Source organism: Schistocerca serialis, chromosome 3, assembly GCF_023864345.2.
Source record: "Schistocerca serialis cubense isolate TAMUIC-IGC-003099 chromosome 3, iqSchSeri2.2, whole genome shotgun sequence".
Lineage (NCBI taxonomy): Eukaryota > Metazoa > Arthropoda > Insecta > Orthoptera > Acrididae > Schistocerca > Schistocerca serialis.
The window spans coordinates 121318523-121390611 of NC_064640.1; the positions used below are offsets into that span (position 1 = coordinate 121318523).

Consider the following 72089-nt stretch of genomic DNA (forward strand, 5'->3'; position numbering starts at 1 on the left):
GCACCACTCATGTCTCCCATGTGTCTGCCATTGGCAATGGCATGGCAATCCTTCTCCACGATGGCCTCATTGCCGAAGACGTCGCTTTCCTCCATGACGCAAGATGTCTCGGGCTCATTCCCTGTGGCATCAGAATCGTTAATATCTATGTGCCCTCCGAAATGGGATGACGCCTTGAATAGTCCGCTTTCTTCACAGATGCTGTTTCGGCAGTCTTTATGGGATTCCAGGATGCTGTAATCTTTGGTGGGGATTTTATTCCATCCAGGAGCCAAAGGACCAACTGCCCCACTACACTCCATGCCCAGTGCTCCCTAACATCACAACCAACCTCGACTTGTGTACACATGGGAGTGTGTACATGTTGGCAGAGAGGGTTTCAACACTATACCAGCCACACCTCCAGCTGTATAGGCCATGTCTATCTCTCAATCTCCATTGTTAGGAGTGCACAGGCAACTGAAACATGGCCAATCACTTTCTCCAACCATGTGACCTATATAGGCACAGTCACCTTGCACTGCCAGATGGTATGGCACTCGTGTGGCCCCTGGAAATTCAGCGTGACACACCTACATTCGCCCAAATACCAGCAGGTCGTGGAGGCAATGTGCACATCATGCACCCATCGGCAAGGGACTTAGCCGACTGCACTCTCTTGGTGGCTGCTATTTGCCTTGCCAGCTCTTAGGAAGGCATTGATTGGTCACAGTAGAAAGGTCGCTGCTGGAGGTGGCACTCACTAGCTTTTTACTACATTATTGTTCATGGTTGTTCTACAATGGTGCACTCACCTGCAAGTCAGCAAGCAGTGAATCACATAAAAACATGGATCACAGCCCTCACAAGGCTGAACCATAAAGGGAGATTGATGTATCACATCATCACAGAACGCCGGCATCAATGTTGGGCACTTTACCCATAATTCCTCTACGGCCATCATACTGGAACTTAATGATGTCATTTCACTGTCTAAGTGAGATCCTAACAACTGCTTACCTGCTCTTTCTAGCAGAAACACTCCTTCCTCACAAATTTATTAACTTTCATTACCGTAGCTACTGTGATGATATGATCACTAATTCCCATCTCTTTACTGATGCCATCAATAAGGTCCAGCCTGATTGCAACTATAAGATCTAAGATGTTTTCATTGCATGTGGGCTGTTGAACTATCAGGTCAAGATGACTTTTTTCAAAACTATTTAGCATACTTGTATAGCATTCTATAATTTCTCAGTGTTTTTTTATGTTTTGTGTCAACTCATTTAACAACTTCACACAGCTCAATAAGCATATTCATTAACGTAACCTGTGTGGTCTCATTTTTATATAACATACCTGAAAATATTTTCTCTATGTGATGGAGCTCTGTGTGACTGAGGATGCATCATGCACCCAATCTTGTTCATGGTGTAATGATGTAATTGTTATAGAATATTGATAATAATATACATGAAAACAAATATGCCTGAATTTCAGAAAATAGGAGCAGTGTGTGTGTCCCATGATCACATCATTGGAGTTGTTCTCTTAATCATTTTGTCAGGGGCGTGTCTGGGAGGAGGATGTTACATGTCTCTGCTGTAGTGTCACATGTTGTTTGGAGTATTTTCAGCCCCCTCCACCACTTGTGTGAGTGTGCCCTATAACCGTGTCTCCTGTTGTGTTGTATCTGGCAAATATGTAGTGTCAGCTTCAGGTTTGGTGGCTGATAAAACATGAATCAAATGGCTTACCTTTCAAGCTAGCTTTTCGCCTTGTCTGCATATGTCATTTACATTAAGTTACATGTTTGTATGTGTGTGTGTGTGTGTGTGTGTGTGTGTGTGTGTGTGTGTGTGTTCTGAGGGATTTGTTAAAAGCACATCTATATTAATTGTGTGTTATTAGTCATCAAAAATCCATACGGGTTGTGATTTCAATAGTCTGTTCATCATAGCAGTTCCTAAGTTCCTACATTTCATTGATAAATGTGTTTTAAATTAATATTATATTGTTTTAATGTGATTATGAGGTCTTTGCTATAGTGCGGCAGCTAATTAGGTATCTGCAAGTAAGTTTGTGACATACAGAGTCAACCAGAACTCTACTGACAGAGGTTGTTCATGGATACCTTATGAGCCTATTTGTATAAGGAACCCATGGTCTCCAGTGCCTCCACCTGAAATGACTGGAAGCGTTTCACTGGGTCACCAGATGCAACAGGTTGGGTGCCATGATGTGTTTGGCAAATGTATACTTTTATCTGTGGGGAACAACTCAACAGTGGTTGAAGAACAATGATGATAAGCTCAATAGCTGGGACAAACACCAGGCTGAAATGGAGAAAATCCTCAGTGACAATCAACAGAAAATCCACTTAGCAGAAGATCATTAGAACAAAGCCCAATGTCACGGCAAGACATAGTCATACATATAGAATGTTTTGGCCATTTGAAACATTACGAATGTGAATATGACAGAAGCTGACAAAATCTCACATTTGATGAAAGGTGTCACAGAAAACAAGTACCAAGCTCTTCTGGTAAAGGACCTCACAACAGCAAAATTTGTCAAGTAGTTACAGCAAATTGAGGAAATCCAGCAGAGAAAGTCAGATGAAAGAGGTATGATTGACTTCCAAATGTTGTTCTTATGGCAGTTTTTGAAGACGCACCGTGACCTTTATTCTCTCATACACCAGGTTGTAAGAGAAGAGATAAAGTATTTTATGTCAGTCAGAGCTGTGGGGCCAAGTACTCAAGAGATCAAGCCTTGAAGATTGATCACTTACATCAAGAGGAAATAGGGGATGTTGAAGAAGACGAATATCAATCTTTGGCACCAATCTCCATCGAAGAACTGACTCAGTCAACTTAGACTTAAGCTATCGCTGTCAAATGACAACCCAACAGTCAACCAATATAGGTACAACCAACTTGTCCACCAAGTAAAATGCCCCACAGAAAAACAGATACTTGTAGATTGGAGGACAGTCTGTTCCCACTATGGACATGTGCACTAATGCAGAGAAAGAAGATGAAGATTCAGTGACTATTATGTCACAAGATGTCAACAGCAGATGATTATAGTCAGTGTATCAGATGAAGCTTGTCACCATTATCTGGACATGGTCACTCCCCAACAAGCCAGAGCCATTCCCAATCACCTTATAAAGGTACTAGCTGCTTGCCTAGCCACCAAATTCAGAAAACAGAAATGAGGCAACCATCTATGGAGGTGAGGCCACTACAAATAAAAATCATCCATGGACAGCAGTTATCAAGAGACAGGAAATATCACTGAAACCATCTTCAATGCCCAAGCAGTCCATGCACTATTGGACTGGGCCTTCTTTTTCTGTAATGTTGAATGATTGTCATCGCCAGCTAAACGTCTATGTCTACATGACTACTCTGCTATTCACAATAAAGTGCCTGGCAGAGGGTTCAATGAACCACCTTCAAGCTGTCTCTCTACCGTTCCACTCTTGAACGGTGTGTGGGAAAAACGAGAACTTAAATTTTTCTGTGCACACCCTGATTTCCCTTATTTTATCATGATGATCATATTTACCTATGTAGGTGGGTGCCAACAGAATGTTTTCGCAATCAGAAGAGAAAACTGGTGATTGAAATTTCATGAGAAGATCCCAACGCAACGAAGAATGCCTTTGTTTTAATGATTGCCAGTCCAATTCACATATCATGTATGTGTCTCCCCTATTTTGCGATAATACAAAATGAGCTGCCCTTCTTTGTACTTTTTTGGTGTCATCTGTCAGTCCCATCTGATGTGGATCCCACAATGCACAGCAATACTCCAGAATAGGGCAGACAAGTGTGTTGTAAGCAGTCTCTTTAGTAGACCTGTTGCACCTTCTAATTGTTCTGCCAATGAATTGCAGTCTCTGGTTGGCTCTACCCACACCATTATCTATGTGATCTTTCCAATTTAGGGTATTTGTAATTGTAATCCCTAAGTATTTTGTTGAATTTACAACCTTCAGATTTATGCAACTTATCACATAATTGAAATTTAGCAGATTTCTTTTAGTACTGATGTGAATCACTTCACACGTTTCTTTATTCAGGGTCAATTGCCACTTTTAACACCCTACAGTTATCTTATCTACATCATTTTGCAATTCATTTTGGTCATCTGATGACTTCACAGGATGGTAAATGACAGCAACATTTGCAAACAAACTAAGACAGCTACTGAGATTGTCTCCTGTGTCGTTAATATAGATTAGGAACAATAAAGGTTCAAAAATGGTTCAAATGGTTCTAAGAACTATGGGACTTAACATCTGAGGTCATCAGTCCTCTAGACTTAGAACTACTTAAAACTACTTAAACCTAACTAACCTAAGGACATCACACACGTCCTTGCCCGAGGCAGAATTCGAACCTGCAACCGTAGCAGCAGTGCGGTTCCAGATTGAAGCAAAATCAAATGGTTCAAATGGCTCTGAGCACTATGGGACTTAACAACTGTGGTCATCAGTCCCCTAGAACTTAGAACTACTTAAACCTAACTGACCTAAGGACATCACACACATCCATGCCCGAGGCAGGATTCGAACCTGCGACCGTAGCAGTCACGAGGATCCGGACTGAGCGCCTAGAACCGCTAGACCACTGCGGCCGGCGGATTGAAGCACCTAGAACCACTCGGCCACAGCGGCCGGCAACAATAGAGGGCCCATAACACTTCCTTGGGGAACGCCACATATTATTTCTGTTTTACTCGATGACTTTCCATCTATTACTACGAACTGTGACCTTCCTACAGGAAATCATGAACCCAGTAAACCTGTCGATAGCACTCATTACTTCATAAGTATATCATTCACAAGAACGATATTTTCTGAATCTGTGCTGACTACGTGTCAATAAATTGTTTTCTTTGAGGTACTTCATAATGTTTGAATACAGCATTTGTTCCAAAACCCTATTGCAAATTGATGTTAGTGATATGGGCCTGTAAATCAATGGATTACTCCTACTTCCCTTTTTGGTGTGACTTGAGTAATTTTCCATTATTTAGGTATGGATCTGTGAGCAAGCAGTTGTATATAATTGCTAAATATGGAGCTGTTGTATCAGCATATTCTGAGAAGAACCTGACAGGTATACAATCTGGACTGGAAGCCTTGCTTTTATTAGGTGATTTAAGCTGCTTTGCAACACCGAGGATATCTGTTTCTATGTTTCTCATCTTTGCAGTTGTTCTTGATTGGAATTCAGGAATATTTACTTTCTCTTCTTTGGTGAAGGAATTTCAGAAAATCGAGTTTAATAACTCTGCTTTAGTGGTACTGATATCAGTGACTTCACCGTTGTTATTGCGCAGTGCAGGTATTGATTGCGTCTTGCCACTGGTGTGCTTTATGAATGGCCAGAATCTCTTTGGGGTTTCTGCCAGATTTCGAGACAGAAATTATTGAAAGCATCTCGCATTGAAGTATGTGCTATATTTTGATCTTCTGCAAAACTTTGCCAGTGATGGGGATTTTGCATTCTTTTAATTTTGGCATGCTTTTTTCACTGCTTCTGCAACAGTGATCTGATCCATTTTGTGTACCATGGGGGGGTCTGTACCATCACATATTAATTTATGTGGTATATTTCACTCAATAGCTGTCAATACTATCTCTTTGAAATTATTCCACACTTTTCTATGCTTACATGATCAGAGCGGAAGGAGTGGAGACTGTCTCTTAAAAAGGCGTTAAGAGCATTTTTATCAGCTTTTTTAAATAGATACACTTTGCATTTCTTTTTGATGTTTGTGTGAGTTATGGTATTCAGCCTAGCAGCTACTGCCTTGTGGTCACTAATCCCTGTATTTGTCATGGTACTCACTATTTGTCCAGGATTATTTGTTGCTAAGAGGTTAAGTGTGCTTTCACAACCACTTACACTTCAAGTGGGCTCATGAACTAATTGTTGAAAATAATTTTCTGAGAAAGCATTCAGCACAATTTCGGATGAAGTTTAATGCCTGTCACCAGATTTAAACATATCATTTTTCCAGTACATCGAGTGTAGATTAAAGTCAACACTGACTACAATTGTATGAGTGGGGTACCTGTTTGATATGAGACTCAAGTTTTCTTTGAACTGTTCAGAAACTATATCTTCTGAGTCAGAGGGTCATTAAATAACCCAATTAATAGTTTAGTCCAATTGTCAGTATGAACTCTACCCATACTATTTTGCAGGAACCATCTACTTCAATTTCACTACAAGGCAAACTACTTCTGACAGCAATAAATACACCACCACCAACTGTATTTAATCTATTCTTCCTGAACACTGTTAGATTGTTAGAAAAAATGTCTACTGAGCTTATTTCCAGCTTTAGCCAGCTTTCTGTACCTATAACTATTTGAGCTTCAGTGCATTGTATTAGGGCTTGGAGCTCTGTTTATTTCGCAACACAGCTACGACAATTTACAACTACAATACCGATCATTCTACAACTAGCTTACTGTGTTTTACCTGCCCCCTTTCAGATGGATGCTCTTTCTGTGGTTCTCTGAGGCCCTCTAACCAAAAAAGTTGCCCTGTCCCTTCCACACAGTCCCCACTACCTGTCTAGATACTTCCTGTGTGTAGTGGACTCCTGACCTATTAAGTGGACCCTGAAAACCCACCACCCGATGGCTCAAGTCAAGGAATCAGCAGCCTACATGGTCACAGAACCACCTGAACCTCTGATTCAGACCCTCCACTCCCCATGGAGTGCACACTGCTTCCTTCCCCTCCTTGGCAGCCATGTTCCTAAGGGGACCCATTATGAGCCTAATGTTGGAGCTCCCAACAACCAGCAAACCCACCCTCTGTGAATTCCCAGACCTTGCAGGCTGAGAAGCTTCCTCTGGAACAGGGTGGACAAATACATCTGTCTCAGAGACATTGTCAGCCAGAGATAATGCCCGAAACCTGTTTGTCAAACGAACCAGGGAGGCCCTACAATTGGCCCCTTGGAAAGTTTTTCACTGCCTGCCAGACTTTGGAATGATCTCCCACTCGACCACAGGTGAGGGGTCAACCTCAGTGCAGGCAATGCCCGGGGTGGCCACAGCAGTGGACTGAACAGGGGACACGTGGGACGTTCTCGATGTCTCTCGCATCCCCACGTCTGACCCCCACAGTGATGCTCCTTGGCAGCAGCCTCAAGCTGTGTGACAGAAGCCAGCACAGCCTGGAGCTGTGACTGAAGGGTCACCAACTCATCTCGCATCTGTACACAGCAATCACACTTCCTATCTATTACTGCAGTCGCTCCCATTTGCAGTTCGTAAAAATATACAACAAACAAATGCAGCCAATGAAATAAATTGTAGTATAACTGAAAATGCACAGCTAAACTGTGAAACTTCTGTCAGCTGTAAAAAGCCACTCAGGCTCACAAAAGAAATCGACACACCAGCAACAATCATAAGCATTGTAGGTGGTTAGGCAGAACTTTGAATCAATAATTGTCAGGAGCAGCTGCAACTCATTCCTAAATGCAGTACATATTGCTCATTTGCAATGAGCAAAGTATTTATCAATTATGAAGCTGCAGATATATTACTGATAAATTGAGGGTGACAGCACTGAGTGGGAAAAGACTGCCTTCCTTTCTCCTGATGTCCTCTATGATTCATAGTTATACTATCTGGACTGCATAACACTCCATCCACCTTTGAACATTTGATGAACTACTCGCTTTGGCACTTTAAATGTACAGTGTGTGTTTGCTATCTGGAAGACATTGTCATTTTTTCAAAAACATTTGAAGAATGTTTAAGCCAACTGGCACCTATGTTCAAGTGTGTTCAGACTGCAGGTCTGTGATTCTTTGTCATGCAAGAAATAAAAATCTTTAGGTACCTAGAGAATGGTGATGGAGTCCATCCCAACCCACAGAAAATAAAAGCAGTCATATATTTTCTGACTCTTTGACACATTCATCAAGTGAGAAGTTTTCTTGGATTGTGCTTACACTATATTCATAAAGAACTTCTGTACCATGGCATCGCCCTCGCAGGAACTACTGCAGGGAGATGCCAAATTTTCCTGCAATGAGATGCAAGATAGAGCTTTCACTGTCTTTAAGGAATTGCTAAGAATTTCTGCAGTTCTAGCATTGAATGATGAGAATGCAGAGACAGAACATCACACTAATGCTAGTGGTTTTTGGAGAGGGACAGTTCTAATTCAAATTCAGGAAGATACTGAAAATGTGTTAGATTATGATTCCAAAGTACTTGGCAAGTTGGAGATGAACTACTTTACAGCTCAGAAAGGGCAACTTGCAGTTGATTGGACCATCAACATGCTCCAGATATATTTATTAGACAAACCATTCACCATTGTGACAGATCACCATGCTATATGACTTTTGTAAAGGATCCACTGGATTGACTGACAATGTGGCAATGAAGCTTCAGAAGTATTATGTCACAATGCCTAATAATGGACACAAACATGAGGACACTGACTGCCTTTCATGGAATCAGGCATCAGTGTCCTTTAATGTGGCACTGACTGAGATATTGTCAATGCTGCTGGATGGAGGAAAGATCCAGCAATGCTGAAAACCATAGAAGCCTCCAAAGAGGAGGAATCAACCACAGGAGAATTCCAATTAATAAACAGAACAAGAAAATTTCACCAAAAATAATACTAGAAATTTTTACGTAACTTTTAAACACATACTTAAAGGATATCAGGCACGAAGTATTTGTTTCAAAGATGAAAATGACAAAATGGGAAATTGGGAAATTTTAGCAAAATTTTTTGAAAAGCTCTTAAACTGTCCAGTTCAAACAGATAAATTAGACTTTCCAGTGACACCTCAAAATCTAGTGGAAGATTTCCCACCAAAAGGGTTAGAAATTTGTGAAGCCATCAAAACACACAAAAACAATAAAGAAAGTGGTGAAGACTCCATTACAGAAGAATTATTGAAGTGGTCAGAACCAAAAGGGTCTTCAGCTGCTTTTTGAGAACATTTGGAAAACTGAAAAGATTCCAGTTGAATGGAATCCACCCGCAATATGAAAAGGGAGAAAAACAAAATGTCAATAATTACAAAGGAGTGTCACTTCTGCCAGTGGCATACTATCAAATATTATCTTAAACAGAGTGGTAGATACTTTAGACAGGGTGAATTTCAAAAGAGAAGATCCTGTGCAGAACAAATTTTTAACTTAAAGTCAATAATGTGCCATAGAATGTTAACCAGCAAACCAATACTGGTGTTATTTATTGATTTCCAGAAAGCATTTGATTGTATAGGCGAAGAAACAATAGATAAGGTCATTAGAGAATTGGTGTTAAATCAAAATTAGCAAATCTAATTTTTGAAACACTAACAAGTACAATATCTAAAGTCAAACTTATGGAAGAAGTGTCTCAGCCATTTGAAATAAAAACTGGTGTCAGACAAGGTGATAGTTTATCACCTTTACTGTTGTGTTCTAGAAAAAATTGTAAGGATCTAGAATTTGGAGCTAAAAAATCACAAAATTGAACCAATAACCCTGGGAAGGAAAACAAATGGGACTAAGATAAACTACTTGTCTTTTGCAGATGATTTTGAAATACTTTCAGAAAACCTGACAGAAGCAGTTATTCAGATAAAACAGCAAACAGGACTGATCTCAAAATTTCAGCTGAAAAAACAAAATTCATGACAAATATAAAAAATGCGCCAAAATTCATAGAAACACAAATAGGTAAAATAGAGCTAGTAAGTAAATTTAAAAATATTGGAGAAACTATACTACAGAATGGACTAGAAAAATCTGCATTTTATGTAAGAATTACCAAAATGGAAAGAGCATATGGTTTGACCAAAATCATTTACAACAAGAAATATATATCTAGAAAAACAAAACTAAAACACTACACCACAGTGGTATGACCAGAATGTTTATATGGATCTGAATGCCCAACGATGAACTATAAGATGGATAAACTAGAGGTACTGGAAAAGAAGTAGTATTAGAAAAATAATGGGTGCAACAAAAACTGCAGATGGTTGGAAAATAAGAAGTAATGAGGAGACCTACAAAAATATAGATTAGATATCTGAAGTAATGGACAAATGAAGATTAACCTTTTTCAGACACCTCTACCGAATGGATCGAAATAGACTAACAAAAGAAATACTCCTATATTTCTTGAAGAAGCGGTCAACAATAGCATGGATTACAGAAGTAAGGAAAGATCTAGAATGAAACAATATCAAAGAATCAGAAATAGCAGAAAGAAACTGCTTTAAAAAGAAAATACTAGATTTGGAAATCTTTCAATGCAGAAGAAATAAAAAATCATGAACAACATGGACAGAAGAAAGGAAGAGACTTCATCGGGAGAAAATGAGGGAATACTGGAAAAATATGAAACAACAACTATGAAAGAAGAGGAACTGAAGTTGTTAACGTGATCCTAATTGGTAAGAGGAACTATGATGTGACGAGGCAGAAATGGTTGCTCATCATTCTACCTCAACTGCAGACAGTTATCCTGAAGGATTTCCATGATGCTCTGACGTCAGGTCACCTGGGATTCATGAAGATTCCAGGCAGAGTCAATCACAGATATCACTGGCCAGGTCTGTACCAATCAGTTAGATACTATGCGAGCCACTGTAAGGATCACCAATGACGGAAGCATGTGCCGAAGTTATCTCTGGGGCACATGGTACCATCCCACCTGCAGTACCACTAGCCCACTGAATCGGAATCGACCTCTTGGGGAGGTCCTCAAAATTGACAAATGGCAATTGATGGGTAATAGTGTGCACTAACTATTTCACAAACTGTGCTGTCACCACAGCTGTGCTTACTGCTGAAGCTCAAGAAATTGCAAAGTTCCTTGTAGAAAATGTAATTTTGATGCATGGAGCACCCTGTGTGATGATCTCTGAATGTGGGGAGTTTTCCAGTTGAGATTAACATAAGAGATAATTTAAAATTGCAACATTTACAGGATAACAACTGCCTACCATTCTGATGAATGATCTTGCAAAATACTTTAATAAAATTTTGACAGATATGCTCTGGATGTATTCTGATGTTGAACAGAGAGACTGTGGTACAGTGCTGCTAGTCATGATGTTCACATACAAGACATCAAAACAAGACACTACAGGCTTCACACCATTCTTTCATCTTCACAGATGCGATGCCAGAAATACAACAGGTACAATGTCCCCATTTCATCCAGGCAATACTCGGGATGATTATGTAAAACATCTCACCACCAAGGCTAAAGAAACATGGCAGCTGGCTCATGTATGGACTTTGACACCTGGGAGAGAAACTACGGGCATTATAATGCCAAGCATCAGCCAGTGAGATATAGCCCAGAAGACTTGGTATGGATTTTTACACCTGGGCCAAAAGTGGTACTCTCAGAAAAATTACTGATGTGCTACTTTTGGTCATTGTAACATGAAGTTGAGGATTGTGATCCTTCATTAAGAAGACAATATCTTCTTCAGGTATTGTGCAGTGAGATATGTTCCTGCGCCGATGTTACTGACAATAGGTCGAAGAGGGACCCCCTCCTTATGGACCTTACGTGGGCAAATGTGCACACCACATTCAGCACTCGGAGGACTTCCTACAATGGCTAAGGCAGCTACACATCTTGGACTCTGACATCATGGTCAGTTTCGATGTGGTGTCGCTCTTCACACGAGTGCCACTCACCGATTCACTCAATATCATTGGAGAGAAGTTCGATGGTGCCCTGCTCGACCTGTTCAAGCATGTACTGACCTCAACATATTTTCTTTATGGGGGTCAATTTTATGAGCAAACGGAAGGAGTGGCAATGGGCAGCCCTTTATCACCAGTGGGAGCCAACCTTTTCATGGAAAGGTACGAAGAGGAGGCACTTGCATCAGCCACTTACCAACCCAAGTGCTTTCTTAGGTATGTTGATGACACTTTTGTCATTTGGCCCCATGATAGGGAGAAGCTAGATGACTTTTTGGAACATCTAAATTCACGCCACCCAAGTATAAAATTTACTATGGAGCTAGAGAAGGATGGACAACTCCCATTCCTGGATGTCCTGGTCAAGAGGAAGGCAGATGGCACTTTGGGGCACAGTGTGTGTCGTAAGCCCACCCACACTCACTTAAACCTTCAAGCCAGTAGCTGCCACCACCCGGCAAAGAAGAATGGAGTCTTGAAAACATTTGTTCACAGGGCTCGAACTCTGTCAGATACGGGAAGTCTGGCCACGGAGATAGAACATCTACAGCTGGTGTTCAGCAGAAATGGATACTCCTCCACAGACATCCAAAGGGCACTTCGTACTACCAGTCAACCACAGGGTACACAAGAGGAGCCAGAGGAGGAGAAGAAGGTGGCATACCTGCCATATGCTGGACCTATTTCTGCAAAGATCAGCAGAATTCTTTCAAAATATGATATAAAGAGTATCTTCTGTCCACCCTCCAAAATTGGGACCATGCTATGGAGTGTGAAGGACGACCTGGAGCTACGTAAACCAGGCATTTACAACATCCCGTGCCAGTGTGGAAAGTCATAAATTGGCCAGACAACCAGGACGGTGGACGTCAGCTGCAAAGAACACCAGAGGCACACCAGACTTGGACAGGCAACAAAATCTGCCATAGCGGAGCACTGTCTGGAGCTCGTACACTCGATGGACTATAACAACACCAAAATTGTGACACAGACACCAAATTTTATGACAGTGTCATAAAGGAGGCCATCGACATCAAGGTCACAGACAACCTAATAAACCGAGACAGCGGTTACCAGCTCAGCTTGGCGTGGAGTCCGGCTCTGGAGCTTATCAGGGCTCAACGAAATGAACCAACAAACTCCTCAAGAAGTAGTAACACTGCAGGAGTAGCGCCAGGTGGGTACGGACCATAAACGCAACTCCTGACGCAGGACGGGCCTCTGACAGCCGCCACGACCGCAGATGATGGACGAGCCGAGCACGGACGACCGTTGGAGCACCAGGGAAGTGCCAACACTGCAGGATCAATGCCATGCGGGCGCGGACCGTGAATGGAGCGCCCAACAAAGGACAGGCCTCAGAGAGCTGCCACAGATGGAGACCAAGTCAAGCGCGGACATCTGAGGGAGCACCGGGAAAGAAACAACACCTTACAAGCAGTGCCAGGCGGGCGTGGACCACGAACAGAGCCCCCGACGCAGATGGTGGACTAGGCGGGCGCGGACGTCCGTCGGAGCACCAGGGAAGTGCCAACACCTCGGGAGCAGCGCCAAGTGGGCGCAGACCACGAACAGAATGCCATATGCGGGTCCGGCCCCAGACAACTGCCACGACCACAGATGATTGACGAGCCGGGCGCGGACGTCCGTGGGAGCACCAGGGAGGGGTAAAAACCTCAGGACTAGCACCTGGCGGGCACGGACTGCGAACAGAACGCCCGACACAGGACAGGCCTCAGAGAGCTGCCACAGATGGCGCTCAAGTCGGGCGCGGACGTCCGAGAGAACACCGGGGACGAGACAACACGTTACAAACACCGCCAGGCGAGCGGGGACGGCAAAGAGAGCACCCAGCGCCCTTCTTTAATCTCGCTTGGTAATTTATTGTACAGTTTTACTCCTTGGTAGAAAATGCTGTTTTGGGTTTTATGTTTATTTTTTCTTGGTAAATGTAAGATGAGACTATCTCTTGTTGCATGGTCATGGACAGAGATGTTTGTGCAGTAATTACCAATGTTATTTTTGATGTGTACAACTGACTAGTAAATGTATTCACATGCAGCAGTTAAAATCCCCAGTGTTTTGAACATATCTTTACAATGAGCTCGACTAGTATTTTTGGTTATTATGTTTATGGCTCTTTTCTGGAGTTTGAAAATTTTGTTCATGTTTTGTGCATTTGTTCCCCAAAGGAGAATGCCATATCTAAGAATTGAATGTACATATGAATAATATGTAACTAAAAGACACTGCATGTTACACACCAAAAATAGGATTCTAAGGGCATAACATGCTGATGACATTCTGTTTACAAGTACCTTTGTGTGTTCACACCACTTCAACTGAGAATCAATATTCATTCCTAGAAATTTTGCATTTGTTACACAATCTGTAGAGGTGCCATCTACATTTAATTTAACATTGTCATTTTTCCTCTTCAAACTGAAAATCATGGCATTAATTTTCTTTATGTTCAATGTCATTTTATTGCTTATTGACCAATCATAACCATCATTGAGAGTTTCATTTGCTTTCTTGGCAAGGAGTTCTCTTGTTTTCTCAGTGACCATAATACTGCTGTCATCAGTGAAGAGAATTTTTTCACCATGAGTAACACTACAGGAAAAGTCATTGATGCACATGAGGAACAGTATTGGTCCTAATACGCTACCTTGCAGAACCCCTATATTAATGTATTTTGGTTCTGATAAATGTTTTACTAAATGTTGAGATCTATTTGAAGTATGTGTTATCTCTTCTCTTTGTACCCAATCTGTTAGGTATGATGAAAACCAGTCATTAGCTACCCCTCTAATTCCGAATGCTTCTAATTTATTTAATAGAATCTTGTGGTCGACAGTATCAAATGCCTTAGAAAGATCCTAAAATATGCCTGTGACACAATCATCTTTATGAAGAGCATCAAGTACAACTTTTGTGGATTCTACTACAGCTGACTCCATATTTTTGCCACTTCGGAAACCAAACTGTGATTAGCTCAAAAGATTGTATTTATTCAGGTAATACATTAATCTGTTTTTCATAATTGCTTCTATTATTTTTGAGAATGGTGACAGCAGGAAATGGTCTGGTAATTTTCTGTCTTCTGCATTACCTTTCTCAAGCAAAGGTAGAACTCTTGCCTGTTTTAACTGCTCTGGAAATGTCCCTGATGTGAAAGATTCATTTATTATATTTGTTAAGGGGCCTTGTATAATCCCTATGCATTTTTTCAGGACACACATTGTTACTTCATCTAAGCCTACTGACATTTTATTTTTTAGTTTTTGAACAGTTTTATTGACTTCATTCTCTGTGGTTGGAAGTAACATAATTGTATTTAGTGTTACATTATTTACAGGTGTTATATTTGTTTGGAGAAATTTTTACTGTAACATCTCTGCAATACTTGAAAAATGCTCATTTACATAGTTTTCTAAGTGTTGTGGATCATATATTACCTTATCCCCCTCCCTTAGCAGTATGTTATTCTGTGTTTCTTTGCCTCTCCCCTTTTCCGTTTTTATAACATCCCAGACTGCTTTGTTTTTATTCTCTGCATTATATATTATTTTGTCATTAAATGACCTTTTTTTTTTTTTTTGCAGCAATCAGCGTCTTACTATAGATTTTTTTGTATCTGTGATAGAAATTTAAGAATTCTGGAACATTGTGAATCTTTTTCATAGAACAGGTGTTTAAGTGTTTGGGAGGACTTCTTAATACCTGCTGTTATCCATCTTTTTTTGTATGATGTTGATACAGACATGCATACTTTTGGATAGGCCTTTTCAAAGTTCAATTTAAACAATGTGGAGAATTTAGAGAATTTCATATTCACATTGGTTTCCTTATACAATTCATTCCAGCTTTGTTTTTCCAGTTTCTTTTGAAACATCTTTTATTTGATTTCTGATGGATTTCGTTTGTAGGCTTGTAGTTTAGGGAATGATTCGATGTCTCATTGTACTGTTGTTATTTGGCAGAGATGGTCCGATGGTCCAAAATCTTTTACAGCTACATCACATTTTCCCTGTCCATATTTGTGGCCGAATGGTCAATTACTGATGACCAATTACTATTGACCAACAGGGACATGCCAAAACTTTGAATGATGTTTGAATGCTGCTGGATTAATTAATGATATTAGTGTGGATGTTAATGTCCCCACAGAGAATTATGTTGAGCTTTGTACTTGAGACTTATCTAGAACTTCTGTTAACTTATTGAAAAAAGTGCCCACACTACCACTGGGAGATGTACAGGGTGGTACATTGATAGTTACCAGGCCAAATATCTCACGAAATAAGCATCAAATGAAAAAACTACAAAGAATGAAACTCGTATAGCTTGAAGGGGGAAACCAGATGGCGCTATGGTTGGCCTGCTAGATGGCACTGCCATAGGTCAAACAGATATCAACTGTTTTTTTTTTTTTTAAATAGGAATGCCCATTTTATTACATATTTGTGTAGTACGTAAAGAAATATGAATGTTTTGTTTGGACCACTTTTTTCACTTTGTGATAGATGGCACTGTAATAGTCACAAATGTATAAGTATGTGGTATCACGTAACATTCCGCCAGTGTGGATGGTATTTGCTTTGTGATACATTACCCATGTTAAAATGGATCATTTACCAATTGTGGAAAAGGTCATTATCGTGTTGATGTATGGCTATTGTGATCAAAATGCCCAACAGGTGTGTGCTATGAAACTTCCTGGCAGATTAAAACTGTGTGCCCGACCGAGACTCGAACTCAGGACCTTTGCCTTTCCCAGGCAAGTGCTCTACCATCTGAGCTACTGAAGCACAACTCACGCCCGGTACTCACAGCCTTACTTCTGTCAGGAAGTTTCATATCAGCGCACACTCCGCTGCAGAGTGAAAATCTCATTCTGGAAACATCCCCCAGGCTGTGGCTAAGCCATGTCTCCGCTATATCCTTTCTTTCAGGAGTGCTAGTTCTGCAAGGTTCGCAGAAGAGCTACTGTAAAGTTTGGAAGGTAGGAGACGAGATACTGGCAGAAGTAAGGCTGTGAGTACCGGGCGTGAGTCGTGCTTCGGTAGCTCAGATGGTAGAGCACTTGCCCGTGAAAGGCAAAGGTCCTGAGTTCGAGTCTCGGTCTGGCACACAGTTTTAATCTGCCAGGAAGTTTCATATCAGCGCACACTCCGCTGCAGAGTGAAAATCTCATTCAGGTGTGTGCTATGTGTGCTGTTCAATATCCTGGACAACATCATCCAAGTGTCCGGACCGTTCACCGGATAGTTACATTATTTAAGGAAACAAGAAGTGTTCAGCCACATGTGAAATGTCAACCACAACCTGCAACAAATGATGATGCCCAAGTAGGTGTTTTAGCTGCTGTTGCGGCTAATCTGCACATCAGTAGCAAACAAATTGCATGAGAATCAGGAATCTCAAAAACGCCAGTGTTGAGAATGCTACATCAACATCGATTGCACCCGCACCATATTTCTACGCACCAGGAATTGCATGGTGATGACTTTGAATGTTGTGTACAGTTCTGCCACTGGGCACAATAGAAATTACAGGTCGATAACAGATTTTTTGCACGCATTCTATTTAGCAAGGAACTGTCATTCACCAACAGCGGTAACGTAAACCAGCATAATATGCACTATTGGGCAACGGAAAATCCATGATGGCTGTGACAAGTGGAACATCAGTGACCTTAGCGGGTTAATGTATGGTGCGGCATTATTGGAGGAAGGATAATCGTCCCCCATTTTATCGATGGCAATCTAAATGGTGCAATGTATGCTGATTTCCTATGTAATGTTCTAGCGATGTTACTACAAGATGTTTCACTGCATGACAGAATGGCAATGTACTTCCAACATGATGGATGTCCAGCACATAGCTCACATGTGGTTGAAGCGGTTATGAATAGCATATTTCATGACAGGTGGATTGGTCATCAAAGCACCATACCATGCCTGCACGTTCACCAAATCTGACATCCCCGGATTTCTTTCTGTAGGGAAAGTTGAAGTGTGGTGTCACCGCCAGACACCACACTTGCTAGGTGGTAGATTAAATCGGCCGCGGTCCATTTAGTACATGTCGGACCCGCGTGTCGCCACTGTGTGATCACAGACCTAGCGCCACCACAAGGCAGGTCTCGTGATACGAACAAGCACTCGCCCCAGTTGTACGGACGACCTAGCTAGCGACTAGATGTACGAAGCCTTTCTCTCTCATTAGCCGAGAGACAGAATAGCCTTCAGCTAAGTTAATGGCTACGAACTAGCAAGGCGCCATTAGCCTTACAGTGATTGTAATTAAAGTCTCCTGTGTATAGTCAAGAGCGATGTACCACAATGATTGATTAAAGATAAGTATTAATCCAGCTACGTACTTTTCTTCATAGCATTAATTACGTAGCCTGTTCCAGTACTTCACGCCCGTCTGCGTTAGTCTAGCGTGCATTTTCAGCCATCTTGAACTACAAGGTGTTGGCCCAGCTGCTGACACATCATGAAGGATATTTACTATTGTGATCCACCGGCAATTCCCGATAACATGCATCAGTGCATTGTCAATGCATGTGCGAACATTATGGAAGGCGAACTACTCACTGTTGAGAGGAATGTCCTTACACATATTGCCAAATGCATTGAGGTTGATGGACACAACTTTGAGCATTTATTGCATTAATGTGGTATTTACAGATAAGCACACTCTAACACCATGTGTTCTCAGAAATGATAAGTTCACAAAGATACATGTATCACATTGGAACAACCGAAATAAAATGTTCAACATACCTATGTTTTGTATTTTAATTTAAAAAACCTACTTGTTACCAACTGTTCATGTAAAATTGTGAGCCATATGTTTGTGACTATTACAGCACCATCTATCACAAAGCAAAAAAAAAATGGTCCAACTAAAGTATTCATATTTCTTTACATACTACATGAATATGGAATAAAAAATGGGGGTTCCTATTTTAAAAAAAAAACGCTTTTGATATCTGTTTGACCTATGGCAGCGCCATCTAGCAGGCCAACCATAGCACCATCTGGTTTCCCCCTTCAAGCTAGACAAGTTTCGTTCTTTGTAGTTTTTTTGTTTGACGCTTATTTCGTGAGATATTTGGCCCGGTCACAATCAATGGACCACCCTGTATGTGTTACAGTCAAAACCCGTTTTTAGTTATAATGCGTTCTTACTAGTTAAAATTAGTTTTTACTGAGCCACTTCATCAAAATGCATTCTGCCTAGCTAAAACTAGTTTTAACTGACTTTCGCTTTCGACAAGCAGAAAATTCTAGTAATAACTAAGGCTGTCAGTAGTAAGAACACATTCGAACTAAACTAGACAGAACTAGTTTTTCACTAATTTCTTTATGGGCAAATATTAAGACTGATTGAAATAAAAAACAGCATTTTTGCATTGTGCAATGCAATATTTATTGGAGTATTGATGATACATCCAAACACATTCCAGATAGTGAAAACAAGAAGGCACCAACACGAAAATGATGAGTATTGCTGCAAACTGGATGACAACGGGAAAAACATAAGAAGAGAAATGCATGTGTTTTGTGAAGAGTGCGATGTTGGATTGTGTGCAATACCATGCTTTGAGCTATACCACACAAAGTGTCATTTCTAATAAATATTCTTCAAGAAACTGTGTTTCCTTTAGATCTACCACTAAAACCCTCATTATACAAAAATTGGTAATAAATAGTTTTTAATTCTGCAACAGCGTTACTACTGTGAAAGCCTTCGAATTATTGGGTATTCAGTTTTTAGATAATCATTTGCCCCCACAACAATCGCACATAAGTGTGTCAGATCTGCACTGCTACAATAAGTGCTAGAGGCGCAGAAAGAATGAAATGTGTGGGAACAGTTCTAAGTGCCTAAGCAGCACTGCAGCAGTCAACAATAGCCCATCACTGGGTGCTTTTTGCCACAACAAACAACACGGTCGAGGGGTTAAGCACATGCAGATCAGCTTGTACATATTTATCATAGCAGATCTAAATCAAGAAAGGCAATGGAAAGAAGAATTTGAGAGAAGAATGTTGCAGATTGAAGAACACAACAAAAGAGGAAACAACTACAATGTTATGACAAAAGAATTATACGATTAATTAGTGGATGAAATTGAAGAAGCACAATCAGCTGAGAAAAGACACAGAAGCAGTACAGAAGATTAAATCGATTCAAGGTTATTAATATTTGTGGGACCAGGAAGTTAGTGACAAGATAAGAGCCTGTGAAGTACTACTCATCTGTTGAAGAAATTTCAACATTATTGAAGCAGATCAGCAGGCTATTGGTCATGGAGGTCGAGACAGATTAAAGGTTGAAACTTCAAGAAAATATGCAAACATAACAGTGGAGATGTTAAACACTTATCTGTCTATGTGTGAAACTTGTCAGCACAAAAGGAGCATTAAGAAAAGAGGGCATGTTTCGAAACCTATACTTCATTCAGAAATGAACAGTCATTACCAAGTTGATATAATTGACATGCAAACTCAAGAAGATCGTGGATTTAAGTATATAATGGTGTATCAGGACCACTTGACAAAATTTGTTTTGTTATGTGCACTGCAAAGCAAGAAGGCAGAGGAAGTGGCACATCATTTAGCAGATATATTTTTGACATTTGGTGCTCATTGTATTTTACACTCTGACAACAGCAGAGAATTTGTTAATTTTGTCACAAACGAGCTGGCTGTATTCTGACATGAGTGTAAACTGGTTCACGGAAAACTGAGGAACAGCCAAAGCCCAGGTTCTGTTGAACACACCAACCAAGATGTTGAAAAAATATTGGCTTCATGGATGCAAGACAACATTACCACCAGCTGTTCAAGTGGTCTTTACTTTGTACAGTTTATGAAAAATCGGGCATGTCATTCTGGATCAAGCAAACACCTTACAAAGCTATGTTTCACACAGAACCATGAGTAGGACTTATGACTTCGAGTTTGCCTCTAGATGTTATTAAGGAGATACAAGATTAAGATGATCTTAAAGAGGCTTTGAATAAATTTAATGTGGTAGATGCAGTAAATGAGACACCTGATGAACTGGAACTATCACACGACTCAGAGGAAATAGCGGTTATGGCTAGTAGCAATGGACAGATTACAGCTGCAGCCAGGCAAGAATATGCAGAAGCTTTGCTCAGTACAAGCAACAGCAGCAGTCAATGAAGTAGATCCAGAAGCCATAGCTAGTATGAGTGCAGAGCCTCAAATGACTCCAGCTTGTCACAAAGATCCAGAAGCTGAAGCTATTATGAAACGACAACCTCAAATACGAACAGTTAGAGAAAATGCTCATGAAAACCTGACGAAACAGGCCAAAAGAATGAAGATGGCTTCAGATTCAATACACACCACTGTAGGAATCAGTGACAGTATAATTATACTGATTCCTGTTATCGACAGAGCAACAGACATGTTTTTTGCTCGAGTATCATGTCGTTTTTGGAAACCCAGAATCTACTATGTAGGAATCAACATGGATTCCGGAAACAGCGATCGTGTGAGACCCAACTCGCTTTATTTGTTCATGAGACCCAGAAAATATTAGATACAGGCTCCCAGGTAGATGCTATTTTTCTTGACTTCTGGAAGGCGTTCGATACAGTTCCGCACTGTTGCCTGATAAACAAAGTAAGAGCCTACGGAATATCAGACCAGCTGTGTGGCTGGATTGAAGAGTTTTTAGCAAACAGAACACAGCATGTTGTTATCAATGGAGAGACGTCTACAGACGTTAAAGTAACCTCTGGCGTGCCACAGGGGAGTGTTATGGGACCATTGCTTTTCACAATATATATAAATGACCTAGTAGATAGTGTCGGAAGTTCCACGCGGCTTTTCGTGGATGATGCTGTAGTATACAAAGAAGTTGCAGCATTAGAAAATTGTAGCGAAATGCAGGAAGATCTGCAGCGTATAGGCACTTGGTGCAGGGAGTGGCAACTGACCCTTAACATAGACAAATGTAATGTATTGCGAATACATAGAAAGAAGGCTCCTTTATTGTATGATTATATGATAGCGGAACAAACACTGGTAGCAGTTACTTCTGTAAAATATCTGGGAGTATGCGTGCGAACGATTTGAAGTGGAATGATCATATAAAATTAATTGTTGGTAAGGCGGGTGCCAGGTTGAGATTCATTGGGAGAGTCCTTAGAAAATGTAGTCCATCAACAAAGGAGGTGGCTTACAAAACACTCGTTCGACCTATACTTGAGTATTGCTCATCAGTGTGGGATCCGTACCAGATCGGTTTGACGGAGGAGGTAGAGAAGATCCAGAGAAGAGCGGCGCGTTTCATCACAGGGTTATTTGGTAACCGTGATAGCGTTACGGAGATGTTTAATAAACTCAAGTGGCAGACTCTGCAAGAGAGGCGCTCTGTATCGCGGTGTAGCTTGCTCGCCAGGTTTCGAGAGGGTGCGTTTCTGGATGAGGTATCGAATATATTGCTCCCCCTACTTATACCTCCCGAGGAGATCACGAATGTAAAATTAGAGAGATTAGAGCACGCACGGAGGCTTTCAGACAGTCGTTCTTCCCGCGAACCATACGCGACTGGAACAGGAAAGGGAGGTAATGACAGTGGCACGTTAAGTGCCCTCCGCCACACACCGTTGGGTGGCTTGCGGAGTATAAATGTAGATGTAAAACCAGGTCTCCCCAATATTATTGGAGTTGTTCTTCAGAAAGATGAACAGGGCTTGCACAAGATTGGAACAAAATATGGGATACTCAACAAATTGTATTGCAGGTATGTATTTCTGAACTGAATTCAATAATTAAGGACAAATGTCAGACATATTCATTACTTCATTGATTTAATGCTCTGAAGATGTTGCTAACTATTCAAGTAGTTAATTAATATTTTGACTTTTAATACTTACATTGTAATACATCTTGTAATATGTATTAAGTACCTAATCACCGTTCAAACAAGCTAATTAAAAGTTCCCTTCCACATCGGAATTCGAGGTGTCCAAAGAGAAATTCTTGCTGCTAGAAGACATGCCAGAGACAAAGGTATCATTAAGAACTGCTGCCAAGATGGCAGCCTTATGATCAGGACAAGGATTTGTTTGCTGTGTGTGTAAGAAGGTATGTATTTCAAGAAGGTGCTTTTGTAGGAAAAAAGGAAACCTTTCTAACTCAAAATCTCATGACAGTTTGCCTTGCAATAACAAATAATCAAAATTTAATTATTATATTTTTTGGTATATTTCTCTCTTATTAAGACTGTAGCAACTTTTGTCAAATGTATGAGTAATTAATATACTTCTACTGTATGATCATTTTGTTCTCAGTTTTGTAACTAATACTGTTAATATGGCTCTGTAATAGAAAAAACCGAAACCGGTTACTCATTAAAACAGACATAACGTGATCAAGACTGAACTTTAATCTAAATATAACAATTGATCACTGTATTCCAAAAATGTTTACCAAAATTGTGCTGTTTTTTTTATTTCAGTCAACACGTAGTTGCTCTTAATTTTAATATTTGCCGCTAAATAAATTTAGTGAAAACTAGTTCTGTCTAGTTTAGTTAGAATGCGTTCTTACTAGTTAAAACTAGTTGGTACTGATAGCCTTAGTTACAACTAGAATTTACTGCTGGTCAAAAGCGAAAGTCAGATAAAACTAGTTTTAACTAGGCAAAACATGTTTTGATGAAGTGGCTGAGTATAAACTAGTTTTATCTAGTAAGAACATGTTCTAACTAAAAATGGGTTTTGACTGTAACATATACACACACAAAATGATTAATTTCTTGGTGATATGAAGCCCTGTTTATTCAATAGCTGATATTTCAAAGTGTTTGTCTTCACTTACTATACTGAGGTCATGTCTTGATTTGAACTGTGTTCCTTTTCTGATATAAATACATTATCCTCCACCCCTTGAAGTAGTTCTGCAGTAAGAGATTGCCTTTCATACGGTTGGATTTCTGTGTCTCTACACCAGTGCTCAGTAGTACAAACCACTGTGCAGTTCAAAGATTGTAGTTCAACTTCTAATAGTTGTATTTTATTTTTTATTCATAGCATGTTTTGATGGAGGATTGTTAAGTCTTGTAAGTGATTGTTTCAGTATTTTTTAAAGTGCTGGAGATACTCTTTAGGCAGGAGAACCTGTTGTCTGGATGTATCCTAAAAAAAAAAAAAATACTTTTCCCACCTATGACAAAAGGGTTTTTGACCATGTGTGGCCCGAGATTCACCCCCTATTCTTTCATGAATCAGCTGTACCAATTTTCCCTTCCCAGTCCTGTTTAGGTGTAGGCCATGCCTAGTGAAACCCCATCTGTTGATAGTCCCGACGGGCACCAGAGAAACATGAGCAAAGTTGGTTGTCCTCAGAGCCATCCCTAACCCCACATTGATTCACCTCACAGCTCCATCAAGGTGTGGTTGATCATGACCTTGGAACAGCTCAACGAAGTGTACATTGGTGCCATGAGTCAGGGAAGCTATCTTCTCCAGGTCACCACCTATGTCGTATGCCCCATCCCTGTCCAAACTGTTTCCCGCCTGACCCACTATCACTACTTGGTCCTCTTTTGTAAAGTCCTTACATAAAGACCGTAGGTCCTCTGCCACATGACTTCGCCCTGCATATGGCTTGAAGATACTGGTGACCTGGTATGCTGCCCCTAAACTTTCCTGTAACTGAGGGCCTACACCTCACCCATAGCTACTACCTAGCAGCAGCACTTTCTTCTTCCTAAGACTTTGTACATTTCTAGGCTTCTTGGCGTCGGTTGAAATGTACTGCACATTTCCTGCTCCTTATTCTATCTGAGGCTCTTCTCCACTTAACTCTGGCAGCAGTATATACCTGTTTTTGGTGTTGATGATAAAACTCTCAGATCGCATTCTCTTTCACCCTATCCTCCTACCAGCTGCCAGTTCCCAACCACCCTCCTCCCCCCTATCTCCCTTGATCCTCATGAGTTCCTTCCTTGCTTCCTCCAACTGTGCCTCAAGGGCACAGATTTTCCTTTCCTGTTCCCCAATCAAAATGTTCCTACTGCATACTCTGCAGTTTCAAGAGAGAGCCTCTTCTGTTCTCCCAACATTCTCCCCACTGCATCCCCCCCCCCCCCCCCCCAGTAAAAATATTTGGCAACAAATCCCTCTACTTACTACTCTATAACAGCTCCCACATTTCTCACTCACAGTCAGTTTCGAAAAAGTAATTAAATTTAAATAATGTTTTAAGTTTGTTAAGGATGCGAGACTGGCTGTGTGTAAACAAAAAACAAAACAAAGGTCTTATGTGTGGTCTTATGTGTGGTGGTTGTGGTGGCCAAAGGGTGAGAGCCCTTGAAGTGTCCTTGCTGTCATCTTGATGAAAGAAAAAGAAAATGGTTTGAAATAATGAAAATTTATGAAAACTGCACTCTCCAAGACTCAAACCCACAAGGGTACAATGATAGATGTGATGCAACATGAGATACATCTGCCACCTTGAATTTTTTTTTCGGAGAAGAGGTCAGGGATAACAGTGTTATGGAGATTGGGAAACTGGGATGTGGAGGTGTTATTGCATCAAGGTAAATCATGCCACAAATTAGGTCACAACTGTTTTGGTATTTCAATTTCCTTACTACTGCTGATAACCTTAACTCTGAGTTTACTGAATAAAATCACAATTCTAAAACTTGGAATAGATAGACAGAAACTTTGTGGAACTTGTCATTAACGTTACTCAATATTCACACAGTTAACAAAGAAAGATGCATATCTTATTACTGGTTGGAGACCTTTCAGGGAATTTTTGGCCACCTAATCAATAAGGGTTTTCTCCTTTATGCACAACAACATCTTTGCTGTGCTGCATAAGGTTTGTGGCTTAAATGTAGGTGACTGTGACGGGTGTATGTAGAGTGTGTCTTGTTTGTGTGATCTGATGATAGGACCTGGGAGAGGATGATACACAGCACCAGCACATAGCATCCTCCTCTCAAATAGCACCAAGCATATTTCTGGACTTAACACACTGATCCAATGAACATAACACATTCAATAATTTCACATATCTTATTTTATATGCTGCAGAGAGATTTGGAATTTAATTTAGGACACTGGTGCAAAATCAGGATTCATACAGAATAAACTCAGATGGAATCAGTATATTTGCAAATGTACAAAAATTAGTTTTGCACATCTTACATATTGAAAAACCTCTGTTGAGGTGACTTTCATTCATTTAGCGCATATCTGTTTATTCTGTCTTATGGTACAGAATGGTGTTTTTCAGGAGTGTAGCTATATTTATTCAAATGTCAATTCAATGAAGTGAACTACTAGAGTGTTGTATAGAATGTCTGACTGAATATTAAAAAAGAAATTACAAACAAATATCCCACTCAAAGTGAAGTCGTAGCAAGGCTAGGACATAAGGTATGCAGGAGAGCTTTTGTAAAGTTTGGAAGGTAGGAGAGAGATTTGACAGAAAGGGGCTGTGAGGGGAGGTAATGATGCATGCCTTGTAGCTCAGTCATTAAGAGCATTGCCCATGTTATGCAATGTGTGTATTCACTATTTTCGTAAAAGGAGACAGTATGACCAGCACCTGCCTTTAGGAGATGCAGTTCATAATACAATTGATAGAAATGTACTGAACAGCATGAAAGATAGGACTATATTTTATAAACACAGTTCTTTTTTAGAGTAAGGGCAGAGAAAAAACTTGTATGAGATAGGAAATGGGGAAGATGGGAGGGGGTTCCAGGTCAGTCAGCCCAAAAGTTAAAGGGGATCAGTGAGGTACATGGCTAACAGAAGGTAAGGGTAATGAAACTCACTGTTTTATTCATTTGATTTTTTAGATCAGTTTACATTTCAAAGAGTTCTCGATTCTGAAGTTCATGAAATGTGTGTGTGTGTGGTGTGTGTGTGTGTGTGTGTGGGGGGGGGGGGGGGGGACAAAAAAGAAAACTTTTTGTGGTGTACAAAATAATGTTTTACCTTTAATTAAAGAAACAGTTATACATTGATAAATGTAGATAACAATTCATCTTCATTCTTGTAACAAATATTCCATTTACAATGTTAGTTACAAATTAAGTAACTACATACACACAAGATGTTCCATGATCAAATAAATTTGTTCCTTTGTACTCTGAATAACACAACTAGAAAGTAGATTAGATCATAGGACACTGTAGCCACCGGAAAGTAATGGGCACAGAGAACCATTTCATTTTTTAACCTGAAAGAAACAGAAAATAAACATAAAGAAAATAACCCATGATATACATATAGTTAATGATATATTTTTGTCAGTTTTATGTTGAAATTTAAACTATTGCAATACTGTGCATTTTCTATTTCATTACAAAATCAGTGTTATCATAGTACGCATATCATGCTGACATTTCAGTTAAATTAAATAAATCAATTAAACTGTGTTTATCAATGCCCATTTGGTAATGTGCTTTTGTGTTATCTGAAAAGAAAACATGTGTCACCCAGTCAGTCCCATTCATGATTTTGTGAAGAGATATAAAAATATGCTGAAGTTTTGACACAGGCACAAGTTAGTAGTAGTAGAAGTAGAAGCAGAAGTTTATTGTCCCGTAACATACAATTTCAAGCCATTGACTTAAATTACAGGAGACTCATCAAAACACAAAAACTGGTTTACAATTTTCCTTATAACACCAGTAATATAATATACAGTACTGAAAAATTACTTAATTAAGCAATTACTAATTTTTCTTCAAAAGTAACAAACTTTAAAGATTAACAGTACTAAGTACTTGCTCTCTCCTGCTCAAATTTTTAGGTTGTCATTTATGAATTCTTCTACTGAATAGTAACATTTCTGCACTAGTTTCTCATATAAGGATTTTTTCAGTGTTTCTAAATTTATGCTGAGCAATTCTCTTCCTTTCACTTTGTTATAAATTTTCATACCCATATAATGTGGAGTTTGAGTATAAAGTTTTAAACGGTGGGTGGGCAGCATAAGATTATTTTGATTTCTTGTGTTGTAATCATGTTGAAAATGATTTGCTACAAATTAATCAGGGTTACTGTGTACAGAGATAATCAGCTCATATATGTATAGTGAGGGAACACTTAGTATACTTAAATTTTTTAGGAGTGGGCAATATGATTTTCTTCGCGTTACATTGTGCATATTTCTAATGATGGTTTTCTGAAGTTTCAGTATTTGACACATGGTTTGAGCTACCCCAAAATACAATTCCATACCTTATTACTGACTCAAAGTAGTTGTGATATACCACTTTTCTTATGCCAATACTGGTTGTTGTTGTGGTCTTCAGTCCTGAGACTGGTTTGATGCAGCGCTCCATGCTATTCTATCCTGTGCAAGCTTCTTCATGTCCCAGTACCTACTACAACCTACATCCTTCTGAATCTGCTTAGTGTATTCATCTCTTAGTCTCCCTCTACGATTTTTACCCTCCACGCTGCCCTCCAATACTAAACTTACTAAACTGGTGATCCCTTGATGCCTCAGAACATGTCCTACCAACTGATCCCTTCTTCTAGTCAAGTTGTGCCACAAACTTCTCTTCTCCCCAATCCTATTCAATACCCCCTAATTAGTTATATGATCTACCCATCTAATCTCCAGCATTCTTCTGTAGCACCACATTTTGAAAGCTTATATTCTCTTCTTGTCCAAACTATTTATCGTCCCTGTTTCACTTCCATACATGGCTACACTCTATACAAATACTTTCAGAAATGACTTCCTGACACTTAAACCTATACTTGATGTTGACAAATTTCTCTTCTTCAGAAATGCTTTCCTTGCCATTGCCATTACCTTGCCATTGCCAATACTGGTAGCACTGTACAATATTCTCATTGAAAATGCTGGGCTATTTAATTTATTTGCAAAGTACTGTATATGTGATGCCCGTGATAGATTTTTATCTAGTTGCATTCCTAGGAATTTCACACAGCTAGCTTCCTGCAAATCCTGGTTTCTATGACTGACCTGAATATCATTTAATTTTGCTTGTTTTGTTTTAAACTGCAATAGCTGAGTCTTTTCCATGTTTAATTTTAACCCATTTAAATCAAACCAGGCATCTAATTTTTCTAATGTATTTAACACAGTTTGTGTCCGCCCCCAGTAGCTGAGTGGTCAACGTGACAGAATGTCAATCCTAAGGGCCCGGGTTCGATTCCCGGCTGGGTCAGAGATTTTCTCCGCTCAGGGACTGGGTGTGGTGTTGACCTAACCATCATCATTTCATCCCCATCAACGCGCAGGTCGCCGAAGTGGCGTCAACTCGAAAGACCTGCACCAGGTGAACGGTCTACCCGACGGGAGGCCCTAGCCAAACGACTTTTCATTTTTCAATACAGTTTGTAGAATTTGATCAGTACTGTTACTTTCAATGATTATTAAAGATGTGTCACCTGCAAATGAAACTGAGTGACACTCAATATTAAGTGGCAGATCATTTATGTACAACAAAAACAGAATGGGACCTAAGATAGAACCTTGGGGTCCTCCATGTGAATTGGTTTTCCATTTTGAAGTATAGTTTGTCTCTCTGCTGTTATAACTACTCTTTGTCATTGGTTGATTAGATAGGATTTAAACCATTCTAGTACTGTGCCCCTAATTCCATACTTTTCCAGCTTACAGAGTAGCAAGGAGTGATTCACACTATCAAAGGCCTGTGATAGGTCGCAAAAAATTCCTGTGACTTGCAGTGAGTTGTCTAGAGATGAGCTAATTTTATCAACAAAATTATTTATAGCAGATATTGCGGTTTTGCCTTTCTGAAATCCATACTGTTTTTTTTTTGAGATTATTTTAAATTTTTCTATAAAATTTTGAATCTGTATGGTGACTTCCTCCTCAAATATTTTTGATAGTGATGGAAGAAGAGAGACTAGATAATAGTTTCCCATATGTTCATTTGTGCCTTTTGAGTAATGGCTTAACTAACTGCATACTTCAGTGTGTCTGGAAAATAACCTTCTTGAAGGGACTGGTTGACAACATTTCTTATAACACATGACTACAAAAATGTCATGCTACTTAATTTTGTACAAACAAAATAATTATAAGTTTTTATTTATTAACCAACAACTTGTATTTTTTCTAGTGTTATTCATCTTAAGGACTGGAGTAGCAGTTGTGAAGATAATCATTATAATTACTCCCAGATGACGGAAGCTTGACCCCTGAAAGACATAGCTGTGTATTACATTCCTCACATATGTGTGTTGTATGTTACATATTATAACAAAAATGAATTTTGTCATTACTATTTATTATTTGTTGTATGTGTTTCCAAGCATTTTATTATGGTCACAAGGTTCTCTTTTTTTACTTCAGTATTTGGCAACCATTTTAATTTTTATCGCTGCATAAACTTCCCACCACCACAGTTAGCAGTTAACGTAAGAGAGCAAGCTTGTGTGGACTATAATTCTGTGAATTTTTTAAAGTTATTTTGTGTAAGATAAGATAAGATACTTTATTGTCACATAACATGTTTTTATACAATCATTCGACTGAGAACATTGGTGACTCGTCAGTCTTTAACCTAAGTTGTTACAGTATTTTATATTCTACAGGAAATACATCATACACACATTGCTTATTATAATAAAAATACAACATTATATTTTAAATCTTTTCATAACTCATCGAATCATTACTATAGCCTTCACACACCTATATGAAGTATGGATGTACTGAACCGGATACAAACCGCCATATAATTCTATATATAAACATGAATATAAAGTGAACGTGTATACTTTGTATCTATATGGCTTTGAAAGTATACCATTTGTACTTGCATCTTTATTCCCTATTCCTATTTATAAATTCTTCTAAACTATAACATTGCTTTTTATTCATTTAGAAATTCTTCTAGACTATAATAACATTTGCTTTTTAGGTATGTGCCAATGGTCTCCAATGTGGATTCACCAAATATTGACCTTATCTTATTTCTGAACTTCAGAGCCATGTAATATGGAGTATTTTCATATACTGTGAGTCGGTGACAAGGTAGCATGTATTTTAACTGTTTGTGAATCATGTTTATTGTGATGGAGATTGAGAACAAGTGTGGGAGACAACCTGACCAGTATAAGTGACCAAGATTCTTTAATAGCACATAAGAGTAAAACCCTGATTCTTTAAGGAATCTGCTTCACATGTCTGATTACTTTACAAATGAGTTAGTGTGTTAAATGCTTGTCATTAAACATGTAAGCAAGAAAGTATTTAGAAAAGGTTTGAAATTATGCTTTAAATTTGTTGAAAGTTACTGAGTGTCATTGTCAAATACCATACAAATGCAGTCTGGGTAATTTATGCTCAGTTTTAATCAAAAGGTAGTTTTTTAAGCATCTCAAAGTTTTTGATGTCACATCTCCTAAACTATGTGTCATACAGTGATAAAATTTTACAGAACCAGTCAGTGACGTATGTAGACACAGTGTGTAAAGTATAATGCGAATACAATTAGCACTATAGATGTAATAAATTAAAACATCATGTCTGATGTTGAAGGTTTTCTGTGTGCCATTTTAAAGGGAAGCTAGTTTTTAATGCATCTAAATGTCTATGACGTCATATCTGCTGAATTGTGTGTCATACACTGATAATAATTTGCAGATACATTCAGTGGCAGGCCCTATATATGGATACTGTCTGCAAACTGTGTTGTGAATAGCTGGTAGCAAAGAAGTAATAAATTGAAACATAATATATGATGCTGATGTTTTATTGCATGAACACTGAAAAGGTATTAAGTGAGAAACTTCTTTTCCTTTTATCATTTTGTGGTGAGTGTCAGTGACAAAAAATTTGATACAAGTTTGATACAAATTTGTTGGAAATTGTGAAGTACTCTCATTCTAAAATGCTGGATGAATTAAGTCCAGGTGTTTGCATGCCCTCTATTACACTGCATCAAGACAAATACAGTTTCTAACTATAATATGTGTCTTATTGTGTCAAACTTTTAACATAATATTGTGCCCCTTAAACAGCAGATTATGACAGTATTATAATTTTTAAATCCAATTAATAATTACATGAAATATGGAAAATTAATTTTTTTTGTTCCTTGAAGCCGTTAGATAGGCAATCTGCAACTCATAATGGTTCTGGGATAGTCACTTAGTGTATAGAGCATAAAATAATAACATTCTTAATGAACTCATTATGTTTAAATAATTTATATTCTCATCTGTAACTGAGTGATCATGTTTAAGGCTGAGTTGTATTGAATGATGTGAATGTCACTGAACTGTAATGAAGAAAATAGTTTATATTATGATAGCTCATAAATATAGCAAATAATGTGGAGACTGTCACTCTTTGAGCAATATGAGAAGCCCAGGGTTAAGTGTTTTCTCAAATGTGTAAATGCAGAGCCCTAACAGTTGCTCCACATGGTAGGGCAACCACATATGTGTGTGACTGGTGCATCACAGCTCACAGTCTCACCACACACAGCATGGTCTACATCTGAAAATTAGTGGCAGTGTATTGTTTGTAGGGCTTATATCCAGATACCCAGAAGCATAAGTAGGAAGTAATTTGTTTTGGAGTGAATCATCCTGAATAAAGCAGCTGTGGTGATTTACGAAAGATGAGATCAAAAGTTACTAACATACTAGAAACTATTTTTACATCAGTAATTTTCTCTGGCTACAGTTCATATACCGGTACATGAAAAATATTGGTTTCATCAAGTATTGGAGGAATATTCATTATTGTAGATTTACAAATAAAAATAACTTGGGAAGGTCAAATATCCATAATCAAATTCATATTTATAACATAAAGTTACTTACATGTGATTGCAAGCAAAAGAGGAATGCTGACTTTTGAATTAATCACAGTTTATCTGGTTTTCATCAATGTAAGCTGAAAAGAGAATATATTTCAATGTTATAAAGTGTGATTGGGCATCCCTATTCTATGACACATTAATTATCTAGTTAACACTAAGAAGCATTTACAGTTAAATATCCAATTCAAAGAAACAAATGACAGGCAGGTCTCTACATATAGAACTGTAAGCAACTTTCCATTTATGGAGAAACACACACACTTACATCACATTTATTTTTTTCTATTTTATTTAATAAAAAGTTCATAATTAGTTCTGAAATCTGCAGTTTACTTTAGAATAGGTTCTAGTATCATCTTAACAGTATAAATATATTACTGTATTTCAGATGGCAAACATCATCTAAGGAAAAACAAGTCTTCTTCAGTTGCTGTGTTGACTAATTACTTATGAAGTAACAGTCATTTATTCAAAATGGCCAGTTTTGGCACATACAGTAGCCCATCTTCAGACTGACTGCACCATTTGCTGGAGCTGGTGACATGCAGAACAGCTGTGTGTTTTCAAGGTGGTAAGTGCAGTTATTAGTTTGACAACACGCAGCTGCTCAGCACATCGACAGCTCCAGTAAATGGTGCAATCAATCTGAAGATGGTCTAGTATATGTGCCAAAAGTGGTCATTTTAAAGAAATTATATTTTGCAGTCGTGTCTGTTCCTTCATAAGTAATTATCACAAGTAAGGTAACTGTCACCTCCAACCATTTTGGCTAAAATAATGCTGTGTTGACTTCCAAACAACAAATTTCCACTGTCTCTTTCATTAACATTCACATATTTAGGAAGAGGAATTTTCATGTATCACTGTCACTGAGTATGACTCATCACCAGTTACCATATATTTTAATTGAACACTGATTTTTATTGTGTTATCAGAACAAAATGTTTTGTATAATGGGAAAAATGCAAAAACTAATAAATAAAGGTCTGAAAGCAAACACTGTGACACTTAAATTTTACTCAAGGACAGTCCGTGTGTGTGTCTTGTGTGTGTTTGCGTGTGTGTGTGTGTGTGTGTGTGTGTGTGTGTGTGTGCAAGAAAGAGAGAGAGAGAGAGAGACAGAGAGAGAGAGAGAGAGAGAGAGAGAGAGAGAGAGAGAGAGAGAGAGAGAGGGGGGGGGGGGGGAGGGGGGGGGCAGTAGTGAAAGGAAAATGAGAGTTGACCATCACGTGAACTTTAAGGTTGTTACAGACAGTGGGCCACCTCAGAGTGACAAAAATGAGGAGAGGACTGCCATATGGCCATGTTCTAGAAAGCACCTTAATGTTTCTCTGAATTTGTTTAGGTAAACTGCAGGGAATTTAAACCTGTTTGGTTGAGTAAGAACCTGTTTAAACTCTATGCCTCTTAAATAAATGTTGAGTATAGTAATCACTATCCCATTTTACTATTTTAGTTGGTTTGAAGCATAACATATCTAACCATATAGTAAAAAGTACAATTTTATTTTACAATGTAAATAGGAATTGTTATGTACCGTAGTTTCAATCATTGATACATTCACTACTATATCACATAAACTTTCAAATATTTTAAGGCTCTGATCCTGGTCACATAGAAGGTTATAAAAGAAGAATTTTAATATCTCACACATATTACTTCAGAGTATGTTGTGAAAATTATACTATGAAGCACTGTTCAGTTAAAATATATGGTAACTGGTGATGAGTCATACTCAGTGACAGTGGTACATGAAAATTCCTCTTCCTAAAAAATATTAGTGTCATAAATCAGAACTAGTCCATAAATAGCAATGAACAAAATGAAAGTATTCTTTGGCGAAGTTCTGCATTAAAACTGATTATTTATTTCAGTTACAGAGTGACATTTTCTTGCTGCAACTGAATAAATAATCAGTTTTAGCATAATCACAGTCACTTTATTGCTCATAGACAACAAGTCTGCCCTTATAAAATTTATAACAAGACCAGAGAAGGAAAGTTGCTACTCACCATATAGCGGAGATCCCAGTGTGGTTTCAGTTCTCTGAGACCGCAGACATGTGTGAGTGAGTGAGTGTGTGTGTGTGTGTGTGTGTGTGTGTGTGTGTGTGTGTGTGTGTGTGTGTGTGTCTAGTGCTGACAAAGGCCTTAATGGCAGAAAGCTGTAATTGTGTGAATCTTTCTTGTGCCTATTGCAACTCAGCATCTCCGCTATATGGTGAGTAGCAACTTTCCTTCTCTGTTATTTTTACAATCCATCCTGGATTTTCCATTGCCTTATTTATATATATTTAACATAATGTCAATAATGAAACAAATATATCTATTCATCCTGGTATGAATGCATGCATATCGTGTGAAGTGAAAGTGGGACTGACAGCTATGAAGGACCATTAATGTTAGGATTCCAATAAAATTAAGTGAGTTAGTGAGATTGCATTTATGTCCATTGTATGACACCTGATGATAAATATCAGTACTGAAAAAATAATGTTTCTTATATTAGAAATAAGAATCGTTTGTAGAAGTAGACTTGATATATTGATGTACAATGAAACATACTTGTGTTCAAGTACTGTGCAATCCTCAGGAATACTTCAAAGCTCGAAACTCCAAAGAAATTTGGAGTTCCATCTGAAGCGACAGTAGCCAGGGGTTCAAGCTGATCACGCTGATAATCAGCAATACCAATTGTGAACACTATATCTCCATTTGCTTTCAGAGTGTCTGCAGCTGGAGCAGGATCAGTTGTACTGATACCATCTGTTACTAGAACTGGAAGCAGAAAATGTATGTGAAATGATACCAGTCTGTTACATTTTTAAAGTAGTCATAATTGAAATATAGTACACACTTGGCATTATTATTTTTATCTCAATGGCATAACTATTAGAGGTCTACAAGTGAGGGGTTTTGCTCAGTCATAGTCACTTTCGTATGCCTCGGTTGGCCATGTTGTGTGCAAGTATGAAAGCTTGGAATGGGCTGGTTGTGGTTGAACATGACATTGAGGGGAATGGAGGGCAGAGGCTGCTGGTTATGGTGCACTTGATCCTTTGCTGTTATGAACATGTAGCTCTGTGTAGCTGTAGGCTGGTTTAACTCCTCCCAGCTGATATAAATACACTAAGATCAATTTAGTTATGTTGTACATGTATCTTCCTGCATGGTAGCATCTAATTACATCATCATTGTGACCCACAAGAGAGAAGAAAGTTTAGTTTAGATAAAAAAAATTGGAAACAGTTAAAAATTCCAATTAAAAGTTAAGGAACTAACAATTTTTGTAATTATGGTCAGTCTTGGAGTGAAGGAAATACACTCCTGGAAATTGAAATAAGAACACCGTGAATTATTCATTGTCCCAGGAAGGGGAAACTTTATTGACACATTCCTGGGGTCAGATACATCACATGATCACACTGACAGAACCACAGGCACATAGACACAGGCAACAGAGAATGCACAATGTCGGCACTACTACAGTGTATATCCACCTTTCGCAGCAATGCAGGCTGCTATTCTCCCATGGAGACGATCATAGAGATGCTGGATGTAGTCCTGTGGAACGGCTTGCCATGCCATTTCCACCTGGCGCCTCAGTTGGAACAGCGTTCGTGCTGGACGTGCAGACCGCGTGAGACGACGCTTCATCCAGTCCCAAACATGCTCAATGGGGGATAGATCCGGAGATCTTGCTGGTCAGGGTAGTTGATTTACACCTTCTAGAGCACGTTGGGTGGCACGGGATACATGCGGACGTGCATTGTCCTGTTGGAACAGCAAGTTCCCTTGCCGGTCTAGGAATGGTAGAACGATGGGTTCGATGACGGTTTGGATGTACCGTGCACTATTCAGTGTCCCCTCGACGATCACCAGTGGTGTACGGCCAGTGTAGGAGATCGCTCCCCACACCATGATGCCGGGTGTTGGCCCTGTGTGCCTCGGTCGTATGCAGTCCTGATTGTGGCGCTCACCTGCACGGCGCCAAACACGCATACGACCATCATTGGCACCAAGGCAGAAGCGACTCTCATCGCTGAAGACGACACGTCTCCATTCGTCCCTCCATTCACGCCTGTCGCGACACCACTGGAGGCGGGCTGCACGATGTTGGGGCGTGAGCAGAAGACGGCCTAACGGTGTGCGGGACCGTAGCCCAGCTTCATGGAGACGGTTGCGAATGGTCCTCGCCGATACCCCAGGAGCAACAGTGTCCCTAATTTGCTGGGAAGTGGCGGTGCGGTCCCCTACGGCACTGCGTAGGATCCTACGGTCTTGGCGTGCATCTGTGCGTCGCTGCGGTCCGGTCCCAGGTCGACGGGCACGTGCACCTTCCGCCGACCACTGGCGACAACATCGATGTACTGTGGAGACCTCACGCCCCACGTGTTGAGCAATTCGGCGGTACGTCCACCCGGCCTCCCGCATGCCCACTATACGCCCTCGCTCAAAGTCCGTCAACTGCACATACGGTTCACGTCCACGCTGTCGCGGCATGCTACCAGTGTTAAAGACTGCGATGGAGCTCCGTATGCCACGGCAAACTGGCTGACACTGACGGCGGCGGTGCACAAATGCTGCGCAGCTAGCGCCATTCGACGGCCAACACCGCGGTTCCTGGTGTGTCCGCTGTGCCGTGCGTGTGATCATTGCTTGTACAGCCCTCTCGCAGTGTCTGGAGCAAGTATGGTGGGTCTGACACACCGGTGTCAATGTGTTCTTTTTTCCATTTCCAGGAGTGTACATTACTGTCTTTCATAACATCATCCGCTTTCTCAGTTCAAATTTACATATGATGAACGTTACAACTAAACATTAGAGATCTAAAAAATAAAATTCTCTCATAACTATTTTTTGTTAACATTGTAATTGCAATGAACTGCTAGAACACCATAGACTTGTTTTGGATCAAGTATGCTTCATCTGTCCAATATGAGATTGCCTACAGTGCTGAAATTTCTTTCACTAACTGCATTTGAGGCTGGTACACAAAACACTCTTTTTGCTAAAATAGGTAGCCTGGAATAAAGACAATTGGTATGTTTTCTCCACTCTAGCAGATCATTGTCATCACCACCACCCATTCAGCCTCATCGGTGAACTGAGAATCAAGTGACCCACAGCCCAGTTATTCGAAAACTTGATTTTTTTGGCTGGTGAGCACTGATGACGGTCTCTAGATGGCCCTAAATAAATATATCACAAATATTACAAAAACAGAATGAACAAGATAGCATCTTACAGTTGTGTAAATTAAAGAAATTATAACATGCAAATTTATAATAGCTACAGGATGTATGACCATTATATCAGTATATTCTTCAGAAGAAGGAAGAGTATATCTGATAAATTTTACAAAAGCTTGTGAAGTGTCCTTGATTCCATAGATAAGAAAGGCTATAATGTCATAGGGGGATGGAGATGTGAATGCTAGAGTAGGAAAACAGCCAGTAAGGACCTAATTGGAATAAATGGAGAATCAGCAGTTAATCAGAATGGATAAATATTATGAAATTTTGTGAGCTTAAATTCATTTCAAATAGAAAATAGCTTTTCCCCGCATATAGAGATTGACAAATTGTAGATCAGTAATAGATTATCTAATACTGTACCAAATAAAAAACAGTTCTTTAAAAATCAGAAGAGGAAAATCGGGAAGTAGAAGGAATCAACTGATGTCTTTCAAAAATAGATGGAACTGGTTTTAAAGAAACTCAAGAGGCCACACAGAGCTGTAAAATCCGAAGAGGTCCTGGAACAGACTACTAAATATAGAATTAGTTGGCATGCAAAGCTATTGAACAACTTAACACCTTCGGATTCTTGGGTGGTGACATGTCAGATCTCAGCGAATCTCATTTTTCAAATAATCATGATCGAATATGTGGTTTAGGATTATATGCAAAATATGTGCAATGCATGCATAATGCACAAAGAGTTGCAGTGCCTTCCACATATTAGCACCTCAATAGGTGACAAAAATCTTATTAAGATGCTGGGGATTTACTCAATTAAATACTGTTTCCTCAGTCTCTTAATAAATTCACCAGTTTCTTTTCTCTCAGAAAAGTGAGTTGTCAACTCCATATTTTTGAGTGTCCAATCTTGATCAACAAAGTATGCAGTAATCACCTTTTCCGATAGGGATTGGTCCACAAATCCACTGTTCATGCACACACAGTCACAGTTATGGCCTGGACAATGTTTGGCATCTTCTCACCCTATTTCATTGGCATGTCTTTCAGTATTTTGTGCCACCACTGTAGGATGAGGCAAAATGTTGCAGACTGAAGAAGTCTGTCCAAATTTAGAACTGATATTTACAAGGTCCTGACATAGAGAGTGAAATCCTCTACAAGACATTAATCTAAAGGATGAATGTCCCTAGCACACATTTCATTGCACTTTTTAGTTACAGAGTATTTCACTGAAACTGGTAATGCTTCAGAACTTCCACTTTGTTGTGTTCTGCACAAATGTGTCTTCAGATGCGTCATAATGGATCTGTAAGACAGGGGAGCAAAGCACCTGCCACACTACACATAACCAACATGATTTCTATCCTTACTCTGTTACTATTGGAAATCTCTCCCAAACATTGCTATGACCACCTGCTTTTGCAATCAGAATGTATTCTTCAAATGAAGCTTCCATCTCACAGTCTCCTTCGTTTCACAGTCACGTGACATGAACCTGTGGCTGGCGAGTGTGATAGTGGCAACTGGGTAAGAGTATGCAGTTGAAGCATTCAAGCATCACACATTTGGCCAAGCATGGAGAAAGTCCAATGCAGTTGCTCCACATGTTGAAAGCAGCCACATTGACATCTGCTGGAATTTTCTGTAACTACATGTACCAAGCAGTTTGAGTGAACACAAATGACAGATGCAGACCTCTAATGTCTATTCTCTGAAATTTCAGCTAAATGTATTTTAGGGACTTAATAGAATGATGTACTAATTAAATATTTATTAATTGTTTCCACTGCTTGTACCGTTACACTATCTCAATTATATATATGCGTAAAAGAGTCAATAGAATTTCAATGGATATTATTATGTACTATACATTATTTATGCTACTAAAATAGGCCCTAATTAATGCCTTTTACCACAGTTCCATTATTATATATTACTTATGAAACATCCTCCATCCACATTTTGTAAATAATATTTTACTGTCATTTGTGTCCCGCAGTTGACATCGTTTAATGTCATACTTTTTATCACAAAATGTTATTTTTGTTCTTTAACACTATATGTGTTTAAATTTGTTGCAATTTTTTTTGCAGAAACTGTCATTATAGTTTAGGAATTGAACTGATATTCTGAATTAGTATGTACCTAAAATTCCACTTACGGAGTCAGTATTGTGTAATGAAGCAGCCCTACTAAGATTCCAGACATATCACTGCATTTCACTACTGTATGTTAACTGTAAGGTGGCCAAATCCAGAGAGAGATTGCAAAGAGCAGAGGAAGGGAACTAAGCCTGGCCCCACATAGACTGCCAAAGTGTGAGGAGCCACGCGGGGGAGGGTGGTGAGGAAACAAGCTCTGCCAGCTTCTCACGCAGTGTAGGCACCTTGAACTCTGGTTCATGCTTCTGTGACAGCAGAAGCTATGCACAGAGGTAAAGATCACTTAAGTGGGGCTTGTAATCAGAACCAAAAGTGTCTTATGTATTGACATGTTTAATAAAGGTCCTAACTGCAACAGTTATGTGTGCTTATCACCAGGAAAACAAATAGTAAAAAATATAGTGAAGTAAAACACTGCAACACAGCAGTCAACAATTATTACCACTCACAGTACTGTCAGCCAGCTAATGTTGCTTGCATACAAAAGCAAGTAACTGCAGTCTGAAGCCTTCCAACATCTACCAGTTTCTACTGACTGGGCAGTAGGGAGCTGATCAGCCAACTTTGTCATTTGTCTTTATCAGACAAGTGAAACTCATAAACATGTACTTCTTTGTGCTTTTGTTCCTAAAATAGACCCACAAAGATAATTACTCAAAAAGTCTCCTTGTCATGAAACAAGCACAGTAGGAACTGCAAAAACAATGTGCTATGTAGAATAAAAGTACCATAGCTGAAACCTATGGGTATCCATAAATTTACTTTCTTTTATGTAGGAAACTATTAGTTACACTAAAAACTATCATAACCTGTTGCTGGCTAACAAAAATCATACAGCAGTGTGAAGTAGAAATTGTTTCCAAACTTTACAATTCTCAAATAATGTGACAAACGTTCCATCGATTCCAGAATGAGATTTTCACTCTGCAGCAGAGTGTGCGCTGATATGAAACTTCCTGGCAGATTAAAACTGTGTGGCCGACCAAGACTCGAACTCGGCACCTTTGCCTTTCGCAGGAGAGCTTCTGTAAAGTTTGGAAGGTAGGAGACAAGATATTGGCAGAAGTAAAGGTGTGAGGACCGGGCGTGAGTTGTGCTTCAGTAGCTCAGATGGTAGAGCACTTGCCCGCGAAAGGCAAAGGTCCCGAGTTCGAGTCTCGGTCGGGCACACAGTTTTAATCTGCCAGGAAGTTTCATTCCATCCATTCATTGGAGAGGGATTTATAACTGTTTTTAAAGGCTTAAAGTTTCATAACAACATTTCATAACTATATTAGTTAAAAAGTAATACTTCAAAAGTTCAGTGACAGAAGAAGTTTAAGTTAGGAATATTAAAACACAAGAAAGAATATAAAGTGTTCTCTGATGCACCAGGGGGTTGTGTTCTCTTCATTATTTTTCTTCCAAATTCTCAACAAAATGATTAATAAAGAAAAATAAATTGAAAACCTATGTGCATTCACATTTTTTGGTATAATACTGTAGGTACTTACAAACAAGTGTTGTATTATGAACTGCATTCTTCTCTATTTCATCAATTGCCAGATTTAATGCAACTAGTATACTTGTTCCACCCTCTGTGTAAACTACGTTACCAACAGAGTCAACAAACACACATGTATCTGTTTGAGTGAGCGGGATGTCTACATCAGCAACATGACTGAAAGTTATCAAGCCTGCTGTTCGATTTACAGAGAGCCTGAAGAAACAGAATGAGAATCAGAATCAGAATTTTTATTGTCGTCTAACATACAGAGTTAAATCATAGATATAATGTACAGGGGGCTCATAAACACTAAAATTAGGATTCAAATGTATTACAGAAACAATATACAACAACAGCATTAACAAAAAACATAATTATTACAGCTGTTTAGTTGATATAAAACTGCTAAAGTTAATTAACAACAATTTACTTTGTTGTCCCAATTTTCACATTATCATTCAGAAACTCTTCTAAGGAATAGTAGTATTTCTGTACTAATGACTCTCATAGCTTTTGTTTCAGTTGCTATAGCTCCATGCTGTGGATTTGTTTCTTTTTTTAGAATATTGTAAATTTTCATGCCCATGTATTCTTGGATTTGTGCATATATCTTTAATCTATGAGTGGGAAGCATGAAATTCCCTCGTTACTGGTGCTGTATTGACGTTTAACATAATTGTCTATAAGTAACTTGGGGTTACTGTCTGCAAAAATAATCTTTTCATAAATGTACACTTAATATTTTTAAATTTGTTAACAATGGATGAGAGGATTCTTTTGGTTTTGCATTACACATATTTCTAACAACTGATTTTTGAAATTTTAATATTCTAATCATTTTGCTTGTGATACCCCAAAAAATAATGCCATACCTTAGAACTGATTCAGAGTAACTGTGGCAAACTACTTTCCTTCTCTCCATGCTAGTTGAATATGACAGAACCCTCATTGCAAAGATCAAGATGTTTATTTTATTTGCTAAGTACTTTACATGTGACGACCAGAATAAAATTTGGCCCAGATGCATTCCTAAAACTTAAAATAGCCTGCTTCTTTCAGTTGGTTTCATTTACCTTAGAATATTTAGTTTTAAGTTGCAGTAAACGTGTTTCTCCAATATTCCATTTCAATTCACCTAGTTGGGACAAGTTTTATAAACTGTCTAGTAGATTTCTGATAGTTGAGGGAATGTGTTCCATATCATTGCTTTTGACTAGGGCAGAAATATCATCAGTGGATAAAACTGAGTGTGAATTTAACTTAAGGGGCAAAGAAATAAAACTGGACCTGGAACTGAACCGTGTGAAACAATTATCCATTCATAGAAGGAATTTCCCTTGCCTAATGATACAAGTACCCTTAGCTTTCTGTTTGTGGTAGATGACCTAAACAACTCTAGGCCATAATTTCCAATTCCATTTTACACAGGAACAAGTGATGTTTTACACAACCAAATGTTTTTGTGAGATCACAGAATATCCTGCAACTTTTCTTGACCTGTCTAAAACAAAACTGATTTTTTTCCACAACTCATTAATGGCCTCTGTTGTGCTTTTGCCTTTTGGAGAGCCATATTGATTATCTGAAATTATGTTTACTCTTTCTATAAATTTTTCTAATTTGCACTACCACCACTTTTTCAAAGATTTTTGAAAAAATTGGAAGAACAGAGATTGGGACACAGTTCCCGATATCTTTTCTTGGGCCTTTTTTAAACAAAGGTTTAACCTCTGCATACATCAGAGAATCTGGAAAGTGACCTTCAACAGCTGCTTTAATTACTTTGGTAGTTATGCCATCGCACCTAGCAGAATTTTTGTTTTTTAATGGTAATATAGTTTTCACTGAATCTTAGACTGAAATTTTCTCAAATTTATTAAAATGTTCTTCTATCTTCTGACTTAAAGTACTTTTTCTGTACAAGCATGTACTTCTACTTCTGATTTTGATACATTTGAAAATAAAAAAGTGAGTCTGATATTTGAGCAGGATTTCTTTACAATTTTATTGCTCATCTTGATTTTGGAAATATCTTTGGCTGTCAGTTCTAATTCCCAGTTCTGATTTTACAACAGACCACACTGCCTATGATTTGTGTTCATGAGCCAAGATGTAATTATTATTAATGAGTTTTTTGCTGTTTTCACTACTCTTATGAATATGCTTTTATATCGTTTGACATAGTTAATGAAAACAGGATCTTTGTTGTATTTCAGTTCTTTGTGCAGCTATCTTATTTTCGTTACTTGATATTTTTATTCCAGCAGTGACCCAATTTAGCTTATTTGATATTTTTTGAGACTCACTCTAAGTGGAAATATTTCATGAAATATATGTAAAATTAAAAAAAAAAATCTTAAAATACTCAGAGATTGGAATATCATCTTGCAGTTGCCACGCCATCTCCTCTAATTTTAAAACAGAACAGTTTTAAATTTTCAGCAGTAAAATCCCTTTGCTGTAGGTTTTTCTAGTGCTTGTTTCATTTGCATTAATTATTCAATAAATAGAGCAGAGTGGTCTTAAAGTTAATGGTATTCAGTTGTAACAGATTTTATACACTTTTACCTCATTGACATTAGATTACACAGTAGACATCCTTTAGAAGATAGGTTGAAGAAAAGCAAACCTATCTTTGTAGCATTTCCAGACTTAGAGAAAGGTTTTGACAGTGTTGACAGGAACACGCCCTTTGAAATTCTGGAAGTAGCAGGGATAAACTACTTGGAGCAAATGGCTATTACAGCTTCTACAGAAACTGGACTGTAGTTATAAGAGTTGAAGGACATTCAAGGGAAGCAGTAGTTGAGAAGGGAGTGAGACAGAAGTGCAACCTATCTTCAATTTTATTCAACCTGTATGACTGGCAAACAGTAAAGGAAACCAAAGAAAAATCTAGGAAAGATATTTAAGTTCAGGGAGAAGAGATAACAAATTTCAGATTTGCAGATTATCTTGTAATTCTGTCAGAGGCAGCAAAGAACTTGGAAGAGCAATTGAACAGAATGGACAGTGTCTGGAAAAGAGGTTATAAGACAAGCATCAATAAAAATAAAATGAGTGTAATGGAAAATAGTAAAAAAAGATCAGATGACACTGATTAGGAAATGAGACACTAAATATAGTAAATGACTCTTGCTCTTGTGGTAAGAAAACAACAAACAATGGCCAAAGTTGAAAGGATATAAAATGAACACTGGCTATAGCATAGAAAGCTTTTTTGAAAAAGAGGAATTTGTTAAGAGTGAATATAGATTCACGTGATAACAAGTCTCTTTTGAAGGTGTCTGTGGGGAGTGTAGTTCAATCAACAAATCAAAAACTCAAAATAGAATGTTATATAATGGAATTAAATAGTACAACAATCTTCCACAAGAGATCAAAGACATAAGCGAAATAGATAACTTAAGGAAATTGCTAAAAAATATCTCTTCGAAAAGTGTTTTTATACTGTCAAGGATTACTTGGAATGATGTAAAAATATAGATATATCTAAAAATTATCAACTGTGTTATTAAGTGGTTTAACAATGTATCTTTATGTTACAAAATTCATAGATTCTGATTGTGATAATTATAAATTTGTGTACCTATTGTATATACTTATGTTGACAACATCCATACAATCCTGATTGTCTACAGATGGATAAATAATAAATAAATGTTAAACATTCATTACAAAAGCCAGACTGTAAAGGGGAAAGTCATCTGTTTCTTTAAATATGGCCATTAGACCTATTATTAATAAACAACTAAGTTTGAATAATTCTTAGGTATTTATCTGGGTAATATTTTGTTTCCAAAAATTGTAAGTTTGTATCAACTTTTGTGGAATATTCTCTCTCCATAATGTATCCCTTTATCAGGGAATATAATTATTTTATTTATTAGTAACAAAATAGACCACAGAAAGTGAGGCACTAAATCTTTAGCATAAATATTGAAAATGTGTGGAACTATTAAGTCTGTCTGGTATTTCTGTAATTGTAATTCTTGCAGTCATGTTAATTAAAAGTTATAAAAATGTATTGAGTAGTTTATTACAGTCCTAGTTACAGCTGAAAATGGTTCATTTTAATTTCTTCATGAGTTCAAAGCTGTACAACATATTGTTCATCTACTTACGGGAATGCCTGGGCCACTGATTTAACGAAGTATTTCTCCATTTCAAATTGTTGTGGTGAGACACTTACTGATTCATCAAGTAAGAATAGCATATTTGCTGCAATTCCATTCAAAGTACTGTTTATTTTATTCACAAAATCTTCACCTACTTCTTCAGGTGCTGAAATAGGAAAAACACATTTTTGTTACCATGTATACAAGAATGAGTTTACAATAACTTTTACGCATGGACACTTGTATTACAAAACATTCCAGAACGTTTTACTTATTTTGTTTACTCATTGCTATATGCTTTAAAATTTGTACCACATTTATAATAAATGTCAGATATGAAGTTTGATTTTCGTAATATTATTTATTTAATATTTTGTTGTTTATACTGTATCACATTGTAGTGGTGATACTGTTGTTTAATGTGCTTGTAATGCCAGCTGATGATAGCTGAATTTGATTTTATAGGAAAGGCAATAGGAAGGGGGGAGGGAGGTAGTAGGGAGAATTGTGAATAATAAAGGCTTCTCACTCAAACTGTAGATTCTGTAAGAAGAGAGGAAGGTTTCTGAACAGAGAAAACCAAAATTTGTAACCTTAAGAGATAATTACAAAGCACATTGTTTGAATTAAAAATTAACAAAAAAGAAAGCAAGGAATTTCCAACTAGCAGAGAAATCCCAAAATTTAACCATTTTGTTTATTGATTAATTATTTTCATTTAAACAACTGGTTCTGGTGTACCTTGCTGACTGGTTCAAGAAGAACAGAAGAACCGTCTGAATAGAATAAAAAGTGCAACCAACAATTTTGAAAAGATTTGTGAAAGATACTTACTTAAAGAGGGTATTACAATGTACCTGATGAACACCATGTGTTATGTACTATGTACAATTACAGTTTACTTAGGAAACACAAAGTAGGGGTTTTGCAAATGTGCAAAACAAGTGATTAATAATGAAAAAACTCTCATTTCACAATTCCACAACATGCTTTTGCATTATTTTTTTTAGCTCAACATCTCACTCATTCTGGAGGGATTCTGACTCAGTTTTTCAAGCAAGCAAATTGAAACTTGCTGTACAAAAACTGAAAGCCAAACTTCATTATCACATTTTTATGTACAGGCCAACAGTGTGTGTGTAGTGCATGCAGTGGTCAGTGTTAACAAATAAATGAACAGTATAGCACCAACTTTTTACATTAAGAAATAATGTGTAACTTATATAGTAGATTCTTTAATTAGCATCTGGAAAATTTGCAGATTGATGCATCTTACATGAGAATATAAAAAGGCTAACCAAAAAGTAGTCTCTATTTTCATGCAGCATGAAAAGTAATTGTAAACCATGACATTTAGAACTGTGGTAGTGGGAAATATGCATCTCTTCATAATTTCCTACAATAGCTGTTCTCTAAGACAAGTTTGAGTGTGAAAAAATCCCCAATATGCTGACGGTAATCACAAATTTTTGCAGTATGCTGTGTAGGTGTCGCGTGTCAGTGTTGTCACTTCTTTAAGTGGGGATGTATGAATGTTGATAATGACAGGAGAGCTCACCCCTGTGTAGTCAGCAAGACACTGGTATAGAAAACTGCTGAAAATATGACACATGTTCCAACATGTGGCCCATAGCCCAGGCTGGACCCCCAGATGACTTCCATCTGTATTTACATGTGAAAAAGTGGGCTGGTACTCAGGCAGCCAAATTTGATGAAGAAGAAATTTGCTAACTATTAAATGATATGATGAATTCTTTATCCTTTATAGCCCTTGCATTGCTTAGGATGTCTAATAAGCACAAAAAAAAATATTTGTAACAATAATACAGAGAGTCTACAAAACTCTCACACACACATATTAAAACATCAAAAACATCAAATACAAAACATTTCATTGTCCAAAGCCTTGAATTTCACATTATGTACATAAACGTACTGGGACCTTACATTAATACATAAACATGCTGCTTCATTTGGAATGACAGGACTCTGCAATAAGCACACAAAAATCAGCTACTAGTGAACATGAAATATAAATACAAATAACTGTGAGAAGTCACTTATGATACATTTGTTTATATGCATAAACTAGTTTTCAGGCCTTTTCAGGCTCATTGTCAGATGAAGCATGCAGCATTACATGTTAATTTTCACAGCATGTTGCTGAGTACTGGCTCTGTGATAAGAAGATTGTGAGCACTTAATGCAATGCAGTGGGTGGTGTAGGGTAAGATTTTGGATGTTTCCTACATTTTTTCATAGAGCCAGATGCAGAATCATGCTACAGAAATAAACATGTACCTTTTCCAAGCCCCAGCTGAGGATGAGCCCTAGAAGGTTCAAAAACTGGTTTATTGAAATTAATGAATATTTCATAAGTGATTGGTTGCACTTATCTGTATTTATATTTCAGTATAACACAGCAGCATGTCTGAAATATCCATAATGTGTAAGCTTAATCTGTTACTAGTGAACAGTAATAAATGCTTTATTCTAATATACTGAAATGTGGAGAATGGATCAGATGAGTGATGTAACTGAAGTGATATTATCTAGTCATGAAAATATCTCATAATTTATAGTAAAGTGAGAAACAAACTCTGTGATCAGGCTCAGAGAACCACATGATGGTGACTGGCTGCCATGTCTTCCACTGCCATGTAGCATAATTCAGATGAGGTACAGAGGGGCATGGGATCAACACAATGCTATCCTGGTCATTGTTGTCATTCCAGATCATGGAGTTCACTGCCTTTCATTCATGTGGCTCCTCAGCTGACACAATGGAGATGAGTGGATGCAGTCCCTTTACTCTCACCAAGTAAAAATCCCAGGCATTGCCTGGAGTTGAACCAAGGTCACCTGCATCCCAGTCTGGCACAATGATAACTCAGTTATGGAGTGGACCAAAATTTATAATGCAGGTACATTAATCCCAGAATAACATAACTCACTGTTTTTGCACCATGCTAAAAGTATAAATGATGGCATTATATTGAAATAATTGCAACTGTATTTTATTTGTTTCTATATACATCATCTGCCCAAAAAGTTTGGACTGATTTTATTCATAGCATATAAGTGACATCAGTGCAGTGACTATGATGACAGCTTGTACTAACAACTGTAATCAACAGATGTGCATTTGACCAATCAGTTGCAAGCAGGCAGCATTAAGAAACGGAAATGTAACAACATTGTTGTGAGACAAATCACAGTGAAGCAATGAAATGAACTTCTCTAACCCAAGTGTTCAAGAAATTTTCAGAATGTTTTAAAGAAGAGAAAAGTTCATCCCACACACCCTGATCCCCGAACAAAATCAACAATGTGTGGACATATGTCACAACTTGATTGAAATGAGAAGTGTGGACAGTTCTTTTCTGAAAAAAAATTATTGTGGGTGACAAGGTTTGGTGTTGACCATTATGAACCTACGATAAAATGACAAAAATGCAGAACAGTTCTCTGATGGTATGCCAATACTGAAGAAATTGTGAATGTGTTGTGCAAATTCAGCAACATCTCAAAAAAGGGCATTTTGTGACACTTTTACATGCTTTTATGAATGTTTAGTCCATTGTACTCAGGTGGGGAAGCCTATGTAAACCACCTGAAGCATTAAAACCTCCATCTTAACTTTTTTCTATTTTGTATTAATCGAGCCTCAAAACTTTTTGAATTGAGTGAGTATATTTCAGTGATCAATTTGCATATATGTGACACTAGGATATGAGATGAGTAAGGATATAAGTTATACAGAAACAGTAACAAAGGAACATTTCAATGAAAACCAGGAACAATAAAATTAAATTAGTGGATGCTACTGAAAATAGTAACAAAACATAAAATTAGAAAAATACACAAACAAAAATCATAAATATGGGAATAGTAGAAGAATTATAATCTACTGTTGACAATACAAGCATCACACCTATAGAAGAAGCAATGGCCTTAAGAAAATTCACCTAAAAAACAAAAAACTCTTACCAAGTACATGCATATGTATTTTATTTTGAAATAATGCCTCATTATTGCCTAAATCTGATGCTACTGTACTGGACCCCTTGTACATAATTTAGGAAACTGTTTTTCAAAGGTAAACTCCCTTATTTTATTTTAAGTGCTTCAAAATTCAATTCACTAGGAATTATATAGTTGAAGCATTTGACTTAAGGAGATTTCTGAACCTGATGTTCGTCATACATGTAATTGTCCCAGTGGTGAAGAGCAGCTGAGAATTATGGTGCTCAAGATATGGAGGACATTGTGTTCCAGAATTTTTAGAAGTATACTTTCTGTATTTACTGTATTTTGCATAGAGCAGGAATATATTGGAGAATACTTTGATCAGAATAGAACTTTATGTAGTATGTTTTCCTCAGAATTAATGGCAGTTAATTAATGCTTGAATACTGACAACAGTTTTTGGTCAACAATCGGAAGAGGATTGGAGTAGTTTGCAAAGGTAGTATTTCCGTCTAAGGATTCCAGTATATCATTTATGCATAAGAATGGAGCTTTGATTGTGGATTTACCTTTTCAAAATTAAGACTGCCTTTTGCTGTTTATGTCAAAATTCTCAGGATGTGACTGGGTTGAGTTGAGGATTTATTGGTAGGGAGGGCACAGCATATTACCTTGGATGGAGAGTCATTGACGGAGTTAGAAATAACTTTGGGTGTACCCCAGGGAAGTGTGTTGGTTAGCTTGCTGTTCATGTTGTATGTTAATGAACCTGTGGACAATATTAATAGTAGCTTCAGAATTTTTTTCTACACAATGTTGTTATCTATAGCAATGTATGGTCTGAATGAAGCTGTACAAATATTCAATGAGACCTTGATAAGATTTCAAAGGGGTGCAAAGATTGGCAACTAGCTTTAAATGTTCACAAATGTAACATCAGCGACTCACAGTTGGAATTGGTGGAAACTGTTAACTCATACAAATTCTTGGGTGTAACGCTTACTAGGAACATAAAATGAAATGATCACATAGCCTGAGTCATGGGTAGCAGACTTCATTTTATTGGTAGTTAACTAGGAAAAAGCTATCAGTCTACAAAAGAAGATTGCTTACAAAACACTTGTACAACCCATCCTACAATATTTCTCAAGTGTGTGGGAGCCATTCATTGAACATATACAGAGAATAGCAGTGCTAATAGTCACTGGTTTATTTGACCCACGGGAGAGTGTCGCACAGATGTTGAAAGAACTGAATTGAATGGCTGTTGAAGGTAGATGGAAACTATCCCAAGAAAGTGTACTAATAAAGTCACAAGAACCAGCTTTAAGTTATGACTCTAGAATTATATTAGAACCCAGTACATATCAATCCCATAGGAATCAAGAGAACAAGATTAGTTTAATTGTAGACTGAAGAGAGGCATTTAAACAACCATTCTTCCCATGCTCCATACATGAATGGAACAGGAAAAAGCCCTAATAGCTCATAAAATGGGACATACTCTCTGCCATGCATTTCACGGTTGTTTGCATAGTATAGATGTAGATGTAGAACTCGGAATTTATTAAGCATGTTAAGCAAATGGGAAGCAGGAAGATGAGGAAAACTGTGTATTCTCCACTAGGGTGGTACTGGAAGTGTATCAGCGCAAACAAGATGTGAAGTCACAGGTATCGTAAAACCCATATAAGATAAATCTTGAAGATTCAGGATGAATGCTTGTCTCCCACATTTCCTATCACAGCTTTATTATTTTATAAATAACTGTGTGCTCATACATTAGACTGTAATTTTAGTTATGCTATTTGTGTCAGGGTACATGCAATGTTGGCCAGGATGTATTAGGATCACATAGTAGGAGAGCACCTCATTGTGGGACACATAGACTTCAAAATATGAGACACTAATTGGACGTATGGGTCAGTAGAGTAGTGGAAATTGTTCCATCATAAATAGAAATCTGAAAAACATTATTAATAATACAATAGGCAGAAGTATGTAGTGGTAGCACAGAAAATTCTAATATGTGGATAACTGGGTATTAGCAGTAAATAAAGTAAATTGATTAATAATGCAGGATAATCAGCAATAAATCATATACTACATTCCTTTGTTGGAGGGGCATCATTCAGAGTGTGGTACCTAGAAAGAATAATATGAAAGATCAGCTTGCACACAACTTTCTTTTGATAGTTTTGAAATGGAAACCTATTCATAATGTTTTTGGATTAATCAATGAAGGAATTTCAATGATTATGACCCAAATTTGAATCAGATGAAGGTAGTATAGAGCAGAATGCTTAATTTGCAAGGATTGGTTACTATTAAAATGAAGATACTGCTGTTTGGTGGCATGTTAGTATAATTAAATGTTTAAAGTTCTTCATCAGGTAAGTGAATGTCATCACTGAGGATTTTGAGAAATGGAATGTACTGAGATGGAATGACAGATAAAGAACTGATGTGTCCCAAAAACTAAAACACAAGTTTCCATGTATGCAGGATCATTATTCATAAACCAGTACCAAATAATGAGTTCACCATTTCTGTGACTCCAAGAAATTTATTTGTAAATGACATGTGGAGGACTTAGGGCCAACTCAGCCTTTCAACCAACAATGACATAGTTTATTATGTCTTTTTTTTGGTTTCCTAGCTTTTATCCTCTCCTCATGAGGGAAATGTTTACAAATTCCATGTTCAGAGGTCTCTTTTTAGAATTGTCTCTATCAGCTGTGCAGGATGTTTCAGTTTCAGCTTTGCTGGAACTGAAATTGTTTAATGTCATGAGTACAGCATAGCAATTTTTGAAAAAGTAAAATCACTAACAGTCAGTATTACAATTACACAAAGCAAAAAGTAGAGGAAATTTTCTACTTTGAGATATAACTGTAATAATTGTCACGCTTACTTTTGCATATAGGTATTTTGTTCAAACCACCGGTGCCATTCCAGCCATCAGCAGTGCATGAGACTGTATCACTTCCAGTAAGTTCATATCCATCTTTGCAAACAAGGCTACATTCATCTCCTATCTCACTGAAAGTCTCGGAACACAAAGGAGGATTCCAGGATTGACGTTCACTGTCCTTCAGCTGAGCACAACCTAGGACATACAATAATTGATGAATCATCTGCAATGTTCACTGTTATAATTTTATGATAACACACCAAAATTTGAATTAGTAAGTACATCAATTTATGTGGAATATTTTCAATTTATTCTACCCAAATTAATCTGTAAACAAAGGTGCTTTTAAAATGAGTATATATTCACATTAAATTTAATTTTAAGAACAACATTTTCATTCTCAGACAAAGGGGGAGGGGACAAATAAGGGCAAAGCAGGTTGTAAATAGCTCATTTGCATTCATAAACCATCATTATATGCTGACAAATCTGACACATTTCTGTACAGACTGCACCAAATCTAATTATATTCAACAGAATGAGTGCTGACACAAGGCACATGGAATATTAAATTTTGTTTTAAAATGCTTAAACTTCATTGGCAGATGCAAATTACAGTTTCTTTATGCTTTCAACATTCATAAATATATGTAATTATTGCATAAACTGTCACATCTGATACACTGCAACTTACGCTACCAAGAAAGAGTGTTATAAGGGAAGGGTATTATATTATATAAGAATTCCCATTTGCTGATCAGGGTTACTCAGTCAAAGCATTAGTGCTGTTTAAAAACATTAATTACTTTGAACTTGCAATATTATATCAGCTCCTGCATTCATTTTCAATAGCAACTGCAGAAAGATAATAGTTCTTCAAGAGTCACAAACTTTCTTTAAATAACTTCTTAAATGGATGGTAGTGTGTAACTTACCATGTTCGCATACAAAATTCCTCCTCCGATCACAGTTGAGGTCTGATAAAACTGGACGAGTAATAAATAATCTGCTTATTGCTAAACATAAATTGGCTCGTCTGACATTGATAGACCATGGAGGATATCCATCACTTCCTATTTTACTTGGAATTTCTAATCCAGTGGGAACCCACATCCAATTCCCATCAACATATCGCCCACCTATCCAAATGTTCTGGTAAGCTGAAAAGATGCATAAAATGATTATATGTTGTTTTTAAATTAGTGAGAGGTAGAAAGCAATATTTTGTAATAGATTATATTGTTTCAAAAGTCCTAATATGGACAGCTTAATGAACAAAATCTCTTATGTCTTATCTTAAACTCCTGACTGCTTAAGGTGCTGTAGTAGCACATTTGTCTAATTAAGCAAGCTGTTTGTTAGATATAAATTTGCAGTTGAAGCTATTGTATAAGTCCTTGATTGTCAGAATAAACTAGTTGCAGAATAATACCTGTTCTGTGACCATATTATACTGATGAAGGTTCTAATTTACACAAAGAACCATCTGTGAATATGTCTCTCCTTCCAGTAATATGCAGTTTTAATCTTTAAGAGTACAATGTAGACTTCAAAAATTAGATCTAATTGATTGTATGAGCATTTTGTTAGTTCAGTGTCATATACTAGTTTCAGTTGATCTGTTGGGCTTGTTGACTTTTAGCTTCTCATAATTTGCTGTCATGTGATAGTGGATTATTGTGAATAAGTAATTAAATATCCCCACCAGTTGTGTAGTCTGATGAGTGATTAAATACTTTAAGCCAGAAGGCCTTTATGCCATCGCACTTCCTCATCACTAGTGTGAAATATGATATGTAAAGTACAGCAGTGAATAAAGCAAAATGGACAATGGTGTGATTATTTTACAGAAGGTTATTTTATTCTTTCTCATGAATTACCTTTCCCTTATTCTCAAGTTGCATGTAGTTATAGTAGATATAAAAATTCATAAAACCTTTCTTGCATTAAGGACGTAAATCCAATCACACTTTCGTTGCATTCTGTAAACAGGCTGCGAGGTCTTGACTTTGAATAGCTCTCAGATTGTCAGATTTTCTGGTATTTCAGTTTGCCAAAACAATGCAAAATCATGGGAATGCTACCTGACAGAATACTTGAGAGCAGTTTGAAGTCATCATATGGTTGGACAGTCTAAAATCACAACGCTTGAAGATTATTGCGAGATTTTCATATTTAATATAATTTTCAAATAGATTATAGTTACATAAATCACTGTAATAACTCTTCATTAAGAATACCGTATATCAGAAAATAATTCTTACGGTGAAAGAAACACAGTCCACCAGCCATAGCTTCAGCAATGAATTCAGTTTCAGCCATGTCTTCCAAGACTGCAAGATACCCTCCTTCATCTGAGCAAATTTGTGCAGCTTCCTCCCATGTTACACGCTCACGATGGAATGTGTATTTGTGCCCTTGATAAATATATGTTTCTTGTTCAACTGCAATCAACCTTCTTTCATCAGGTGCTGAAAAAATGTATCAAAACCTTAATAAATCGGTGTGGAAATATGTAAGTAATATGTATAAAGAATTATCTCATCATTCTACAAATAATGTATAAACATTAACTAATACATGAGTTTGAAGTATTGTTGTTTGTCCTATCCGATATCATGAGCTGCTACAGATTTGTGATGTGTTGCACAGATTCGTTGCTGAAAAGTTTTCCTTGTCTTTCCTACTATTGCTTAAATCTTACAGAGCTATCTTAATGTCATCTGCAATGTCACATTTACTTTATTTGAGCATAATCATTGTTCACATTTCAGAACAGATTTTACTGCAGGTAAACTTATTCCGTCTTTTGAATATGGCAACTGCTGCTGATAATTGACCAAGCTGTATTGCATGCTGTATTAAATGTGTGTCAGAAACACCACTATGTAGGTCATTTTTATTTTATTGTTCAAATTTTGACATCTTTATTCTGTAGGTAGTGACAAGGCCATACAGTTTAAATGTTTAGTCAGCTCTGAGAACTTTTACTCACTTGTACTTTACCTACTACAGTCAGGCAGCAGCAGCTGGCCGAGACACAAGCAGTACAGGGAAATAACTGATTTTGTGACATTCTGCAGATTCCTAACAAGGAACGAATTATATAATTTCATCTGTGAGCTTTGTTAGTTTAGTTTCTTGAATTTATGCATGTTAATTTAATATTTAATAGACACAGTTCTCTCTTTTTCTTTGTGTTAGAGAGTAAACCAATTCTGTGACTATTTCAAGTTCCTAATAAGGAGCAAATTATTTAGTCTTATCTGAGTGCTTTGGTAGAATAGGTTTTGAATCTCTGTGTGTTGATCTAATTTATTAGACACAGTTCGTGCATTTTCATGACTGTGTACAGTATAGTTTACTAGCGCATGTCGATAGCTCGTCTGTCTGTATAGTGTAGTTTTCAACGGTTTTTAGTATGGACAGGGACTGCGATTGCTGTGTGTAGATGCGTGTCAAATTGGTGACACTTTGGTGTCAGCTCCAGGCTGTGATGGCTTTGGTTATACAGCTTCAGGCTGCAGTAGATTGGAATCATTGTTGTGGGCCAGCCATAGGGATCCAGTGGATGTGCAGGATGACTTATGAGTCCACTGATAGGTGTGAACTGGTGGCCAGCCCAGTTACGGTTCATGCTGAAGTTAACCCATCATGTGTGGTCAAGTGGGAGGTCACCTTGGGGCATGGAAGGTGGTGAAAGACTTCTTATGGGTCGAATGTAAGGTCTCCCTGGTGAGTCCGACAAACAGGTGCCAGTTACCGTCTGTAGCTGGCACTGTCCCTCAGACACATGCAGTCACTTTTCCAGTTTCCTCCTGCAAGATCCAGGCAATTACAGAGGGTGAGATTATTGATAGTTGGGAGTTCCAACATTAGGTGCATTATGGGGGCCCTTAGGGACATAATGGCCAAGGAGGGGAAGAAAGCCAATGAACACTCTGTGTGCATACTGGGTGGAATCACTCCAAATGTTGAAGGGTCCTTCTGGATGCCATGAAGGGCACATGGTGCAGCTAACTGCAGGTGGTGGCTCACATTGGTGCCAATGATGTGTGTCACTTTGGATCCGAAGAGATTCTCTCTGGTTTCAAGTGGGTTTCAGAAGTGGTCAAGGCTATCAGTCTTACTTGCAAGATGAAAGCAGAGCTCACCATTTGCACCATAGCTGACAGAACTGAGTGGAGACCTCTGGTACAGAGCCATGTGGAAGATCTGAATCAGAGGCTCAGATGGTTCTGCAGATACCTCGACTTCTGCCATAGGATGTTGGTGTTTGACGTTCAGCTAAATAGGACAGGAGTCCATTACAAGCAGGAGCTGGCTGCATGGGTAGCAGGGGCTGTGTGGCATGGATGGTGTGGCTTTTTTTTTAGGTTGGAGGGTCTCAGGGAGACAAAAAGAGGGCTTCAGTCTCAAAGGATGCAGGAAAAACGTATATCTAGGAACCATCAGCACAACAGTTGTAATTTGTCATAGCTGTGTTGGGAAAATACCAGATCTCCAACGTCATTTTTGGCAACCAGAATATATAATAATTGGATCCTTTTTACCAACCTCCCAACTCAGACGATACAATAGCTGAAAAGTTCAAAGAAAATTTGAGTCTAATTTCAAACATGCACCTGAGTCATATAGTTATACGAGGTTTGGAACTTAAATAGTGGCAGGTATTTATTCACAATCGATTCAAAAGAGTTACATGTTTGCACCTGTGACTATCCTTCAAAGTAGTCACCATCTTTGTATAGAACCCATTACCAGTGATGTGGAAGGTGTAGTATACCGTTAGCAGATCCTGTTCTGTTGATGGTGCGAATGGAGTGGTCTACTGCCTGTTGAATCTCTGGAACAGTTCTGAAGTGAATGCCATGAAGTGGTTCCTTCATCTTTGTAATCAAATCAAAGTTACAAGGACTTAAGTCTAGGGAGTATGGTGGATTGTACAGTACTTCCCAGTCCCATCAACCAAACAGAGCAGCCACAGCTTGCACTGTATGCGCCTGTGCTTTGTCGTGCAAAGTGATGGGTGTGTTGCACAGGAAGTGTTGCCACTTCTTTCGCAAAGCTGGTCACAGGTGATGCTCCAAAAACGAAAAGTAATACTGTGCACTGACTGTCTGCCATGGAGGAATGTACTGCATTAGTATAACACCATCACAGTTGTACACGAGAATCAGAATAACTTTCACCATACTGGGGCTGTGATGCACTTTCAACTTTCACAGCAACCCATAATGATGCCATCTGTTGGATTGGCATTTCAGTTTTGGCTCGTGCAATGTGGCCCATGTCTCATCCAGTGTTATGATATGGCATAAGAAAGGCTCTCCTTTGCGCCCATAGCACTCAAAGTGCATCTGAGCAGCATCGTAACGCATCCATTTCTGCATTTCCACCAAGTTATGTGGAACCCATCATGATGCAATTTTTCACATGCCCAGGCATTCCTTCAGGATGCAAAGCACAGCTGTGTGTGCTTCATGGGTGAGCTCACAAATTGTATGGTGTTGATCACTGTCCACTAATGCAACAACAGTATGCACTTCTTCTTCAGAGAAGCTAGGATGACCTGTCCAATGCGTGTCTGCCACAGTTTGCTGACCTTTGTTGAAGGCTTTTACCCAATGTGCCACTGTTTTGTATGGCAATGCCAATTCACCGCACCCCTCTCGAAGACCTGTCATGCTTTACGACCTCTGGGACATTCAATCTTGATCCAACTCCATTGTTCCTGTTTTGAAAATATAGTGACACCGTTATGTTAGGCTGCTCACTCAAAAGTGACTGTGTTTCCCTCAGTTTTGCGCACACTGGTGACATGGGGCAGGTGAGTCCATCTGCTCAGAGGTAAGGTAAGTATGTCAACAACGTCTGCTATCAGCAACAATAGTAGATTCCATTGCATAGTGTCTCCACAGCAGTGTTGCCACTATTTAAGTTCCAATCTACATAGTACTTACTTCAATTTACTCTTGATATGTTGGTGAAAACACATGTTTAAGTCTGGAGGTACACATAAAACATTATCTGAAACTATGCTAAAAGCATTCCCTGAAAATTATTTTGAGCAGTTAGCTCATGAATCCACTCAAAATGTAAATGCTTATAAAAACACACTTGACCTCTTAGTAACAATTAATCCTGAGATAATATAACCATCAAAATGGATACAGGGATTAGTGAACACAGGGTCGTTGTAGTGAGATTGAATATTGTAACTCCCAAATACCCCAAAAATTAAGAAAAAACAATATACCTATTCAAAAAATCAGATAAAGATTCTCTTGATACATTCCTGAGAAACAATCTCCTCTCCTTCCAAATTAGCAGTGTAAATATAGACCAGATGTGGCTTCAGTTCAGAGAAATAGTATCAACAGCAATTGAGACATTTATACAAAATAAATTAACAAACGATGGAGCTGATCCCCCTTGGTACACAAAAGGGTCAGAACACAGTTGCAGAAACAACAAAAAATGCATGCCAAATTTACATGAACACAAAATCCCCAAAATTGGCGATATTTTACAGAAGTTCACAATTTAGCATGGACTTCAATGCGAGATGCTTGTAATAGTTCCCAAAATGAAACTTGTCTTTAAATCTGGCAGAAAATCTAAAGAGATTCTGGTTAAACGTAAAGTACGCCTGTGCTACTGACAGTGATACTAACTAAACACAGCCTATCAAAACTCCTTCACAAATGAAGACAAAGTAAATATTCTAAAATTTGAATTAAGAACAGCTGCCAACATGAGTAACACATCCTCAGAGTTGTAAAGCAACATAAATCACTCAATAAATGCAAGTCTTGTGGTCTAGACAGTATACCAATTAGGTTCTTTTCAAAGTACTGCAATGCAATAACTCTATACTTAACAATCATACACAACCACTCGTTTGATGAAAGATCCATACCCAAAGACTGGAAAGTTGCACAAGTCACACCAATATTCAAGGAAGGCAGTGGTGGTAATCCACTGAATTACAGGCCCATATCATTAACGTTGATATGTAGCAGGATTTTGGAGTGTATATTGTTTTTGAACATAACGAATTACATCTAAGAGAATGGTTTACTGACACACTTCCTTGCAATCTATGCAGATTAAGAGGCAGTGGAGACAGGAATTCACCGTTATTGCCGTAACTCCATAAGATAAAATCACATGGACTTAAGTCAGATAACCATGGGGATCACTAAAGAAAAGGAAAGTCATTATCAGACACACATCCAATCCAACACTGTGACAGATCAGTTTTGAGGTAACCATGAACATCTGAAAGAAATTGTGGTGGGGCACAATCTTGTTGTAAAATGAAGAATCCACTATCTTGCTGTAATTGCAGCACAAGACATTGCTGCAACATGTCCATGTACATGAAACAAGTCACAGATTTCTCCACAAACAAATGTGGTCCATAACTTTTGGGGAGAATATGACACAAAAGACAATAACTTCAGCTGAATCATGGACATGTTACGCAATCTTGGGTGGGTGTTCTGTGTCACAAACACACACAGTATGATGCTTCACCTCTCCAGACTCATGAAACATGCCTTCATCACTGAAAATCAACTTATGTGAAAAACTGTATTTCTCCAGTAGCAGCTTGAAGTCATTGCAAAAGTCAGAACAAAGCTCATTATTCTGAGTAATCAGTGCACATAACAACTGGAGTTAGTGTGGTTTTACACACAGATGTCTACGCAGAATGCAGCAACCAGTTGCCTGCGATATCTGCTGTTCTCTGATCCTATATGTCATGTGTCACTGATTTCTGCAGGCTCCTGATGAATGATTCTTACGCACATTCCTCCTTCTCTGTTGATAGTACTGTCCAGCCTGCTTTCTTTGCTCCATATAAACAGCCAGTCTCATGTAGTGTGTTGTACAGTCCATAGATTGCTTTGTCCGTTGCAGCTTTTACGTGCTATTTATTACAAAATTGTTGTGGAACCTTCACAGTTGACTCACATTTAATGAATTCAAGGGCATAAAAGACACACATTACTCCATTACAGGCTGTGTTCTGACAAGCATGTTACCTAGCAGTGCGCACTGCACCTATGCCATGCCCAGGTTACTTTGAAACTTAAAGAGAAAATCTATCCACTGATATGTGTCATTTTCCTGTTTTACTTGTAGTTTTTGCATAGTTGTCTTATGAAACCCTGGAAGTACTTACAAATAATCCTGTATTTACCAACATTACACTTGTGGCTCAGCAAATTTCTTCAATCATCTATATATTCAAGGGCTATCCAGAAAGTAACAGACATTTTGAAGTAAAAATGAACAATATGGAAAAATTAAATTTTATTAAATACATTTTAAAAATACACTCTTAAACTATTTTTCTACATAATCACTAATCCAATTGAGGCACTTATCATACTGTGCCACAAGTTTTTCAATATGGTTTTCTGTAGACATCTGCTGCCTACAACTGCAATCACTGGTAAATACCAGTGAGTAATTCAGTGTCAGTAACAAAGCACTGTCTAACAAGTCATGTCTTCATTACTGTTGCCTGCAATATCTGCTTTTCGCTGATCCTATATGCCATGTGTCACTGATTTCTGCAGGCTTCTGATGAATGATTCTTACACACACTCCCCCTTCTCTGTTGATAGCACTGTCCAGCCTGCTTTCTTTGCTCCATATAAACAGCCAGTCTCATGTAGTGTATTGTACAGTCACTTGGCACAAAATTGGGGCTATATAGTGGTTAATCAAACACTACACATCCAAAACCCCATAAGAGCTCTTGGGTACAATTGGCTGTGTGTGTGGATGTGCATTGTTGTGAAAAAACAAAACTTTTACATTAAGTTTTCCCTGAAGCTTGTTTTGTGTCACCCTCTCAACTTCATCAGTTGTTGACAATACCTCTCTGAAATTTTTGGCAGCAAAAACCTATTCACAGAATGCACCTCACAAGTGGCGGGATTTTCTGCTGTAGTGCACATTTTGACACATCACAGAAAACAAAGAAGCAGAGACACAGACTACTCTCTACCACCACTGGATGCATACTGAGTGTAGGAACATTATGGCATCATGATGGTGGCTGTAACCTTGAACACTACCATGATAGACCAAATTGTCTATTACTTTACAGATAGCCCTCACAGAAAACAATTCCATATTTGATAGTAAGATGGTAGTAAGTACTGAGAGAGAGATGACAACTGAGTTGGCCGATTTCCTTGAATGGCACTGAGACATTAATGGGATTAAATGTGATGTAGGGACTCAGCGAAATTGGAAGCAGCACAGACTCAGACATTCTGGTAGAAGTGGTTCTTAAATGGTCATCCCCTTTTGTTCACAGACAATGATAAAAATTTATAGTCACATGTTTGGCATCTAGAAGGTTTAGCCAAGGATGACCATCAGCTATATTAAATTTTAATGATCATTATTTATAAAGAGGATTTCAACAATATCTCTTTTTCTCTTGGTGCAGCCAGTGCTATGGGTACACCACTGAATACTATATAGTATGTATGTCAGGGAACCAGCCAGGTGTCAACTGATCACTGAACATCACAAGTGGGAATATTTGCAGTAGGCTTGCCACCACTAAAACTCATGTCAGAAAAGAGCGATCAAAGACTGAAATGCCATATTTTTATTCAAAGAATGATTGTGGCAATCCCAATAAGACAATCATGTCTAGTTTTGATAGAAAAGATCTGCTTCAGTTTGCAAAAGATGCATTTTAATTTGACAAGAAGTTACAACCAACAACCATGAAAAGTATTCAGCTTCTACATCTGATTCGTATGTCCTTCAGTGAAAACACACCTCTGTATTTGTATCTATACAGAACAGTGACTACTTACATCTACAGAGATGAAATACTCAATTCTTTTGTGTATCATCCTTGGCTTCTCATGCTGTCCACTAACCATATTTACAGCATGCCTATGGGAACTTGTACAAAAATACATTATATTTGAATAATGTTAGTAATGATATCAAAGAAGTAGTCCTATACTTTTTAGTATTATTATTGCGAGGTTAACTAAGTTTTATGGAAAGAATTTGACACTGTTCCCCACTGTTGGCTGTTAACAAAGGAACACACACACACAGTATATGTTCCCCAGATAGGTGAGTGACTCAAAAACGTCTTAAGTAATAGAACCCAGTATGTTGTCATCAATGGCGAGTATTCATTAGCAACCAAGGTATCATCAGAGGTGCTCCAGGTTAAGCGTGATAGAACAGCTATTATTTACTATATACAGGGTGTCCCATTTATCTTGACCATCCTAAATAACTGTTTGTCCATATGCAAATTACAAAATGTTTGAAGCAAATGTTCTTTAACCATCAGGGGGACACCAAACAGCATGATTAACTTCGTTGTAGCTTTGTTTTTTACAAAGATATGAACAGCACTGAGACTTTTTTAAATGACACCCTGTATTTATTATTCAGTAATTCATTTCCTCTCCTAAAGACCCATTCAAAAAATGTATCACAGTGTACCATTCACTGAAACACAACATTATCAAAGAGTGCTTACAAAGAACCATCACCTTAGCTCGTTATTCCCCATCAGCCCATTACGGCTATTACCAATAGCTCACACATGTGAGACAACTACTGGTACAGTTTTGCAACAGACTGTTGACAGTCACCAACATTCCTTGCATTTCTTTTCATGTAAGCTCACCAAGGTGCGGCAGTTGTGGTCAAACTATGACCATGAACTTTTGGCCCTGTGTGAAGCAGTGAATCATTTTAGAGAGGATATCAAGGATGTCCCCTTACAGTTATTACCAGACATCACCCTTTAGTTCACACAATATGTAATCTGACTGTGAACACTATGCTGTGTTGTTTCAGATGCTTGGACTATACTGGACAGTTTACCACTGACATTTATAAGGAGAATGGGATGCGCAATGTGACTGCAGATTACCTGCCATGCATGAACACACCATTAGAGCATCGTGATGTCAGAGAATTGACCAAAGAGCAGGAACATCATTAATAGATAATAGAATTCTTAGAAAACACCAACACCAGACTGAAGTTGAGGCATATTAATATCCTAGAACTAACTTACTTCTGTGGTGTGATTGCTTTGTTTATTACAATATCTGGATCATGAATAATGAAACTATTGTGGAAAAAAGGTTGGTGATAATTAATAATTTCTGCTTGAAAGGAACCAATGTAAGTCAAATGAGTTCTTAAAAAAAAAAAAAAAAAAAAAAAAAAAAATTATATATATATATATATATATATATATATATATATATATATATATATATATATATATATATATATATATATATATAAAATTTATTCTATTTTAGGTGAATTACATGAAAGACAGTAGCTACATTAGTACATAATATAATCACTTCACCAATGGATTTCTTAGTAAGTCTATAAAATGTATCATTCAACCTATTTCTTTTGAAGTTGTAGCTTAATATTCTGTGCATTATATCGCTTGCTCTTAAATGCCTTGTGTACCATTACACGTACAAAAAAAATTACAGAGTGAGTGTTACTTTTCTTAAATATAATACGTAAATTTAAAAATAAGAGTATAGAATACTTGTCATGCATAATTGAATCAGCTGCTGGTGAAACTATAAACTGTCAAAAATGAGACCTGATATATTATTTTTGGTAAAATTAATAAACATATTTTTATTTTTTATGGGCTCAGAATATTACTATCATCTCAATCAAAAGACCAGGGCTAGTGTTTATGTTCCAGGCTTTTGATTCAATGGGAAATGTAACAATACAGCATCAAATAAGCTACAGAAGTGAATAGATCGCAGAATCATGTAAATGATTACATCTTCTATTTCCCTGATCTCTATTTAGTCTACAAAGAATTAGTTTTTATGAGAAAATCATTCTAACTGTTGCAATGTAGCATTCAGTCATATTCTTTTAACCATCTGGTAATCCATCCATGTCTGCAAAATCTGTTATAGGCAACATTATTAACAATTTAGATGACAATATTAGAATCTTGTATCTATTTAAAATGTGCTTTTTCAGTGCTTGGTCCCTAACATAAGCACTTAGTCATATTCAAGCATTATACATGCTATTAATTTCATCATAGATTGAATAATGCAAACAAAATGCTGTTGAAAGGTAATAATGAAAACATATAAATTCATAGACAGCAACTGTAAAAACATGAGGACTTCATCTGTATGAATTTCTCAGTTGTATGAAATCCCTTCTTTTGCATCAATGTGGTGTGATGTACATGAGAGCCTTAAGAAGAAAGTGTGGATACAGTGTATTCAAAACTACATTTCACTGATTTGTGTTATTTTCAGTGTAGTTACAGATGATCAATTATTTTTTTGTGACATGATTGTGACTGACTGTATATGTAACTGAATCAGTTTTCTTTTGTGTACAGTAGTCATGCCATTATAAATAATGAGGAAACTATCATCACTCTTAATTCTTTGCAAAGGGGTTTTAAGGCACTTGCAACACATTTAACAGCCTTCTTCTGCTACATAAAAATCTTTTACAAGTCAAAAGAACTACCCCAAAACATCATAAAATGTGATTTTTATGTACAAAAAAGCACAATAGGAGCTAAGAAACATATTTTCACTCACACACACTAGCTATTTATTTGATAAGTATATGACTATTGATAACTAAGTACATGTAAAATTTGTGTTATAATTCCCTGTTAATTTAGAAGTCAGTGTATGAATATACAACCAGCATCTTAATTACGTAAGGTAAAACATTATATTTACATTTTAACATGATTTAAAGCTAACTGATAATGTTTAAGCCAAATACTGGATGTTTTAAGAGTTGAATGATAACTTCATTCTGCTTCAAATGAAATTCTTCCAAGATGTTTCTCTCATTTGTTGTAACTGAAAGTCTTGTTATGTCACTGTTTGGAGCAAATTTAATTTGTGACATAAACATAACATTTTCAACCTTATTTATTGGTTTCCTGATAACCCTTCAGTCTTACTTACGGGATTCCAATCTTTTCTCAAAATCCACATCAATATTTGATGCCAGAATACATCAATAGTAGAAAATACCTCTGTGCTATGCGTGCTCATATCTTGTTGTCATCTGTTCAACTGTGAGTAATTTTAATTGTCAGATAATAAACTTTGTTACACTTTTTAATATTTTCCCATACTCAGTGTTTGGCAGGTTGTAGATTGTTCATCCCAGTGCTTGATTATTCAGATAGGAGATTATTCATTTCATTTAGTAATTATTTTAATGTTCAGTTCATGCAGCAAAATAATATTTCAGAGTTATCAGTACTGACTTATTTTTTTAATCGGTCTTGCAGTTCCTCTCTTATTGATCAGCAAATATGATCAGTAACTATGTCTTTCTCTCTTTTGTGCCTGCCTGCATTTTACACCATTATTGTTACTATACAATGTTTATAAATAATGCAAATTAATACTTTTTGTCATTCATATAGAGATAACTTCAACGCCAATTACCATTTCCTCTAGTTATTGATTTGTTGTGATGAAAGGGAGTTACTATTAGTGATGAGACAAATAAAGATAGCTCAGAATTTCAGAACTATGCTAGAAACTGTGAAATGTTTTAAGACAAGCTCTCATTAGACAATTGAATAAGTGAAGATAATGACTCACATATAGTGGAGACACTGATTAGCAGATAGACACATAAACACACTAGGTCAATTTATGTAACTGTGTTCTTGTTCAGACACACACAGCTACATTGTCAGTCACTATAGTCAAGTAGCAGTTCTTGCACAATGTAGCTGTCTCTCTCTCTCTCTCTCTCTCTCTCTCTCTCTCTCTCTCTCTCTCTCTCTCTCTCTGACAGAGAGAGAGAGAGAGAGAGAGAGAGAGAGAGAGAGTGAGTGTGTGTGTATGTGTGTGTGTGTGTGTGTGTGTGTGTGTGTGTGTGTATACTGATATGAGTTACCTTGTTCCAGCCATTTTTTATTTGCCTATGTAGGCCAACTTCTCAATGCTACTACGAAGTGGATAGTGGTTATCGTTAATTATTTAACTGACTGTGTTCCATCCAGAATTTTCTAATGTTGTAGAAGCTTTAATTAGCTACATGACACATAGCTAACTGATACACAGGTACTATTCTTAAGAGTATGAAAACCAAATGTGAACAAGTAATGGGTTCATTGCACTTAAAGAGATGTAGATGATCATTTTGTAGCAATCACAACGAAATATTAGCAGCACTATGGGAGTATTTCCAGAACAGCATGTTGTGTTAAATCATTTTTATGGGCCAGGGCCCATGTTGTGTCACTTTGTCCTTTCAAAAACAGCAATTATATGCCTTCCTCAAATAAAATATGCACAATTTTATGAATTTGTCATTCTGCATCAGTCTTAAAGCCGCTGGAGTTATAATAGCTTTGATGGCATTTTTCTATTAACTCTCATGGTTTAGAAAATTTCTGGATTAACTGTCAGTTATGATGAAGTTTCATTGCTTGTATGAAAGGCCAAACTAATTGAATAAACTTGGAAAGCTTATTTTTGTGGTGGTTAAATATTTCCTTTAGGATTTTGCCCAACAGGAAAAAATATGATGTTACAGCCACAGTACACAAATTATTAGAGATGGCTGTGTTACTGTAGTTCCACACAATACAACCACTGATGCAGTCAACTGAAGTGGTGCCACAGAATCAGAGAGGGTAACATGTGCAACAAATCCATAACATGACCATAACACTTTTATGGGATATGAAAATGCCAACTATTTTGTAGGATGTCTAAAGGATCCTCTCTAGCCACTCAAGATTCTAAACCCAGTGTCTAATTCAGGTTCATTGGAGATACTGTCATTATCTGGATCCAAATCCAAGACAATTAATTTCCACTTCTCCACCACTCAACATTATTCTTATCCATTTCACCTGGTCCTCTTGAGCCCAGCATGTTACCTTCCTGGACCTATATTTCCATCTCTCTCATAGCACCACAAACTTCTGTCCTCATCCAGCTCACCAATCATCAACAGTACCTACACTTCTATAGCTTCTATCACTTCCACACAACACCAAAATCTTTCATATAGTTACCATTATTAGCAAGTCTGTGTCATTTGCCAGCAATGGTTGGATAGACTGCATCAAGTGTCAGATTATCTATCGTTATCACCCCTACAGTGACAAGCAACTCCTTGTTCGGTATACAGTCGGGCTTGTTAAGGTGTTTGCCACACTTGCCCCTAATTCTCCAACCATCTCAGTAACCTCCGGAAAAAGACTACACTATGAATTTTATCCTTATCACACTAAACTGGAAAAATTTCAATGTGACTTCTTCAAAGCCTTATATATGGGCACAACCAGGAAAAAACTGCCTAAACAATGAATGGTCATGGCCAAACTGTGGTCAAAGCCCAAAATGACTACCCAGTAGCAAGATGTTCTGCTGAGTGCAATATGGTTAACTTCAATGGCTACTTCACCACAACCCACCTATCCCCTGCCCCAAATACCAGATTCTCTGAATTATATAGATTGGAACTGACCTGCCAACACATTTTTGATCCTACAACCCCCTGGCCTAAATCTTCATTAGCCCCAGCCCCACATACATGTCCATCTCCGTCCCCATGCCTGCAACTTCCTCCATTACTCTATACTTATATTTTACTCTGTGGTCTCACACTTCCTCTGATTTATCCCCCCCTCCCCCCTTATTCCTACTTCCCACCCCCTCATCCACTTCAAGTGCCAGAACCAGTTTTCCATACTGTGTCATGGAGGGGGCTCACCTGTGTAGCTCTCATGCTATCCCCTTCCTGCCTCTTCCTCTCAGCCGTGTCTTCATTCCCTTTCCACTCCCATCTCCAGTCCTCCTCTTTGCTAATCTCACTTATTTAATCCAACAAAACTCCTCACTCCAGGGGGAACCAAGTAATCAGAGTTATATACTTCACAGTTCCTGCTTCTGACAAAGCATAACATGGGCACTAATTATCTCACTATAGAGTACTCTAAAACTAACTAACTAAGCCTACCATGTAAGCCCTTTACCTTCTAACAGACTTTCTGCAGTATATATTCCCAGTCTCTACAGAAACTGAAAGTATGCCAAGTGTTACAAAAGCTCTTATTTACTATTCAGCGATATGGGGTAATCTCTCTGGATGGACAATTATCAGTGCGCCCACTTCAGCTTAATTGACTATCCATTTACACACTTTGGACTCCATTAAATTACTGAATATTAATCTTCATTTATGGACTGTAATGGTGCAAGATACAATTTCGAACATTCTAAACAATTTTAATGACATGTAAATCTACTTTTTCAATAGTCTTCCCCTAGTGGTAACACCAGTTCCCGTCATATCACTGAAGTTAAGTGCTGTTGGGCTTGGCTAGCACTTGGTTGGGTCACTGTCTGAGTCTGCTCAGCACTGTTGGCAAGTGGGGTGCACACAGCCCTAGTGAGGTCAACTGAGGAGCTATTTCAGTGCGAAGTAGTGGCTCCGGTCATGTAAACTGACAACAGCCAGGAGAGAATCCCATGATACTTATAGGCTGAGGACAATATGGCAGCTGGTCTTTACTATTGGGCCTTCAGAGGCCAGTTCAGATGGACTTTAGTTTAGAGTAAATCTACTTTATTATTAGTTCATAATTTTTCAACACGGATTTGCAACACAAACTATAGTTGTCTATTTATGGAAACTGTGAGATCACTGAAGAAACTCTGTAAACCTATGAAATGAAGATTGTACTATAGGGGCCATTCTATATTTTTATGAGTTTAGTCATCAAAGGACTCTGATGTCATAATAGAAGATGTTTTTGCATTTTGAAGTCAAGATTTTGTAAAATGGCTGGTAGTTCCTAAAGGGAATGCAATTTTGGCACAAAAAAAGAATGAAGTATCTGGTGTACTGAGTTCAACTGTTGAAACTGAAACTGACATTCTTCTGTGGTTGAAACAGCATTGTGTTTATTATTCCTCTGATAAAATCACTGAAACTTGAGTAATGGGAAACTTTTAAAAAATGCAGTTTAATAAATAGCTGCACATTTTATATGCAACATTGTTCATTTAAGAAATCATAAATGTTTTATAATATGTCTCATATGTAAATACAAGCTATCAGGAACCATGCATTAACTATTTATGTTGTAGATGAAATGATTAAATTATTTGAAATACCACCATGACTGAGGTCAGGCAATTATATGTAAAATTGGTGCTCAATTTATCAATAATGAACTTGAATGCCAATAATAGAAAAGGAACCAATATAGGATCTGTGACAATTTTTCCTTTCAAATAATTGTGTGCAAGTATTCTGAATGAAATCAGAATCCATGTTTCATGTCCTTTCAGTGAGAGAAAATGCACAATAGTAATTTGTCTAGCATATGATTGTGTTTTAATTGGCAGCCATGTTTATTATTTCCATGAATAATACCTTTCATATCTCTCATTAATAACATTATAATCATTGTGCTACAGATATTACCACTATCAGTGTTGTATGGTTGCACCTTGTACACAATGTGCCAAAACTGATGAAAATAACTTCAGTAATATCATGACAGAAAGTATCTAATGAATTCAGAGAGAGCAGGACAATGAAAAGTATGTGTGTTGCCACTCAGATTCAGAAACTGGATGTGAAACACGAGTTCATTAAAAAAACAAAGCAATATCATCATACCCATGTTTTAGCATGTTTCCTAATAAAATATAAAATTATATAAGTTGCTGGAATGAATCATTCTTTTTCACAGAATCATACTGAACCCATTATTGGGACTTTCTTTAGCAGTAGCATACTACAACTCTAGATTGTCTGACAAGACCTACTAAACCTCACAAACATGTGGAAGTTTACTAATACATATAACCCACACAAAATGACATATAGCAATAATTTCACAACTACCATTGTTACAATCATGAGCTAACTTCTATAAATGAATTAGCTTCTGTTAATGGAATATTAAACTGAAACATATCAGCATACATTTAATTTATCTTGCATGAAGTTGTGTGTTATGTATCTGTGTGAAAGTTCTTTGAGAATTATGGAACATTTTTATGAGAATAATAAGTTGCATGAAAAATAGTTCAAAATAAATAAGAATGTATGGTGATTGCAGTACTCACTGGCTAAAACACCTACAATAGTGACAGCAAATAGAAGAATTTTGTTCAGCTCCATGTCAGCAAAGATAACTGATCAAGAGCAGAATTGAAAATCTGTTTATATACACTGGTGTATCAAATCTGAAGTAATAAAAGCATTAAAGATTTTTGGATAAACAAGACTAAGCAATGATATCAAGTTATATTTCTTTGGGATTAAGCTATGAACATTTATTGCTCTGAGACAATTGATAAAATTCAGAGATAAGGCCAAATTCTGGTTGTGTGACAAGATATACACATGACAAGACAAATCCCTTTCTGATGAAGGTCTTAGGATTCTTAGAACATTGATAACTGGTTCTTAAAAGTGATTAAGAGTTATTAAAAGAACAGAAGGAAAGACAGCATATTTCCTGTTTTGTTTACAGTACTCAAAATTCATTTATAATTCAATTTTTCACTGAAGAATATAGCACTGGATTTTTTACTATATTTTGTGTGTGTATTAATCATGAAACATGTTGCTGACTCAAGAATCCACAAAATGTTGATAAGAAATGAAGGAAGAAAATGAAAACAGAGATCTATAACCTCCTGTACAAGTAAAGTGGTTCAGAGTCCAAATGAAACTGTAGGAATCACTATAACTTGCGAGGTTTCAAAGGTCAGAGGAAGGTAATGGCGTACAACCTCCAATAGGGTAATGTCTAATAAAGCACTGAGATGTTCAAACTAACCTTGAGACTGATGACAGCTTTACCTACTTTTGATATACACAAGTTGCACAATACTAATATAGGTTATTAGTAACACATCTTGGTAATAGAAGTGATATTTTTTAAAATTTCCTATTCATATTCGATGAGAAAGATGGAAAAAATTTCAGAGAAACTGTCTTCTGGAATCACTTCAGTTGATGCAACATGCATTAGTGGATGCATGAAGTTGAACAACAGCATCCTTGAACAGTTGACATTCAGTGTAGAATAATGACTGGAACATCTGTTGATTTTTATTTCTATGCAGGCATTTTGTATTGACAAACATGTCTAAACTTTCTGGAGGAATACTTACTGTTAACACTTAAAGATGTCAAGTTATATGGTTCCAGTGTGATGGCTGGCCAGCATGTTCCACACAAAAAACACAGGAGGCATTAGTCCACAGCTACAATATTTGCTGAATAGAAAGTGGTAGTACAATAAATTAGCCTGCTAGACCACCAGATCAAACATCTCAAGATTTCTTTCCCTGGGACTTCTTAAAGGAAAAGTGCATGAAGAAATGCCATACAACTTGTACATATATTACTGAAGGTATTACAAATGCATTTGCAGATATTGATGAGGAAGTAATGTTGTATCCCTGGAATCCTTGACAAGTAGGCATTTGATATTAATTGGGTTACCTTTCTTAAGGTGCATAAAATATGTTGCAAGACAGTTTCATGTTGACCACTTTGTACAACACATTTATGGTGTGTATGGATAAAACAGCTGCAGAT

The 72089-nt window shown here is 37.7% G+C and overlaps 1 protein-coding gene across 1 annotated transcript; it reads right to left on the reverse strand.

The window, feature by feature from the left end:
• Positions 1-26858: 26858 nt before the first annotated feature.
• LOC126470718 (collagen alpha-4(VI) chain-like) lies at positions 26859-53279 on the reverse strand. The gene is made up of 7 exons (XM_050098721.1): positions 53243-53279; positions 52437-52631; positions 45560-45719; positions 41443-41648; positions 35149-35361; positions 32586-32658; positions 26859-26979 (listed from the first exon to the last, which is right to left on the reverse strand). The coding sequence occupies exons 1-6, from the start codon at positions 53277-53279 to the stop codon at positions 32624-32626; spliced, it is 846 nt and encodes a 281-aa protein (XP_049954678.1). The 3' UTR covers positions 26859-26979; positions 32586-32623.
• Between the last annotated feature and the right edge of the window lie 18810 nt (positions 53280-72089).

Excerpts from the sequence above, each read along its gene's own strand:
- LOC126470718 (XM_050098721.1), bottom strand. The coding sequence starts at position 53,279 with ATGAATGCAGGAGCTGATATAATATTGCAAGTTCAAA. Across the intron at positions 52,632-53,242 it reads TATAATATTGCAAGTTCAAA|GTTGTGCTCAGCTGAAGGAC; the intron begins GTAATTAATGTT and ends TGTATGTCCTAG. Across the intron at positions 41,649-45,559 it reads TCAGTGGCCCAGGCATTCCC|GCTCTCTGTAAATCGAACAG; the intron begins GTAAGTAGATGA and ends CTGTTTCTTCAG.